Source organism: Dreissena polymorpha, chromosome 4 (assembly GCF_020536995.1).
Source record: "Dreissena polymorpha isolate Duluth1 chromosome 4, UMN_Dpol_1.0, whole genome shotgun sequence".
In the NCBI taxonomy this organism is placed as follows: domain Eukaryota; kingdom Metazoa; phylum Mollusca; class Bivalvia; order Myida; family Dreissenidae; genus Dreissena; species Dreissena polymorpha.
This window is the reverse complement of record NC_068358.1, coordinates 91,202,696-91,274,784: the sequence shown is the minus strand read 5'-3', so window position 1 is coordinate 91,274,784 and position 72,089 is coordinate 91,202,696. Positions and strand designations below refer to the sequence as shown.

General features: G+C 33.5%; 1 protein-coding gene and 2 long non-coding RNA genes across 6 annotated transcripts; all 3 read right to left on the bottom strand.

Moving 5' to 3' along the window:
* Window positions 1-13,172: 13,172 nt before the first annotated feature.
* LOC127879489 (uncharacterized) lies at window positions 13,173-26,293 on the bottom strand. 4 transcript variants are annotated; one of them, XM_052426343.1, is made up of 5 exons: window positions 26,259-26,293; window positions 25,906-25,983; window positions 25,555-25,605; window positions 16,349-16,419; window positions 13,173-13,281 (listed from the first exon to the last, which is right to left on the bottom strand). In XM_052426343.1, the coding sequence occupies exons 1-5, from the start codon at window positions 26,281-26,283 to the stop codon at window positions 13,201-13,203; spliced, it is 306 nt and encodes a 101-aa protein (XP_052282303.1). In that variant the 5' UTR covers window positions 26,284-26,293; the 3' UTR covers window positions 13,173-13,200. The 4 variants fall into 4 exon arrangements, with proteins under 4 accessions (XP_052282303.1, XP_052282304.1, XP_052282301.1 ...); XM_052426344.1 differs by lacking the exon at window positions 25,555-25,605 and adding an exon at window positions 17,147-17,197; XM_052426341.1 differs by lacking the exons at window positions 25,555-25,605; window positions 25,906-25,983 and adding exons at window positions 17,147-17,197; window positions 17,498-17,575.
* LOC127879491 (uncharacterized) lies at window positions 18,136-19,224 on the bottom strand. Its single transcript, XR_008049122.1, has 3 exons — window positions 19,117-19,224; window positions 18,500-18,646; window positions 18,136-18,186 (listed from the first exon to the last, which is right to left on the bottom strand). It is a non-coding gene; the product is annotated as an uncharacterized LOC127879491 (long non-coding RNA).
* A 250-nt stretch (window positions 26,294-26,543) lies between the features above and the next one.
* Window positions 26,544-27,632, bottom strand: LOC127879490 (uncharacterized). Its single transcript, XR_008049121.1, has 3 exons — window positions 27,525-27,632; window positions 26,908-27,054; window positions 26,544-26,594 (listed from the first exon to the last, which is right to left on the bottom strand). It is a non-coding gene; the product is annotated as an uncharacterized LOC127879490 (long non-coding RNA).
* Between the last annotated feature and the right edge of the window lie 44,457 nt (window positions 27,633-72,089).

Genomic DNA, 72,089 nt, shown 5'->3' with positions numbered 1-72,089 from the left:
AAACAAGTTTATTTCATTGAACTTAATCTCGTTTTCTACCAACGATAGCTCGTTTGTAAAAGAATGTCTGTTTATTTATTGTACCTTACGTCGGACCTAATTTGCGAATAAAGCAACACACACAATCAACCTGTAAACTGGAATCATTATTAGTCCAATCGACACCGAAATGTATGCTTATCGACTGTCATGCAACTTAGTTTTGCTACAATATAGATTGCGATAATAAAAACACACATTAAATACTCGTGTGACAAACTAGGCGAGATCTATTTTCTATATTTCCAAACAAGTTCTTGAGGAAAACAAATCTTGACAAACATTATAATATTTGATTGTATAACAGACATACGATCAAAGAGTATTTGTTGGTAATATTGTGTGTTTTATACCGACTTATAGTTTAGAATATCCACAGCAATGTCTTGATTGCGCACTGAAATTCAAACACTAAATACACTTGCTTTAAAATTGTATGAGTTGCATGGAGCCTTACCTTCTCTAGATTTGTTGTACAATCCCCTTGGATATCGTCTACATACATGTACAAACCTACGACCAAATCAAAAGAAGGTTATGCTTTCAGTAAATAAGAACATACAAATAACTTCGATTTGGGCTAAATTAAGAGACAAAGTCGTACATGTCTTTAATTCAATATACATTTATATTAAGTAAAAATATACAGTGTTTTGTCATGTTGTAATGTTAAATTTGGGCCGTGCTCTGTGAAAAGGAGGTTCAATGCATGTGCGTTAAGTGCCGTCCAAGATTAGCCTGTCAAGCCTTATGCCAATCATGGACGACACTTTCCGCTTGAACTTGAGTTTTGCAAAGAAGTCTCTCTGTAAACAAAACATATCATAAGGCGGAAAGTGTCGTCACTGGGCTACTCTGGGACGACACTCTTTGCACATGCATTAAACCCCATTTTCATAAAGCACGGCTCATAATTGTTTTACAAATATATTTCAACTAAAATGGTGTTGAATTCCACCCGAATGCATGTTAGTCGCAATTATATTGTTGTGTATGAAGACAGTACATACTCACAGATGGTTAGCGTGTGGCTTTGATATGAATTAGTAAAAACATCATTTTGAATGATAAATTATCAAATTATAACTTTATTTTATTTTCGAATCTCAAATCTACTTCCTCAGAATGCTTAATAACATAATAGACAAAACCACCTCCTTAGATATCGAATATTTATGTAACAATAAGAACAATGTAAGTGAGCAGAATTCTGGCTTTTACAGAACATTCCCTTAAGTTATTGAAAGAATAGCTCGATCTCTTAAACAAAAGTATTCCATGCAGTGGGCTCTAATATAAGCCGTGACAGTGGTGGTCATCAGTCACATAGAATTTTTATTTATTGATACATACGATCTCGACAAGAGATCAACTGTTCACCATCGCGCGTTCTGCTCTTAGAATTCCCGATAAATTCGATTGTGCGTGTTCCCAATCATACGTAAGGAAAATTAAGAAATGTAACGTTCACTTACTGTCATTCGTATTCCAAAATGACAGTGCTACTTGAATACAGTTTATAGTGGTCTATTATGACATATGTACTAGAATCATTTGGATATGCTTTGATGTATAAAACATAAAATGCATTAAGTTGTAGAGTACGTTTGTCCTTTAAGAAACTCATACAATAAATCAGGTTTATTAAGGCTGAATTTGTTTTCGGCAGTAAAGTACATGCGATTCTTTCATTTCCAATATGCTGTATTTCCTTGTTACTGTTTATGTAAACATTAGTAATCTGCAACCATCGAGCACTCTTTTGAAGAACGTGTAATGCCCTTTAATGGAGTTTTACTTTCTGTATGAATATGCTCACCATTCTTGTTGTTGTTTTGTTGTTGTTTTAAAAAAACGTTAAAAGCCCTAACCACGCAAAATAATTCAACGGATAACATGACAGTAATTGCTATAACAACAAAATGTACTGAATTGAAAACAATATCGATTTTAAGAAATGCATGCATTAATGCCTAAGTTCAAACGGACCTGCAAAGTGCAAATGGAATTAAAATTTTGATTTAAGCTCAGATTTACTATGTTGCTTTTTGAGTTTATTAAATAAATTTATTACAAAAATAATCGACGTTTTAAAACGTGTATGCAACAGTAAACGCAATTCATTCATTAAAATTATTACTTCAGTATGATGTTTCTGGTCAAATGGGTTCGATAACTGATAACTCGTTTCTCATACCAATTATGCATAATGCATTACTTCTCGTCCTTTTTGACATTAAAAAGACGAACACATTAACATTATGTAACACAAGGCGGTGCGATAATTCCTATGAATTCACAGTTTGACCACAGCCATCGCCAAGAGTTAGGATGTACAGATGGTGATGGTCGATTAGTTATGCTACAGTGGAGCAGAATCGTTGGGATGAGCGACGCTAGAATTAACAAACAGGTGTTTAATTGGAAATACTAGTAATCAATAGATATTAACTACTGATCCGGTTAAATAATGAAAATACTACATTCTTTAGATCTAACTGATTACTTTGATTAAACATATGCTGTTCCCCTTTTAGCTTTTGATACTTATCTTTACAATATTGTATTTTAAAATGACGAACGATTATTCAACATCTTGAAGTAAAAGACTTGCTTTCGGATTTATTAGGAACACATGTTTTACTTAAAAGTGTTTTTGTTTGAATATGTTCACATTTAAACGCATATAATTCTGCCAATACAGGTCTGGCCATGTTTGTAAGCTTTCAGGTAAAACGTGTTTTCTCCTTGTTCTTAAACATGTAGTGTTATCTTGTTATGTATATACACAGGTTAAAATAATTAACAATTAACTTTCTTATTTCTGATAGAGGCGCGTGTTATATCTGCTCACTAGCTTGAGTAAGCAGTGAAAATAAAACTAATAAAGACATAAACTTCTAAACATTTAAATAAAAAACAGTGTCCCAGTGAGTTATGGTAATATATTCTACATAAATCAGACACAAACGTTTTAAATTTCCGTCAGTTTTACAGTTGGTCAGTTTTTGCTAAGTTTCACAACAAATCCATACTTTTATATTGTGATCAGTTTTGTTTTCTAATCGAATCGTTATGACTTGAAAAACACCATGATGTACGAATATAGAATTATCGGACGTCTTGAAGAAGTTCGCCTGAATTAACTTTTTGATGAGGAATGTACACACCTAAAGACATGTTTCTAATAAGTCTAAAACTTAAGGGTTATCTATATTGTTCGTAAAAACATCTATCCTCAGGCTATCTTTCCATTTTAGACCAATACTTACATCATTCTTTCACGACGAAACCTTTACTTATGACGTATCCATCAGTGATAGCCAGCTTGTGAAATAACCTAAAACGTTTTCAGGGGTAGACTGAATAAACAGTTTTTTCGCCAACACTCATGGTAAAAATAAATATGATATCAGCCACTTTTTAACATTTAAAGATTTTTTACTTTCTAAATTAATGTTCTTTGGGGGTACATGCTATATTACAGACTCGGTACATAATCTGACTAAAGAAAATAAAAAAACGAATATTTCATTCGAGTTAAGATAAGCATCCCCGTTAAAACTTAAATGTCTGCATAATAAATATAACATTGAACGCATAAGAAAAGTATGCAAACTCGGATTTAACGTTAAACTAACAAACTGTCGCCATTGAAGGTTTACTTATTGTTCTTTGTACTTCAGGAACGCCGTTTTGCGAGATCTGAATATAACGTTCTGAAAGATCTTTATCGAAAGTAAGTAAGCAATTGTATACATACGAAAGAAACATAAGCATATTCAATCTGTAAAAAATAGCAGATAGGTTGATAGTTGTCTACTATTGAAATGACGTTGATTTGGATAGTGAAAATCGATCTTGACATCAAAGTATTGTTTCAGATAGATATATGAATAATAGTTCAGAGCATGATTGTTAAGAAGCAGATATATACGTAACATAATACGGATCGTTCTCTTTACGATATAGATAATGTGCCTTTTAAGATTGTTTATAGATTGCTGGTAATCTTGTTAAACACACGAGAAGCATATATTATCCGAGACTGGAATGCGTTCTGCTATAAATTAAGTTCTTACTGAGTTGTTTTGACATTTATATAATGTAGACTACAACAAAATCGTAAATAACACAAATATAATATTGCTATTCGTGTTGTATGTCCGTTTTATAGTGAACTACAATTCACTAAAAGCCGTCTTTGACATTACCATTTCCTGTTTGATCGCTGCTGATTATTTAGTACGTCTTTATCGCATGCTTACAAGACAACGGTTCGTTGGCTGATCGCAACAATAACTCAGCTGCACTTGTTTTAGAAAATCACTTTGCTATATTGTTCATGGTATTTTTATGAAATACATATACTTAGGAAATTACACTTTATATTCATACAACCTTAACATGGAAACACAATAACCAGGTACACAATTATAGTTCCTATCATCAAGAACATAGAGCAAACAATTTTCAATTGAGTAGAGAACCAAATAATGTTTTTAATATTTGTATGACTATAAACAATATACTTTTATTTTAGTTCTGATTTACGAAGTAATTGATTCTATAGAGGTGCATTTATAATCAAACCAAACATGTACAGTTTTGATAGGTTGATTTACATAAGTTCCAAAGACCCATAATGACAACATATTTGCAAAGGGCAAAATGGCAAGACAATGTATTTAAGGTTATGAATACACATGTATAACATTACATTTTGAATCACATAGTTTTATAAACATTTTAACACCTTAAAGTCAACGGTGAACATAAATGACTTCAGTATCAAGTCAAAACATTGAAAGCAAAAACGGGATACGCATTCACCGTGCCATAATCAGACAATACATAGAAATCTATCATTTCGCATATTGCAGTGCTTAACAAGTGATTTTGTTGAGTAATACATAGAATGTTAAATATTAAGTATTTACCTGGTATTCCTCATTTTATTTGATGGTGTTGGCTTATGCGACATGTTATCGCGTTTCACATAATCACATCTTTAAACAAGATGTGTTTGTGAAACACTATGTCCCCCCATATTTGACCTTTGACCTTTAAGGATGACCTTGACCTTTTACCACTCAACATTTGCAGCTCCATGAGATACACATGAATGCCAGATATCAAATTGCTATCTTCATTATTGCCAAAGTTATGGCAAATGATAGATTTTGACACAAAAAAGCAAACAAACCAACAAACTAACAGACAGGAAAAAACTATTTGTCTCCCAGTATAGACTGAAGGACATAAAAAGATTTCAAGATTCATGTGATTTCCGACCAATTCAATATTCACGTGAATCATTCTCCCTTTGTACTTAATACAGTTAAACATGAACTTAAATACATCATTTGATTTCATAAGAAAATGGCAAGCATATCGCTTCACTCATTTATTTGGAAAATAATCGATTTCTAAAACTCTCTATGCGTTTTGAAAGAAAACAGTTTTAGCAAACACTTTCCGGGAGAAAATGAAGGCTTTGTTATTAAAAGCTTATTCTGTAAGTAAAGCTGTCTATGCTGGTTTTAAACACGATTTCCAGACAAACTGAACGCGCACTGCCCAAACAATCCCGCGATATTAAAATTATCATGTTTAAAGAAAGGGCAAACTGTTTGTAATGGAAAGCCGGCATATACAAACCCAATAGCATGTTAGTATTGGAATTTTAAATTATATAGCATGCCGTTGTGTTAGTGTAACAGGGAATATTACAGAAAAAGTCACATTATATAAAATATTTATAGCCTATAATGCAATATAAAAAGCATCATAAATGTAAGAAGACAATGTCAAGACACGAAGTATTCATTCTATAGCTAATACAAAGGGACAAGCTTGCAATTTATTGATGTGGATAGTTGACACGCTTATTATTTCTATTTAAGATAGATTCACACTAAGCATTTGGCTAGCTACGTTTCCGCAAAATTTTACTGGTGGAAATTTCTACCACATTTTATTAGCTGTTAATAAAGCCCTTTAAGGTCAAAAACTTAGTTGAAAGAATTTAATTTTATTTATTCCATTTAGTGGTTGAGGGCGATGATTAATCTATTCATCGATGCTATCAGTTACTTTGCGCTTTTCTACAACACATGAGGCAAACAGTGGATGTTTATATCACGTTTCCTTAATAAACAGTATCGCATTTGTTTTGTCGTCCGGTTGATAACGTGGCCAATTTTGATGAGCACCCAAATGCACCTTTTTCAGTATGGTCGATTCTACTATTGTTAATTATAGATTTACTCGTCGCAATTGATCGCATAAAATTACTTTGCATCTTTCATTTTAGTCTGTAAGCTCTTTGCGGTAACAAAGGACGAGTTCTTTGATCGTCGTGATGAGTTATTGAATGCAAAATTAAACATTACGGTATAGGTTGGGAAATTCAATACGCTCTACAAACAAAATGATGTGCTGAAAAATCTTTTATAAATGCAATAATCCTATGATCCAACAACCGCATTCTTTTTCTCATTTCACATCGTTTTCTGAATTTGAGCCTGTCCTTTAGGCTAAAAACACAGTTCTTGGCGGGGACATATTATAGAGAATATTTTTTTCTTAAAATAATATTCATCAATACATGGTGAATCAATATGTTTAGCGATTGAAAGCTCGATGGCGCCATGATCGAAAGTTGACATCCAAAATTATCTTTTGCCAGTGTGTTCGAAAATATATAATATCTAGATGATGAACACTAATGGAAAGATTTAGTAAATTTTCTATTGAATGACAAAGTTTTAATCCGTATGGAAGCAGGCCTTTAACGAGTGTTATTTAAAATGAAATGAAAATTTAAATTGATTCAGTATTAAATCGTTCCATCACAAATATATAGGTGTTTGTGTTTTACTTTGAATCATATATATGTGACTCACTTTGATTTAACGTAGCTGTGTTAATATTATCATTTTGTAATTCATACTCACTCATTGTAAAGAGAAGAAAATGAAACTGATTAATTTAAGCAATAACTATTTATAAATGCCGTAAATTCAATCAATAGAAGTAAATTAGTGTTATGCAACTCCGGTTCTTTATAATAATAAATGATAATCTGAGCAGAAAAGTTATTAAACATTATCGGAGCGTTATACAATACTGCCATTAAAACTCAATTTTTAATGCAACGATTGTAACAGGTGAACATTTCGTTCAAACAAATATGTTATTCGTTCGTTTCTTACGAGTGAAAAATGTTTCTTTTACATGTATACCTAATGATAAAAAATGATATTTCTGCAGTGCAATAACAGCAGTGAAAATCAACAAATTGTTATTTTCACCAGTTTTTCTATTTTTAGATTAAGATTTACTTTCCTTGTTTGACCAACTTAACAAGTACTTGCTTGTTAGAAACGACATTGAAATTTACATTGAAAAAGAGTTTAACCGGAGAATTTCGTTGGTATATCAAACACTTATGACGTCATTTTGTGTATTGAAATGTATTGAGGCTCGCCACGAGAGAAAGGGTAACTTTTCAGCGAAAGGGAAACAGCTGTTCATTATTTTCTTAAACAAGGGGCATAAAAGAAACAGAAAATGTTCTCATATAAGTGTAAGATCGTTTGTTATTGAACTCGTGATCATGGAAAAATAATATTTTCACTCGTGGCCGCGCCAATCGTGAAAATATATTTTCTATGATCACTCTTGAAATAACAAAACTATCTTACACTGACATGAACAAATATCCTCTATTTATTTAGTTAAGGTTGTTTATGATAATTTTAGACAGAAGAAGACTTGTTCAATTATATCAATTTATTTTACATTAAACGATGACCATGTAATGGTATTTAAGATAATAATACGATGTTTGGCAATGTATAGACCAGATTGTTATATGCAATTTCTGCTAAATTGTAATTTTTTTACATGGACATCCCATATTAAAACCGTTTCAACACCCCTTATTAAGGGGTTACATATAACGGCACGTAAGAAACGTACATTAAACCTTTACATGGACAGACGAATGATGCTAATGCTTTTCAAGTCAGCTACAATGAAATATTTGCACAAGGTTTGATTATCAATAAATACTTCAAGTACTCACACTTGCAGAAAGACGTATCTAATACATTATCAACAAACTCACTGATGTAAAATAATTCATTGGCGATTCCAAACCTCAGGATGATTCTGTATATTACATGCTAGACTAAACATTAACTATCTTGAGTACATTATCATATCAGACACAACATTGTCAGCGCAAACTTTCTAAAGAGATATTTATAGTTTGCCTTATTGTATGTTTTTGTCAATCTCGCGAAATACTCTATCTTTAAGATACGAGTTGCAAAGACACATTATTGAACTTTTTTCGGATAACGTCCAATATTTTTATATGTGTGATCTCTTTATTAAATACCAAAACACATTGAATTGCAGATGGCTTGTCAAACGCAAAACGAATTTTACTGAAAGATAATTTACAAAGACTTCAGTTTCGTCGATTGTCCCGATTTCCGGCTGCTCTTTGTCGACATCATCGTTTTCATTGGTTTGATTACACCAGCGACGTCAGCTGACGACAGCATTTTTCTCTACCATTCCCATTAACAATACGTAACTATCGCTTGCGAAGTTAATGTGGAAAGCAAGCGATGCAGTGTTGAGGAAACGTATATGTTATCTAATTCACTGTATTTGGAATTCGTAATTTTAGTCGATTTATTATTACAAACATTTAAAACAGCTTCTTAAGTTTCATGCAATAACTAGACATTCAATCCCACGCGTAAGTATGAATACCTCTTAAAACAAACATGGTGGCCTCCATAATGTCATCTGGTGTTTTTTTTTTACTCACTGTGACCTTGTGAAAAACTACAAACATAACAAACATAAATAAAGAAAACAAATGCATCTTAAAGCATGTTGAATTTGTCAAATCAAAGTGAATGTATTGATATTTAAAATAATCAATATGTTCGCGACTCTTTCGCATTTACATATTATGAAATCTCACGTAATGTCTGGCATGCTCAAAAAGAGTAACATTTTCAAATTGAGCGCATTCGGCAAGCGTCGAATTGAACTATACAAAGTAGTGGTTTACTTAAGAACTAAATTTCAACGGTAAACTCGCAGTATACTGCTGGATTTGATGGCATTTTAGGCGCCACCTCCTACCGTAAGATGACCTGTTATTAAATTCCAAAAGAAATGGCGTACTGGCTATATATATATTTCTGGTATTTTTCCTTGTTGGAAACTTATTTGAAAACTGCCGATTTGGAAGTATTTAAATTGATCATGAAACTAATTAAGAATCAAAGCAAGCAAATACATTCGGTTATTTGATGCTCTTACGTGGTCTAAACCACAGCTAACATTTGAAACACTCGGTCATTCTACTTGTACACTGTTTATTGTGTACATCTGTTTCTTGTTAAGAATTTGCAAATGACAATTTACATAAAATGAATACATAAATTCCAATAAATGTATTGTTATATGTTTTAATATGTTGTTGTTTAACGGTTGCCGTTGCGTGGTGGATACGTTGTCCGCCTCGCGACTAGGATTTAAAGGATCTAATCCATACTATGGGAGCGTTCTATAGATCACCCCAAGAAATGTTATTTTCGTCACACGTCTATGTGCTATGTTGCACTTTATAATCACTACTCGAGTATAAATTTATGGCACACAAGTGTTGGAAAAGTCATACTTTCTTCGACCTGTAAATACATATATTTGTAAAACCTTGATACATTTCATTGTTTATATTAAAGAATGCCCCTACCACATGCAATAAAAGTACAAAAGAACATGACATTTACTAATCCAGTTTGCACAAATTGAATTGCACATTTTTCTATTTATGAATATTCATGAGAACTATTCTGATGCCAAAACATGACACTTTCCGCGTCATTTCAGACAAAAACTCAAACGTCTTTAATTTTCTTGATTCTGTTTTTTTATTCCATGTCACAATTAATTAGACTAAGTGTTATTCTGTTTATGCTTACGCGTTTATCAATGGTTTCCAGTTCCTTTATTTTTCGAAAAGATTTGCATCTCCATATAGTGTGGATTTAATTTCAATGCGAAAATGGAAATAACGTGGTTTAGTGTCGACATTTTTTATATGCTGATATGTTACTTTATTACATGTACCGTAATTGTTAAAACTGTCACCAGTTCCCTTGCCACACACACGCACACGGTTATTCTATGCATGAGTTGAGGATAATAAAAACACATTTTTCTATTTGATTAATGTATTAACCTTATTCATGACTTGCTGCATACTTTCAATTTAGCTTCTGGTGTGTTATTTAACACATTAATCAACTCGTTTTTTTCGCAGTATAATATGCTGTTAAGTGTGCATGGTGCGATTTTAGCTTCAGTACTTAAAAGAACATCTCGCTATTATTAAGTGTATGCATTCAACGAAGTAAGGTAATTGTCGTTGTCAAAATCGTGATGCTGGCCTAACATTTTTACATATTCCCAGTTTAAACATTTAACAAATGACACGTTTTAATGCACAGCTTTCTGCAAATCTATTATTTTATTATTTTCTTTTTTAATATCTTAATATGTCTTGTGATTCGAAAGTTTAAGACACTTTATTCCGAGAAAATTCTGCATAACAGTGCATTTGGTTTCACTCTTTAGGCTACCATAGAAGTGTGTTTGTAAAAAAAAAAACATAAATTATAGAGGAAATTATTGTTTATACATTGTTTACACAGGTCCCATTTTTGATCTTTATTATACAAGGCGAACTACAGAATGACTCATTTGAAAGATAAGCCAACATTAAACAATTTTAATGCATATCACAAATTTGAGCATGTTTTGTTGTAGCATAGTTGACTTAACTCCAAATATTGACGATGTGAATGAAGTTGCGTTTTTGCTCCTTTTTTCAGTGCTCAAATCCCACTGAGCGGCTCGATGGAAACACGACCAATGGGCGAAGGACTTGTATTCAGTCATTGACCCATTAAGCATGTTCAGTTAATAGAAATATGCGTGGAAATGCCAATAAGTAAAGTGAATATTGAAATTCATCAGCAATTGCATCGAACAACCTCCGTCGCTTTGTTTGCAGTGAGTCGTTTACTCTTGTGGATTCATTATTTATATTTATTCATTATCCTTTGAAAACTCCATTCTTTGTCTTCCCACATCTACATTGCTGTCTAAGATGTAATCACATGATAAAACGTGCAGATCGCTCATGTCTCGTGCTTGTTTCATTTTGTCTCTGGCACATGTGTCGATACCTTATGACGTTAAATGTATACATAGATGATTTGTGATTTATTTCAACTTGGTATAAATATTCAATCTGAAATCTAATTTACATAAGAACCTTGCGTGTATAGCAGGCACTTAGCTGGCTCGTGTGTTCAAATAACGTATTCATGTGTGTGCATCTTTTTCAAATGCAATTAGTCAGATTGCTATTCAAATTGTTTATGAGCTTATATTGTTCCCACAAAAAGAAACATGACTGTTCCAAATGACGTGGGTTCTTCAGATATCAACCAACAATTGCCATTATTTTGTTTCGGTATTATAGCATGCTTCAATGAACTTAATCTCGTTGTCACCCAACTATAACTCGTTTAATAAAGAATGTCTGTATATTAATCGCACCTTATCTCGGACCTAATCCCTTCTCAATGCGCATAAAGCAACACACAACAGTAAAAACTGTCATATGGGATCATGATCATTCCAATCGACACCACAATGTTTGCTAATCGACTGCCATGCCATTTAATGCTGCTACTATATAGGTAACACGATCATACGAACACGCATTAAATGTTCTTGTGACACACTATGCGAAATTTATTTTCCAGATTGCCTAACACGTTCTTAAGGAAAAACATCTTGACAAAATTTATAATAAATAATTGTTCAATATACATATAACCGAAGAGTGTTGGTTATGTGTTTTACATGTATACGGACGCATAATTTCAAATATCCACAATAATGACTTCATTGCGCGCAAAAAATTCAAACACTCAATAAAATTAATTTATGAGGTGCATGGAGCCTTACCTTTTCTAGATGTGTTATAAAATATCAATTAATATATTATACATACATATATGTTCAAATCTACTACCAAACCAAAGGAATGTAATGCTTTCAGTAAATAAGAACAAAAACACAAACTTCGATTCTGGCTTAATAAATGGGCAAAGTCGTACATGTCTTTCATACAACATACATTTTATATTAAGTAAAATTATACAGTCACTGTTTTATCATTTTTGAATGTTAAATAGGGGCCGTGCTCTGTGAAAAGGGGGTTCAATGCACAGACTAATCAGGGACGACCTTTTCCACCTTAACTGGATTTTTGCTTAGGTGTCTCTCTTAACAAAAATATCATAAAAGCGGAAAGTGTCATCCCTAATTAGCCTGTGTGAACTGAACAGGCTTATCTGGGACGACATTCTTCGCACAAACATTATAACCCCTTTTCACAGAGCATGGTCCATATATTATTTACAAAATATATGGAACTTAAATGGTTTCTTTTTTCACCAGAATGCATGTTAGTCGCAATTACAGTGTTATGTATACTGACAGGTTGAGTGCAATGTACATAAAGGACGTTCACCTTAGTACCATGCTTTTCTCTGGACACAGTACAGGTATATACATTTATGCAACAGTACAACTTATCTTACTTGAACAGTTTTAAACCAGGGCCCGTATTCACCAACAATTCTTTAGCAATTCTTAGACTTGAAAATAAAGAAAATTCTTAAGAATAAAGAATTTTCTTTAAAATTCTAAGAATGCTTCGGGGCATTCTTAGAATAATTCTTTAAGCTTCCAAGATGGCCGTTCGCGTTATGCGTTACGCCAATATCTTGTTTGAAAACGTCGAAAATGTCCCGCGTAGAAGATTGTTTGACAGAGAAAATCCTCTAGACGGTTTGTCGGAAATGGAGGTTTATAGGAGATACCGATTTATTCCGGCAACTATACTGACCTTATTAAATTTGGTCGCCGATTCTCTGGACTTTGGAACGCTGAGGAATTCTCTCCTGCCGATCCAGCAGCTGTGCATATTTCTTCGTGCCATGGCGACTGGATCCTTCCAACTCGTCGTAGGAGACACTGTTCGAGTCAGTCAGCCATCCGTATCAAGATGCTGCCGACGAGTTGGACGAGCAATAGCTCGACTAGCTCGCCGTTACGTACGGTTTCCTGACAGGGAAGAGTGCAAAACTCTAAAATCCAGATTTCAGTCCATTGCTGGTGAGTGCCAGATTTGTGTTTGTCTAAATGACCTTGACTGAGAACATTTATCCAAGGAAAATCATTCACATGCACTTCATTTTTGTGGGGGCATTGTCGTCGTTATTGCAAAAACAACATACGCAGTTAGGACCAACAATTTTTTGATGTGATTTTTTTTAATCAAATGATTTATACACTATTTTTATTCAGTAATTTTTATCACTGTATCCATTTCATGTTTTGTATGATACATTCTGCATTAGGCCAAATGCAAGTTCACAGAAAGGTGTAGCATACGTTAATTGAAGGGCGATGTCAACGGAGTTTAGTCCAAAGTGGATACTTCTCTCATGTCGTTTATTCACAGTTATTGTAATATTATATATCTTCATTCTTAACTGAAAATGACATTTTGATAATTACGACATTGTGGTTATTAATCTGCCGTTAAGCGTTATCGATCAAAATGAGAATATAAGTATTTATTATGTGTGTTTCTCTAAGAGTTTTATGTATAGCTTGGTACATTATGCAATTATGCCTAGGGCAAGTTCACAGGGGATAGAGGCCTAGCATATATAAACATAAGGGTGATGTCACCCGAGTTTAGTCCAAATTGAATCTTTGTTTCATTACGTTCCTAATTCGCAGTTATTGTAATATTATATCTTCACTCTTTACTGTAAATGTCATTTTGATATCACTCCATGGAATATAACAGTGTTATGATTAAATAATTATACATTTATGTACCCTTCTTTTAATCTCAATTCACTCTTGGTTTTAGCATGGTATCCTCCACACCTGCATATGTATCTGTCTTTGTAAAGTCCCCCCTCAAAGGATGTGTGGGATTTTAACAACGCTGTTAGTCTTCCCATCAGTCTGTAGGTCCTCAATACCTATTTTATTTCCGCTCCATGTCTATAAGACCATTTTTTGCAGATTTTATTACAAATGGTACTCCAATGTTACGGGAATTAAGATGTTGTGCTGAAGAAATGATTCAGTTATGCCAGCTGAATTTCATTTACCTGTCCTAAATAAATGAACATAATTGTTAAATAATAATCTTATTGATTATTCAGGATTTCCAAATGTAATCGGACTGATTGATGGAACTCATGTTCGCATTCAAAGGCCAAAGAACCACGAAGCCGATTTCATAAATAGAAAAGGCTACCATTCTTTGAACGTGCAAGTATGTTATCTTGTTTGCTTTTGCCACAACAAAGTTTTTCAGTACTCATAATTATGTGTTTTTTATCACTGATGTATGACAATAACTAATATTAAATATTCTATTTTCAATAGCACTAACATTATTCACTATGATATCAGTATAATTAAAAATTAATAGTATAATAAATTATGTATTATTATTTTATATTTAGACCACCGCAAAAAAGTGAGGAGCTTAACAGCTAAATGGCCAGGAAGCACACATGATGCGAGAATATGGAGAGAGTGCCATCTACGGAACCAGTTCGAACAAGGTAGCTATATATCAGATACACATGTCTATGGTTATGAGTCATAACTTATGACTAAGCAAATTACATACAACTTGTGTCATAAAGGGTTAAATACATTTAAAACAATACAATAGGATTTAATTAACATGATATGTTTTATGAATAATTAAAATACTTTAGTCTGCCCGCCCGCCGACATTCAGCAATCTGATAACTACTTTTTTCCTTCCTGGTTAAAACGGATAAACCCTTGTGTCATTTACCTTTGACCTCAAAATTGCTAAGCGTTTACACGTTGACTAATTTTATTAACAAAAGAATGTTTTATTTCTAAACAGGAGCTCATAATGGCTTCATTCTTGGAGACTCGGGGAACCCATGTACACCCTACCTGATGACTCCTTTCCGAACCCCCGAATCACAGAATCAAGAGCAGTTTAATCTGGCTCTGTGCAAAACAAGAGTGCTTGTGGAGCAGACCTTTGGTATTATAAAAAGAAGATTCGCAATACTCAATTACGGGATAAGGACTGACTTGGCGACAGCAGTGACCTATATCACTGCGTGTGTAGTTATGCACAATTTTGGAATTGAACATGGGGATATCCTTGAAGAGGATTATTTGGATGATGTTTTTGAAGAACAAGTTTATCATGAAAATGTTGAAATAAATGCAAACCATGTTGGTAACATTGTAAGGCAACAACTAGTTCAGAGATTTTTCAATTAAATAAAATAATGTACTGAGTTAAACTTCTCTAAAAAGTGTGATGAGTTAAACTTCTCTAAAAAGTGTGATGAGTTAAACTTCTCTAAAAAGTGTGATGAGTTAAACTTCTCTAAAAAGTGTGATGAGTTAAACATCTCTAAAAAGTGTGATGAGTTAAACTTCTCTAAAAAGTGTGATGAGTTAAACTTCTCTAAAAAGTGTGATGCGTTTAACTTTTAATAGTCTTTAACTGTACTGTACTATGTGTGAATTAGTCTCATAACTTTTAAGATTGTACAAAGCTGTTTCCACTGATTTCCAGATTTTAGTGGAGACTTTGTTATTTGAAAGAGAGGTAACTCTGTAGTTCATCTTACAGTTTCTGTAATTTTAATTCAGGGGTAAGCTCCCTTTCATTTCACTGCACTTCTTATCTTGATGTAATGTTCTAGTAAACTATTTATCAACATTTTATGTTTAACACAAACACTTTCTCATTCAACATGATGTTATAATTTTGGTTATAAGACAAGATGAATAACTTTTAACTTTAAAAATAACATGTTTGTCTTTACTATGGAGCGGTTTTCATGTCAAAATTGTAATGCACATTATTACAAACTTGTTATGCTTGTTTATAATATTTTATGAACAATGTTATTCCAACACTGTTGAAATGTGTGTAAATGTACTTTTCATTCGGTAATTTTCATTTAAGCTTTTCAATGGTTGTGCTATGAATTTGTCTGTTTGCTTTTAACATTTTAATTTCTTCTTCAATTTTTTGTGCCGTTAATCTAGCAACTTTCAGTTGTGCCAGTATCAATTGATTCTTCAATCTTAGATTTACTTGTTGCAGATGGATGTTCTTCTTTTCTGCTATTAGGTTGTCCTCAGCCAATTTGTTGAAACTTGCCCTAGCTGAAACAAATAACAACATTGTATTAAAATTTACAAGGTTTTTTGTTATCAATGCAAAAAATACCATAAATCATGGAATAAAAAAAAAGTTAATATGCTAAATCGATTTAACCTTCTTAATTATGTCCATTTCATGCATATCGCATAAAACGTATAGTGAAAACCATTTGAAGAAATGACACATCAATTAATTGCTTTATAGGTTGCCGTGGTGTAATGGATATGGTGTCCGCCTAGCGACCGGGAGGTCACGGGTTAGATCCCAACTGTGGGAGCTTTCTTTAGATCTCCCCCATAGACACCAAGTACTGGTTCTAGTCCCAGGAAACAGACTCGAGAGTGTTTATATAAGCCTTAGGCTTTCGATGTAATCGAGCTAAAATAAATAGGTTTAAATTAAAATTAAGTAATTGCTTGTTCACATTTGTCATATTGACATAATAACATTTACATATTTCATTACCTGCATCAAAAGCAGTGCTTCTTGAACATTGACTTACACAAGTTTAGTTATTGTTGTTAATCTAGTTTATATGTATGTTGTGTTCCATGCTTCAGTTCCATGTCTCATTTATAAATATTTGTCATTTTTGTGTGTGTTCCATGATTCAGTTCCATGAATAATATACAGGTTAATTATCTATATGTTGCTAGCATTGAAAGATTTGCAAAAATGGAATATTATAATACATATAAATGTACATGTGAATAATAAATAATTGTTTACCTCTTTTACTCTGGTTTTTGTTGGCCATTTTCATTGATTTGGTATTGGTCTCTGTAAAACAATTATTCAATCATAGGAATCCTGAAAGTGCATTGAAATGGACTTATAGATTTGGCAAAAATTAAACCTCACTTTCATACCTGCACATTGGTGTGGAATTGACCTAACTAGCTTGTGACCCCACACAATTACATGGATAACATAAATGATGTTGCATTCAATTGGAAAGTTATATTTCAATGTTTCATTTTTTTATTTTTGGAAAAAACACAGTGATATTAAATGCTTCATATGATAGGGATGAATTGAATATGTATGCATTTGGTGAAATAATGTTCTTATAATACTCACTGGTCCCTGATGAGCATGGCCCAGCTTCATCTTCCACTGCACGTTGGAATACACTTGACGTCTTCTGAGCTCCTAGTCCTTCAAATATAAAACAATTTTTGTTTTTAATGAAAATAATGAAAATAAAAGTAATGCACCCCTTCATGTATTATTAACAAAGTTTATCATAAAACTAAGTTAACTCAAAGGCTAAAATTCTTGGTGTCATTTGTTTAATTTAAAATGGACTTTTTCAACCAATTTACCTATTTGTCATGAATTTACTTACGCAACGTTCATACTTCAATAAGTTTTTCATATTTATTTTTCATTCACCAAAAATTTAACATAAAAATTAGGCCCCTGTCACTTACCTCTTTCATCTATCTTGAACGTCATGCAAGTGCTACCATCTGTGTAATAAACGAAGCAAAATGATCTAGTATTTAACAACAATATTTAAAAAATGTATATATTATCATATAAAAGATATTTTGCTCAACTACACATAGCTTTGGCATCCCATTTTAACAATATTACAAAGTGAGTAATGAATTGATAGAAATTTATTAACATGCTATGTTTAATACAAAAGCTCTCTCCATTCACCATCATGTAATTAACCAAGATGAAGAGCATAATCTACATTAATTGTTTACCTATTAGCATCTTGCCCAGTTCAATTATGTTGATTGAAGCACCCTCTGGAGCTAAGAAAATAAAGCCATACATATAATTTTAAAACATTTAACAGTTTATAATTAACAATCACACATCACTTTTTACATGGACTGAAAACAATACCAACAAACAGACTAAGGTGAGTTATGATGAATCTTTAATAACATACTTTTCTAATGCACTTAAAAATGATATGTATTTTATTCTGGTCATAAATTAATAGTATCTTTGTTAAACATTACCTTCATTGAAGAATGAATACCAAAGCATAATGCCAAAAAAAAGAAATTATAATAATAAAAATTGACAAATGGTATTATATTCTATATAAACTGTACAAACCATCAGTGTCAATTGCATTGGGGACCCCTGCCACAGAGGCGGAATCCCCAAAATGCTGAAGGAGAATCCCCTCCGGAATGGTGAACTCTTTCACCCGGGGCCCTCCTCCAGTGCCTGGCCTCCTCATCTCATCATTTTTTGTCTTTGCTATAGTTATATTGAGAAGAAACTGTGTAATTTAAGAGTCCAAAATAAACATAAGGAGCTAAAAGGAGCAAAAGTTACACCAATGTTTGATTTAATGCTATTTTTAGCATTTTTCATGTATCTTGATTTGCACAGGATGTACATTAAGTATGCTGGACCGGTGATAATAGCAATGTACCAGATAGTTATTAATATAACAATGTTGAAAATTTCATAAAATTCCTCAATATATATAATATAATTATTGATTTTTCAACAACATTATTACATGTACATAATAGGCTTAAAATATAATCATGAACCTACATGTATAACAAAAAATCAATTACAAATTTCAGCTAATTTTTACACAGTAACTATGATGTTTCACTTTTCATGTGAAATACAATAAATGTGGAACATTTTATCTTCATTACATAAGAAGCAGCAAGAAAAATAAGACAGGAGTACATTTCTTAAATTTCACTTACTTTTGTCTTTCATGTTATAATATTTTTTCTTCACCTCTGAACCTGCGCGCTTATAGGTGGAAAATTGGCTGAAATAAATGGAATGCAATTAGGTACAGTTTTTAAAATCAGAAATTGAGTCTAAGATATGCATAAAAACAAAGAAATGATTTGTTTATTCCTCAAAACATTTTTCCACATTGCAATCTACATTTCATGTGTGTTTGACACAAACAATTTTGTTGATCAATTATTAACAAATGAATTAGTAGAAATACATCACTAATGAAAAATGACACAATATGGGTTTAGTTGAATATTTTGGAATATTTGAAACCGGGTAGCACAATAATTTTACCATAGTGAAGCATTATAACTTTATATTATGGTATATATTTTGTGCTCAAATCATCTACTGCTTTTTATATTTATGTCACATAATATTTAACATTCTGTTCGTTTTTAAACATTGCACATATTAACAATTTTATTATAATCAATAATTAAAAAACAAAATAATGAATTAACTGTAGAAATATACCTTCTGCTAGAATTTCCAAAATTTGGAAAATTGATAACACCAAAAGTACAAACCAGTTTAGAACATTTGCCACGGCTTCCCAGCCTCTCCTTCGAACCTCTCCAATTTTGAGTGTGCCACAACCGGTCATTGGGCCGAACAGAACATCATAGTTTTTAATTATTTCCTGGGCTATACAGTTTCCTCCTGTTCGGACCAACGATTTCTCTAGTAGCAACGTTAGCGTTGTTGTCCGCCATCTTGTATGTTGTGACAGAAGACCATTGTGTCACACCGGTCTTACTGACAATAACGTAGTGACGTCAGCATCTATGTATAGAATGACCATTGTGTCACACCGGTCTTACTGACGTAGTGACGTCACCATCTATGCATAGAATGTAGAATGACAGAAGACACGTAAACGGTTCCGAGTTTTATATGCGTTAACGAAAATGCCGGGTACCAAGGTCGCTTACATCAATAACAAATAATTCTTAGTAAAGAACGCTAAAAATAGCGTTGGTGAATACCGATAAAGAATCGACCTAAGAACGTTCTTAGAAAAGTAAAGAATGAAGAATTTTCTTTATTCTTTATTCTCAAGTAAAGAATTGTTGGTGAATACGGGCCCAGAACTCAACATAACTTCAACAATCGTGTTCACCTATCAATAAAAAAGAAATGCATTGTGGCCTATTCATATATTTCGTTATCTGATATATATTTTTCTATGAACATTATCACAAAGCTTGTTTCGGAAAGGATTAGACCAATCAAAAGGCATTTATTTGAACTATATAACCGATGTGTTTGTTTCTCAGAACCGTATTACCTTTCAAGTATCATGGTCGATTTTATGTACAGTGGTGTCCTTTGCAATATAGAATCATTACATTTATCTTTTTGATGGTTTATTGATTTATACACATCAAGTATTGTTTGTTGTATCTTAAGCGCTATACTGACACAATTAAATTCGTGTTTAGTTGTTATATTACATGAGACTGGCATGCAATGTGCAACCGATATGCCGTCTTCAAGTTTCAAGTTTCAATGTTTATTGCTATATGGCCTCCGGCCCTTGCAAGTACAAATAACATCGAATAACCACAACATTTAAAAAAACACCGACAAAGTATAAGCACACATACATATGTAATGGTACAGCTATTTATAATTAACTGCTATTCAGTAACGCATTTATTCTTTCAAAGGCATAATACAAGAACATAGAAGTACCCCTGATCACCTTTTCTTCCCGGGAGCTCATGATTATATTAAATTTATTTATAGTAGCGGGTGTATACTACTTAATTGGTATATACCTTTCTCGGAGGTCTAAGTATGTCGTGCATATTAATAGAAAATGAAATTCATTTTCAGTACAGTTTTGCAAAAAGGACAGAACCTTTGGTTTCTGTCGATATTCAAATAGCGGCCCTTTTCAATCATGAGCTTATGGGAAGAAATTCGAAAGCATACATATGCATTTCGAAATTAACGAATTGTTAAATTTTTAAAATATACCTCAAAATCAAAGTTACTTTTAAATCCATTGTATGTTTTAAGTTTGGGGGAACTATTACACTTTTCTATCCACTGCTGTACAAAAATATCTTTCAATCGTTGAGAATAATAATACAAGAACAATGGTTTATTAACAACCGATTGTTGTTCCCACACATATCCAAAACCTATAGATTGCAAGTGATTGCGTAATGAGGTGACCCAGTTTGTATGTCCTATGCCATCAAAGCATTTCAACATTTCATAGCACTTTTTAATATGACGGGAGTGAGGTGTATCCAGTATTCGTAACCAATATTTTATAACTCTCATAGATGAATAAACATGTACTGAATATCTGCCACAATCACCTAAAATAGCATTATGAACAGAGTACATTTGTGCTGACATAAATCTTTTACATGCATATGTGTGAACTCTTTCTTTAACTTCAAAATATTTGAGCCCCCATATTTCCGATCCATATAATAAAATAGGCATCGCTTTAGCATCAACAATCTTAAAGTAACAATCATATGGCATAGGCATATAGTCGTATAGGGACGAAAGCATAGATACAATGACGCGTTTTGCTTTACAAGACATGTTTTTGCCATTTTAAGCATAGACAGGCTAGACGAAAAATGAACACCTACATAATTAAATCCTTGCACACATTCCAATAATGTATTATTGTAATACCATTTTTCATTCAAAGCAAGTCGGCCACCATTTTTAAATACAACAATTTTTGTTTTATCAACATTTACATATAATTTTGAGACAACACAAAATTCATATAGATAATTTAGCTGCTGTTGTAGACCTGAAACAGTATCCGAAGCAAGTGCTATATCGTCAGCAAATAATAACATAAATATTTCTTCAAAATCTATTGTAAGTTGTATACCTCTTATATTTTTGCTTTTTAAATCTTCATATAAATCATTGATATACATACACAACAGGATAGGGCTTAAATTACAGCTTTGCCGCAGTCCCATATTGCATTCAATAACATCACTTAATGTATTATTTGACCTAACTTGTGTTTTAACGTTCTTGTAAAGAGCTTTTAAAGCCAGAAATAGATTGCCTCCAACATTATTTTGAATTAAAGTTAAGAGTAGCCGTCTCATATTAACGTAATCAAATGCTTTTTTACAATCTACAAAAGCGACATATATTTTTCGTTTTTTACGACATAAATATATACTTATTATTGAATAGAAAACAAACGCATTGTCAATAGTCTTTTGTTCAATATGTATATATAAATATTGCTTAAAACATCTATAAGTGATATCCCCCTATAGTTATCTGGATTATTTGTAGGTCCTTTTTTATGTACGGGTATTAAAATTGAACAAGCCCAACTTTCTGGGATGGCGCACCTCCACACCTGCATATGTATCCGTCTTTGTAAAGTCCCCCCTCAAAGGATGTGTGGGATTTTAACAACGCTGTTAGTCTTCCCATCAGTCTGTAGGTCCTCAATACCTATTTTATTTCCGCTCCATGTCTATAAGACCATTTTTTGCAGATTTTATTACAAATGGTACTCCAATGTTACGGGCATTAAGATGTTGTGCTGAAGAAATGATTCAGTTATGCCAGCTGAATTTCATTTACCTGTCCTAAATAAATGAACATAATTGTTAAATAATAATCTTATTGATTATTCAGGATTTCCAAATGTAATCGGACTGATTGATGGAACTCATGTTCGCATTCAAAGGCCAAAGAACCACGAAGCCGATTTCATAAATAGAAAAGGCTACCATTCTTTGAACGTGCAAGTATGTTATCTTGTTTGCTTTTGCCACAACAAAGTTTTTCAGTACTCATAATTATGTGTTTTTTTATCACTGATGTATGACAATAACTAATATTAAATATTCTATTTTCAATAGCACTAACATTATTCACTATGATATCAGTATAATTAAAAATTAATAGTATAATAAATTATGTATTATTATTTTATATTTAGACCACCGCAAAAAAGTGAGGAGCTTAACAGCTAAATGGCCAGGAAGCACACATGATGCGAGAATATGGAGAGAGTGCCATCTACGGAACCAGTTCGAACAAGGTAGCTATATATCAGATACACATGTCTATGGTTATGAGTCATAACTTATGACTAAGCAAATTACATACAACTTGTGTCATAAAGGGTTAAATACATTTAAAACAATACAATAGGATTTAATTAACATGATATGTTTTATGAATAATTAAAATACTTTAGTCTGCCCGCCCGCCGACATTCAGCAATCTGATAACTACTTTTTTCCTTCCTGGTTAAAACGGATAAACCCTTGTGTCATTTACCTTTGACCTCAAAATTGCTAAGCGTTTACACGTTGACTAATTTTATTAACAAAAGAATGTTTTATTTCTAAACAGGAGCTCATAATGGCTTCATTCTTGGAGACTCGGGGAACCCATGTACACCCTACCTGATGACTCCTTTCCGAACCCCCGAATCACAGAATCAAGAGCAGTTTAATCTGGCTCTGTGCAAAACAAGAGTGCTTGTGGAGCAGACCTTTGGTATTATAAAAAGAAGATTCGCAATACTCAATTACGGGATAAGGACTGACTTGGCGACAGCAGTGACCTATATCACTGCGTGTGTAGTTATGCACAATTTTGGAATTGAACATGGGGATATCCTTGAAGAGGATTATTTGGATGATGTTTTTGAAGAACAAGTTTATCATGAAAATGTTGAAATAAATGCAAACCATGTTGGTAACATTGTAAGGCAACAACTAGTTCAGAGATTTTTCAATTAAATAAAATAATGTACTGAGTTAAACTTCTCTAAAAAGTGTGATGAGTTAAACTTCTCTAAAAAGTGTGATGAGTTAAACTTCTCTAAAAAGTGTGATGAGTTAAACTTCTCTAAAAAGTGTGATGAGTTAAACATCTCTAAAAAGTGTGATGAGTTAAACTTCTCTAAAAAGTGTGATGAGTTAAACTTCTCTAAAAAGTGTGATGCGTTTAACTTTTAATAGTCTTTAACTGTACTGTACTATGTGTGAATTAGTCTCATAACTTTTAAGATTGTACAAAGCTGTTTCCACTGATTTCCAGATTTTAGTGGAGACTTTGTTATTTGAAAGAGAGGTAACTCTGTAGTTCATCTTACAGTTTCTGTAATTTTAATTCAGGGGTAAGCTCCCTTTCATTTCACTGCACTTCTTATCTTGATGTAATGTTCTAGTAAACTATTTATCAACATTTTATGTTTAACACAAACACTTTCTCATTCAACATGATGTTATAATTTTGGTTATAAGACAAGATGAATAACTTTTAACTTTAAAAATAACATGTTTGTCTTTACTATGGAGCGGTTTTCATGTCAAAATTGTAATGCACATTATTACAAACTTGTTATGCTTGTTTATAATATTTTATGAACAATGTTATTCCAACACTGTTGAAATGTGTGTAAATGTACTTTTCATTCGGTAATTTTCATTTAAGCTTTTCAATGGTTGTGCTATGAATTTGTCTGTTTGCTTTTAACATTTTAATTTCTTCTTCAATTTTTTGTGCCGTTAATCTAGCAACTTTCAGTTGTGCCAGTATCAATTGATTCTTCAATCTTAGATTTACTTGTTGCAGATGGATGTTCTTCTTTTCTGCTATTAGGTTGTCCTCAGCCAATTTGTTGAAACTTGCCCTAGCTGAAACAAATAACAACATTGTATTAAAATTTACAAGGTTTTTTGTTATCAATGCAAAAAATACCATAAATCATGGAATAAAAAAAAGTTAATATGCTAAATCGATTTAACCTTCTTAATTATGTCCATTTCATGCATATCGCATAAAACGTATAGTGAAAACCATTTGAAGAAATGACACATCAATTAATTGCTTTATAGGTTGCCGTGGTGTAATGGATATGGTGTCCGCCTAGCGACCGGGAGGTCACGGGTTAGATCCCAACTGTGGGAGCTTTCTTTAGATCTCCCCCATAGACACCAAGTACTGGTTCTAGTCCCAGGAAACAGACTCGAGAGTGTTTATATAAGCCTTAGGCTTTCGATGTAATCGAGCTAAAATAAATAGGTTTAAATTAAAATTAAGTAATTGCTTGTTCACATTTGTCATATTGACATAATAACATTTACATATTTCATTACCTGCATCAAAAGCAGTGCTTCTTGAACATTGACTTACACAAGTTTAGTTATTGTTGTTAATCTAGTTTATATGTATGTTGTGTTCCATGCTTCAGTTCCATGTCTCATTTATACATATTTGTCATTTTTGTGTGTGTTCCATGATTCAGTTCCATGAATAATATACAGGTTAATTATCTATATGTTGCTAGCATTGAAAGATTTGCAAAAATGGAATATTATAATACATATAAATGTACATGTGAATAATAAATAATTGTTTACCTCTTTTACTCTGGTTTTTGTTGGCCATTTTCATTGATTTGGTATTGGTCTCTGTAAAACAATTATTCAATCATAGGAATCCTGAAAGTGCATTGAAATGGACTTATAGATTTGGCAAAAATTAAACCTCACTTTCATACCTGCACATTGGTGTGGAATTGACCTAACTAGCTTGTGACCCCACACAATTACATGGATAACATAAATGATGTTGCATTCAATTGGAAAGTTATATTTCAATGTTTCATTTTTTTATTTTTGGAAAAAACACAGTGATATTAAATGCTTCATATGATAGGGATGAATTGAATATGTATGCATTTGGTGAAATAATGTTCTTATAATACTCACTGGTCCCTGATGAGCATGGCCCAGCTTCATCTTCCACTGCACGTTGGAATACACTTGACGTCTTCTGAGCTCCTAGTCCTTCAAATATAAAACAATTTTTGTTTTTAATGAAAATAATGAAAATAAAAGTAATGCACCCCTTCATGTATTATTAACAAAGTTTATCATAAAACTAAGTTAACTCAAAGGCTAAAATTCTTGGTGTCATTTGTTTAATTTAAAATGGACTTTTTCAACCAATTTACCTATTTGTCATGAATTTACTTACGCAACGTTCATACTTCAATAAGTTTTTCATATTTATTTTTCATTCACCAAAAATTTAACATAAAAATTAGGCCCCTGTCACTTACCTCTTTCATCTATCTTGAACGTCATGCAAGTGCTACCATCTGTGTAATAAACGAAGCAAAATGATCTAGTATTTAACAACAATATTTAAAAAATGTATATATTATCATATAAAAGATATTTTGCTCAACTACACATAGCTTTGGCATCCCATTTTAACAATATTACAAAGTGAGTAATGAATTGATAGAAATTTATTAACATGCTATGTTTAATACAAAAGCTCTCTCCATTCACCATCATGTAATTAACCAAGATGAAGAGCATAATCTACATTAATTGTTTACCTATTAGCATCTTGCCCAGTTCAATTATGTTGATTGAAGCACCCTCTGGAGCTAAGAAAATAAAGCCATACATATAATTTTAAAACATTTAACAGTTTATAATTAACAATCACACATCACTTTTTACATGGACTGAAAACAATACCAACAAACAGACTAAGGTGAGTTATGATGAATCTTTAATAACATACTTTTCTAATGCACTTAAAAATGATATGTATTTTATTCTGGTCATAAATTAATAGTATCTTTGTTAAACATTACCTTCATTGAAGAATGAATACCAAAGCATAATGCCAAAAAAAAGAAATTATAATAATAAAAATTGACAAATGGTATTATATTCTATATAAACTGTACAAACCATCAGTGTCAATTGCATTGGGGACCCCTGCCACAGAGGCGGAATCCCCAAAATGCTGAAGGAGAATCCCCTCCGGAATGGTGAACTCTTTCACCCGGGGCCCTCCTCCAGTGCCTGGCCTCCTCATCTCATCATTTTTTGTCTTTGCTATAGTTATATTGAGAAGAAACTGTGTAATTTAAGAGTCCAAAATAAACATAAGGAGCTAAAAGGAGCAAAAGTTACACCAATGTTTGATTTAATGCTATTTTTAGCATTTTTCATGTATCTTGATTTGCACAGGATGTACATTAAGTATGCTGGACCGGTGATAATAGCAATGTACCAGATAGTTATTAATATAACAATGTTGAAAATTTCATAAAATTCCTCAATATATATAATATAATTATTGATTTTTCAACAACATTATTACATGTACATAATAGGCTTAAAATATAATCATGAACCTACATGTATAACAAAAAATCAATTACAAATTTCAGCTAATTTTTACACAGTAACTATGATGTTTCACTTTTCATGTGAAATACAATAAATGTGGAACATTTTATCTTCATTACATAAGAAGCAGCAAGAAAAATAAGACAGGAGTACATTTCTTAAATTTCACTTACTTTTGTCTTTCATGTTATAATATTTTTTCTTCACCTCTGAACCTGCGCGCTTATAGGTGGAAAATTGGCTGAAATAAATGGAATGCAATTAGGTACAGTTTTTAAAATCAGAAATTGAGTCTAAGATATGCATAAAAACAAAGAAATGATTTGTTTATTCCTCAAAACATTTTTCCACATTGCAATCTACATTTCATGTGTGTTTGACACAAACAATTTTGTTGATCAATTATTAACAAATGAATTAGTAGAAATACATCACTAATGAAAAATGACACAATATGGGTTTAGTTGAATATTTTGGAATATTTGAAACCGGGTAGCACAATAATTTTACCATAGTGAAGCATTATAACTTTATATTATGGTATATATTTTGTGCTCAAATCATCTACTGCTTTTTATATTTATGTCACATAATATTTAACATTCTGTTCGTTTTTAAACATTGCACATATTAACAATTTTATTATAATCAATAATTAAAAAACAAAATAATGAATTAACTGTAGAAATATACCTTCTGCTAGAATTTCCAAAATTTGGAAAATTGATAACACCAAAAGTACAAATCAGTTTAGAACATTTGCCACGGCTTCCCAGCCTCTCCTTCGAACCTCTCCAATTTTGAGTGTGCCACAACCGGTCATTGGGCCGAACAGAACATCATAGTTTTTAATTATTTCCTGGGCTATACAGTTTCCTCCTGTTCGGACCAACGATTTCTCTAGTAGCAACGTTAGCGTTGTTGTCCGCCATCTTGTATGTTGTGACAGAAGACCATTGTGTCACACCGGTCTTACTGACAATAACGTAGTGACGTCACCATCTATGTATAGAATGACCATTGTGTCACACCGGTCTTACTGACGTAGTGACGTCACCATTTATGCATAGAATGTAGAATGACAGAAGACACGTAAACGGTTCCGAGTTTTATATGCGTTAACGAAAATGCCGGGTACCAAGGTCGCTTACATCAATAACAAATAATTCTTAGTAAAGAACGCTAAAAATAGCGTTGGTGAATACCGATAAAGAATCGACCTAAGAACGTTCTTAGAAAAGTAAAGAATGAAGAATTTTCTTTATTCTTTATTCTCAAGTAAAGAATTGTTGGTGAATACGGGCCCAGAACTCAACATAACTTCAACAATCGTGTTCACCTATCAATAAAAAAGAAATGCATTGTGGCCTATTCATATATTTCGTTATCTGATATATATTTTTCTATGAACATTATTACAAAGCTTGTTTCGGAAAGGATTAGACCAATCAAAAGGCATTTATTTGAACTATATAACCGATGTGTTTGTTTCTCAGAACCGTATTACCTTTCAAGTATCATGGTCGATTTTATGTACAGTGGTGTCCTTTGCAATATAGAATCATTACATTTATCTTTTTGATGGTTTATTGATTTATACACATCAAGTATTGTTTGTTGTATCTTAAGCGCTATACTGACACAATTAAATTCGTGTTTAGTTGTTATATTACATGAGACTGGCATGCAATGTGCAACCGATATGCCGTCTTCAAGTTTCAAGTTTCAATGTTTATTGCTATATGGCCTCCGGCCCTTGCAAGTACAAATAACATCGAATAACCACAACATTTAAAAAAACACCGACAAAGTATAAGCACACATACATATGTAATGGTACAGCTATTTATAATTAACTGCTATTCAGTAACGCATTTCTTCTTTCAAAGGCATAATACAAGAACATAGAAGTACCCCTGATCACCTTTTCTTCCCGGGAGCTCATGATTATATTAAATTTATTTATAGTAGCGGGTGTATAATACTTAATTGGTATATACCTTTCTCGGAGGTCTAAGTATGTCGTGCATATTAATAGAAAATGAAATTCATTTTCAGTACAGTTTTGCAAAAAGGACAGAACCTTTGGTTTCTGTCGATATTCAAATAGCGGCCCTTTTCAATCATGAGCTTATGGGAAGAAATTCGAAAGCATACATATGCATTTCGAAATTAACGAATTGTTAAATTTTTAAAATATACCTCAAAATCAAAGTTACTTTTAAATCCATTGTATGTTTTAAGTTTGGGGGAACTATTACACTTTTCTATCCACTGCTGTACAAAAATATCTTTCAATCGTTGAGAATAATAATACAAGAACAATGGTTTATTAACAACCGATTGTTGTTCCCACACATATCCAAAACCTATAGATTGCAAGTGATTGCGTAATGAGGTGACCCAGTTTGTATGTCCTATGCCATCAAAGCATTTCAACATTTCATAGCACTTTTTAATATGACGGGAGTGAGGTGTATCCAGTATTCGTAACCAATATTTTATAACTCTCATAGATGAATAAACATGTACTTAATATCTGCCACAATCACCTAAAATAGCATTATGAACAGAGTACATTTGTGCTGACATAAATCTTTTACATGCATATGTGTGAACTCTTTCTTTAACTTCAAAATATTTGAGCCCCCATTTTTCCGATCCATATAATAAAATAGGCATCGCTTTAGCATCAACAATCTTAAAGTAACAATCATATGGCATAGGCATATAGTCGTATAGGGACGAAAGCATAGATACAATGACGCGTTTTGCTTTACAAGACATGTTTTTGCCATTTTAAGCATAGACAGGCTAGACGAAAAATGAACACGTACATAATTAAATCCTTGCACACATTCCAATAATGTATTATTGTAATACCATTTTTCATTCAAAGCAGGTCGGCCACCATTTTTAAATACAACAATTTTTGTTTTATCAACATTTACATATAATTTTGAGACAACACAAAATTCATATAGATAATTTAGCTGCTGTTGTAGACCTGAAACAGTATCCGAAGCAAGTGCTATATCGTCAGCAAATAATAACATAAATATTTCTTCAAAATCTATTGTAAGTTGTATACCTCTTATATTTTTGCTTTTTAAATCTTCATATAAATCATTGATATACATACACAACAGGATAGGGCTTAAATTACAGCTTTGCCGCAGTCCCATATTGCATTCAATAACATCACTTAATGTATTATTTGACCTAGCTTGTGTTTTAACGTTCTTGTAAAGAGCTTTTAAAGCCAGAAATAGATTGCCTCCAACATTATTTTGAATTAAAGTTAAGAGTAGCCGTCTCATATTAACGTAATCAAATGCTTTTTTACAATCTACAAAAGCGACATATATTTTTCGTTTTTTACGACATAAATATATACTTATTATTGAATAGAAAACAAACGCATTGTCAATAGTCTTTTGTTCAATATGTATATATAAATATTGCTTAAAACATCTATAAGTGATATCCCCCTATAGTTATCTGGATTATTTGTAGGTCCTTTTTTATGTAAGGGTATTAAAATTGAACAAGCCCAACTTTCTGGGATGGCGCCTTCTGTAAATAGCCTGTTAAATATGACTTTTAAATATGGGAGAATAATTCTATGCTTTGTATAATATGATTCGCTAATAATTCACCTGCACTTGATTTTACGGGATTCAATGATTTCACTGCTTGCAAAAGTTCTGCTTCTGTAAAAACAGAATTAAAAAGTTCATTTTGCGATTCATCAAAATCACCATTATTTGCATTATTATCGAAAATGTGTAACTCTTCATTTTCATAATTTTCTAAATCAAATAATGTTTTAAAATGTTCATACCATTTTTCACAGGATATCTTAGGCTCTATTGTTGAATTTTTTTGGAAGATTTTTTACATTTTCCCAAAACTGTTTCTGGTTTTTTACCGTGTTTGATAATGCGGTTACCACGTTTTCCTTAATGTGATAGTTCTGTTTAGCCGATAAATAGTCCGCAAGATTATTCACATTATTATCGACCCTAAATAACCGAAGAGTCTTATTAACTTGCGTTTTATAATATTTGCATTCTTTATCAAACCATGTTGATTTTCGCTTTTTAATGTATGTTTTTATTTTAGAATGTAGATGCCGACTGCAATCTATAAGGATATATTGAAACTTATTAATAATGATGTCAATAGGTTCATTAGTGTTAAAACACCAGGTAAACAAATCATTAGTTTCAATTGCTTTCGAAAGGTTAAGCTTATATAATTCTAGGTTCTGCCCACTAAAGTTTCCCTTAAAGCGTTCTTCCAGTTTGTTACTTTTTAAGGTTACCATTTCATTATGTTCAATTAACAATGTTTCTAATTTAAGAACAATTGGTAAATGGTCAGAAGAAATTTCCTCGTCAACATACATATCTTTGATTATATCAAATAATTCTGGATTACCAATAAAATAATCGATAACACTACAGCCATTCGAACTTACGTAGGTGAAATTACCCTTATCTTTATCAGATCCACATCTACCATTCACAATATATAATGCATACATTTTACACAAATTCAACAAGTTTCTATCACAGCTATTTACATGTATATCTAGTGACTTTCTCATCATTCATTTTCGATTTTAAGCCTGAAATGTTATATGACAATATTGATACTATTGAATGCGATGTAGGGTAGATTTTCGGACCTTGACCACAATCCTAGTCCACATGCTGTTCGGCACTGCCAACCGAAGGTGTAGAAGCATTTGCATCATCCATCGCTTTGTCTTGGCCAAGCCTACGATGTGCACGCGCGAAAGTTCTGTTTTCCGTTGATGTCTGACGTTGGTATAGTACACCATTCTTGTAGTATGCCTGTATACCACGCTGCGACAGGTCCCTGATTTTGTTACGTTGGGACATTGTCAGCTCATTTGACACACGAATACCAGAGTCCCTGAGACGGTTGCGTGCTTTAAATATTTCCCCCTTTAAATCATATTGTTTAAACTTTACAAGGACCATCCTGTTAGAATTTTGTTTAATCGGCCTACACGTTTTATATCTAACACTTGACTATCTTGGAGTGGGGAGTTCGGGACAGCGACATTGTACACATCTGATACAAATTTCTGTTTTGTTTTATCGGCTGCTTCATTTTCTTCATCAGTGAGACCAAATATCCTAAGACAATTTTTAATTTCAGCATATTCAATTTTCTCTAAGCGTTTACCAATTTCGTTCAGTTCGGCACTATCTTTATCAAACATATGCGCAACTTCTTCAAACTCAGATCTGATGTTATATTGTTCATTTTTAATTTCACCAACTTTATTTTAAAGTGATTTCATATTTTCGGACAACGTATGCTGCTTTAACTCTATATAACCAATCTTTTCATTAATGTCGCTCAAGTCTTTTTTCACGCTTAACATTTCATGTCGAACAGCCTGCACTTCCATACGAACATCGGCTATACAATCGTTCGTCTGCTTATTATAAGCCGCCATAGTATTTACAATGTATTGGGTGACCGGATTCATAAATTGGCCAACGTATACATCATGCGGTTGGGATGAAGCCGAACCACTAGTATCGCGATGAATAGGGCCAGGATTAAGCTCGACATCCATCGCTAATAGCAATATTCTCTGGTAGTAGCCCCTGTATAAACATGCATAACTTGTTGTTTCGCCAAACATATGTATGACGTGGGTACAATCCATATAATTTTGTGTAATGCTACGCTGCGCGTAACGCTCAATAGACGTAGATAGTAAGTCTATCGATGCATAGATGCCTTTAATATAGATACACAGGGACAATACAACCAACATGCATGCGAACAGTCTGAAATGCACATCGGTTCCCGGCGTATAAGGATTATACTGTTTATTTACTTTCCGCTGTGAAGGTCGCGACTTCCTTTGCACAATACACCCAACGCGTATACGGTATTGATTGAGCTCGATACCTATTGTTCCGTCTAACAATAGATATAAGATTTCACACGACAAAAACACGCCTTGAATCGAACGTGTAAATTGTAAATTTTACTATCCACTGACCACTGACCACTATTTTTAATTAATTAATTATATTGATTATATTTGTGTCTTGATTTGAAAGTGCAAATAAGGTATTGAACTGGTTTGCGGTTACCCGATCCTCACAAGTGACGCATTATTAAAAGAAGCATACTTTAATGGCATACATATCAAGCAAAACAGGATAGAACAAATAACATATAATAGTTTCATCATCATTACAAGCTATAGCGGCGTGCACGATAACAACGTCATTGAGTTGACAGCCTTCAAACTATAATGTGTAAGTGTAATAAAAAATCACAACCATATATCGAAAATTTATCCATCGCTTTTCGTAGCTTATTTTATAGAAATCAGATGATTTGCCAAAAGATCGAAGCAATAATTCGTGAATGTTTAATGTGAAGGATATAATCTATCACATTACAACGCCACAGCGATATCGAATCAAAATATTTCTTGGCCGTGGTCGAATCCATTAGGGGGCTTTACGATCTTAATAAAGCAACAGTTCATCGTATCTAATTAAGAGAAATTAAATTGTGAGTGTTCCCAATCATACGTAAGGGAAATTAAGTAATGTAACGTTCACTCCATTGTCATTCGTATTAAAATATTTCTGTGCTACTTGAATTCAAATTAAAGTGGTCTATTCTGACATATGCAAAACATACAATGCATGAAGTTGTATAATACGTATGCCCTTTATGAAACTCATAACATTAATCAAGTTTATAAGTGCTGGGTTTGTTTTCGGATGTATAGTACATGCCATTGTTTCATTTCGAATATGTTGTATTTTCCTTTTACTATTTATGGAAAATCAGTCATCTGCCTAGTTTGCAAACATCATGCACTCTGTTGAAGAACGTGTAATGTCTGTAATGGAATTTTGTACTTTCTATATGAATTTGCTCATCATGCTTGTTGTTGTTGTTGTTTTTTCAAAACAGGTAAAAGCCCTAACCACGCAGATTAAGTCATCATATATAAGGCATTAATTACTTCGACAACAAAATGTACTTAATAAAAACAATATCGAATGTACGAAAAACATGTACTATTGTCAAAGTTCAAATGCACTTTCAACTTTTAAACGGAATTAACAGTTTGTTGGATTAAAGCTTGTGTACATTCTTGATATCTTGAAGTAAAATAACTACTTCGGAAGGATATTTCTGGTCAAATGGATTCGATAACTGATAACTCGTGTGCCATACCAATTAGGCATAATACACTACTGCTCGTCTATTTTTGACAATAAAACAAACGATCACATTGACACTATGTAACACAAGGCGTTGCGATATTTCCTAGGAATTCCCAGTTTGACCACAGTCTTCGCCACGGATAAGGATGCTGATGGTCGATAAGTTAAGCTACTGTAAAGAAGAATCGTTGGGATGAGCGACGTTAGAATTTACAGACAGGTGTTTAATTGGAAATAATATTAATCAATAGGTGCTAACTACTGATCCGTTTCAGATAATCGAATACTAAATTCTTAAAATCTCAATGATTACTTTGATTAAAAATCTGATGTTGAATTTTTAAATGAAAGGCAATTATTCAACATCTTGAAGCTAAATACTTGCTTGCGGATTTATTTGTAACACATGTTTTACTTGAGATCGTGTTCGTTTTAATGTGTTTACAGATGAACGTATATATTTCTGCCAATTCAAGTGTGGCCCTGTATGTAAACTTTCAAGTTAAACGTTTATGTATATACACAGGTTACAATAATTCACAATTAACTGTCTTATTTCTTATTTCATATCTACTCACTAGTTTGACTAAGCATTAAAAATAAATCAAATAAAGACCTTCACTTCTAACAATTAACAGGAAAAAGCAGTGTCAAAGTGAGTTATGGTAAACTATTCTTATAAATAAATCAGACACAAGCGTTTTAAATTTCAGTCATTTTAACAGTTGGTCAGTTTTTGTTATGTTTTTTAAGCAATTCGTTTTTCTTCTTAATGACTTAAAAAGCACCATGATGTACGAATATATAATTATCGGACGTCTTTTAGCAGTTCACCTAAATGAACTTTTTGATGAGGAATGTACACACTTAAAGAAATGTTTCTAATAAGTCTAAAACTTAAGGTTTATCTATATTGTTGGTAAAAACATTTATCCGAAGTATATCTTTCCATTTTAGACCAATACTTACATCATTATTTCACGATAAAACCTTTACTAATGACAATCCATCAGTGTTAGCCAGCTTGTGAAAACCTTACACATTTTCAAGGGTAAACTGAATAAACAGTTCTTTCGTCAACACTCATGGTAATAAACAAATATGATATCAGCCACTTTTTAACATTTAAAAACTTTTTATTTACAAAATTAATGTTCTATGGGGTAACATGCAATATTACAGACTCGGTACATAATCTGACTAAACAAAATAAAACACGAATATTTCATTCGAGGTAAGATAAGCATCCCCGGTTAACTTAAATGTCTGCATAATAAATATAATATTGAATGCATAAGAAAAGTATGCAAATTCGGACTTAACGTTAAACTGACAACAATGTAAACATTTAGGGTTTACCTATTGTTCTCGGAACTCAAGAAACGCCGTTTTGCGAAATCCGAATATACAGTTTTGAAAGATATTTATCGACAGTAAGTAACCAATTTTATGTATAAAAAAGGAACATAAGCACATTCACCATGTAAAACATATTAGATAGGTTGATAATTGTGCACTATTTAAATGACGTTGATTTAGATAGTGGAAATCGATCTTGACATCAAAGTATTGTTTCAGATAGATTTATGAATAATATGTCAGAGCATGATTGTTAAGAAGCAGATATATACGTACATTAATACGGATCGTTTCTCTTTACAATATAGATAATATGCCTTTTAAGATCGTGTATAGATTGCTGGTAATCTTGTAAAACACATGAGAAGCATATATCATGCAAGACTGATATGCGTTCAGCTATTAGGTAAGTTCCTTCTGATTTGTTTTGACATTCATATAATATACACAGTAACAAAAGCGTAAATAACACAATGTTGTATGTCCGTTGTACAGTGAACTATTATTCACTAAAAGCCGTCTTTGACATATACATGTTATGTTAGATCGCTTTTGATTATTTATTACATCGTTCTAGCATGCGAATATACTAACTTGACACCGATTCGCGGGCTAATCGTTACAATAACGTAGCTATACTTGTTTAAAAAATCACTTTGTTACATTGGTCCTGGCATTTTTATGAAATACATATACTATGCAATACCACTTAATATGCATAAAGTATTCACATGAAAACATAATAACCTTGTATAAAACAATAGCGCCTATTAAAAGGAACATATAACACATATTTCTTTTAATTAAGTAGAGACCCAAATAATGTCTGTATGACTATAATCAATATATTATTGTTGTGGTTTACAAAATAATTGATTCTAAAAAGGTGAATGTATATTCAAATCAAACATGTACAGTTTGATAGTTGATTTTGTTGAGTCATACGTATAATGTTTAATAGTTAGTATTTATCCTTTATTATTCATTGTATTTTGATTGTGTTTGCTTTTGCAACAATTTATCGCGAAAATCCTAATTAAATCTTTCGAAAATGTAATAAATGCACATGTTTAGCAGTATAAACAAAATAAAACTACGCAACGCAAACAATGTTTTATTTAAAAATTATCGATTTCAAAAAAAAATCTCAATGCATTTTGAAAGTGAACAATCTTGGCACAACACTTTTCTGTAGGAAGTTTGTTATTTAAAGCAAATTGTTATATTTCAGCTGCCTATTTTGGTTTTAAAACGCGATTTCCAGACAGGCTGAACAAATATTGACCTAAACTGTTTGCCCTGGAACGCCGGCATATACCAAACACAATGACATGTAAGTATTGCAATTTAAAATTACACAGCATGACATTGTGTAAGTATATAAGGGAATGTTACAGAAAAAATCATATTAAATAAAATATTGTATTGCCTAAACAATAATATGAAAATGATTGATAATGTCAGAACAAACTGTAAAGACACTAAATATTAATGCTCTGGCTTAATCAAAGTTACATGCTTATAACTAATAGATGTTGATAGTTGAACCGCTCATAATTTCTATATAAAATAGCTTTAGCATTTGGCTTGCTACGTTGCAGAACGATATTTCACGGGTGGAAATTTCTCCAACATTTTATTTGCTGTTAATTAAGCTCTGTAAAGGTTAAAACCTTAGTTAAACAGCCAAAACGAATCAAGCTCTTCGATTTTCTAGTTTTCATTAGAGGGATTTAAGTTTATTTATTCCATTAAGTGGTTGATGGCGTTGATTAATCTATAGATCTATTCTATCAGTTACATTGCACTTTACTACAGCAGATGATGCAAACAGTGCATGTTCATATTACGTTTCGTAAATAAACAGTTTCGCATTTGTTTTGTCATCCGGTTGATAACGTGGCCACTTTTGATGAACACCAAAATGCAAATTTAACAGCATGGTTGATTCTACAACTTTTAATTATAGATTTACTCGTCGCAATTGATCATATACAATCACGTTGTTTATTTGATATTAGTCTGATGAGGTGACATAGGACGAGTTCTTTGATCGTCGTGATGAGTTATTGATTACGAAATAATTAAACATTGCGGTTGTCATATTCAACACGCTCTACAAACAAAATGATGTGCTGGAAAAACTTTTATAAATGCCAAAATCGTATTATCCATCAAACGTGTTTTATTTTCCATTTTGTTATGACATTCACAGTTTATAAATGGGCGATTGTCACCCGCACCACATACCACATGACCAGACACACGCAACGAGACATAACAGTCACACAAAGTTTTGCTATTTCAAAGTGTGAGCTCGCCCTTTCAGCTAACAACACTGCTCTTGGCATAGACATATATCGAATACATGTCTGATAAAATAGTTATTAATTATTGATCAATGCACGGTAAATCAACAAGCTTAGCGATTGAGAGCCCGATGGCGCCTTGAATTGAACTTGGACATAAACAAAATGAATTTTGTCAGTGTGTTCGAAAGATATATCATTTTTAGATGATGAACAGTTGTGGAAAGCTTAAGTAAAGTGTCTATTGAATTCAAAATTTGTAATCCGTATGGATGCAGGCTTTTTAAGAATGTTCTAAAAATCTCATTGGACATTTAACTTCTTTAACAAATAAATAGGTGTTTTACTTTGCATTATATATATGTGACTGTATTCACTTTGCTTTAAGATTACTGCGTTGATATTATCATTTTGTAATTCATACTCTCTCATTACAAGCGATTAAAATACACAACGACACACAATCTCAATTATTCTTCAGGCCACAGTATGCGAACAGCAGCGCCAAGCGAGTGTCATTAAATTTGATTTCTAATGAGCAGGAAATGAAATTGATTAATTTAAGCAAATACTATGTGACACTTGCTTGCATAGTTAATGCTATATGAATGCGATACATTCAATCGATAGAATTAAATGATTGTAATGCAACTCCGGTTCTTCATTAGTATTGCACAGTATCGGAGCTTTAAAAATTACTGCTATTTACAACGTGATTTTGAATGCAACGAATGTCACATGGGAGTTTCATTTTGGCAGAATATTCGTTCGTTTATTGCGAGTGAAAAATGTTTATTTAGTAAAGAAAGTTAATAACAACGTTAGACAGAAGAAGATTTGTTAAATTATAACAATAACATTTAACATTTAAAAATGACCATGTAATGACATTTAAGATATTAATACGAATGTTTGATCATGTATAGATCAGATATCCCTATGCAATTTTCGCAAAATAATAATTTACGTGATCATCCAAGATTAAACCCGTTTCAACACCTGTTATTGAGGGGTTACATATTACGGCACGTTAGAAACGTACATTTAACCTTTACATGGACAGACGGGGGATGCTTATGATCTCAAGTCTGCTACAATGAAATGTTTTCACAAGGTATGATAATCAATAAATACTTTAAGCACTCAGGATGATTCTTTATATTACACGTTATACTAAACATTAACTATCTAGAGTCCACTATAATATCAGAAACAACATTGTCAGTGCAAAATTTCTAAAAAGATATTTATAGTTTGCATTATTACATGTTTTGTCAACCTGCGAAATAATCTATCTTTAAAATACGAGCTGCATAGAGTCATTTTTGAACTTTTTTCGGATAACGTCTTCCAATATTTTTTAATTAGTGATCTCTTTCTTAAACATATAAACACGTTGAATTGCAGATGGCGTGTCCACCAAACAAAAAACGATTTTTACTTAAACAAAATGTACAAAGACTTCAGTTTCGTCGATTGCTCAATTTCCGGCTGCTCTATGGCGACTTCATCGTTTTCATTGGTTTAATAACACCAGTAACGTCAGCTGAGCATTTTTTTCTCTACCATTTGTATTAACAATGCGTAACTATCGCTTGCGAAAATAATGAGAAAAGCAAGCGATGCAGAGTTAAGGAAACGTACATGTGATCTAATTCACTGTATTTGGAATGCGTGATTTTGAGTCGTTTTATTATTGCAAACATTGAAAGCAGCTTCTTGAGTTTAATGCAATAACCAGAGAGTCAATCCCACGCGTCAGTATGCATCGCTCTTAAAAAAAACATGGTGGCCTCCATAAGGTAATCTGGGGTGCGGGTTTCTCATTGTGAGCTTGTAATAAAACAACAAACATAACATACATAAATAAAGAAAACAAATGCAGTTTAAAGCATGATGAATTTGTCGAATCAACGTGAATTATTGTATTGATATTTACGCGTAAAATAATCAATATGTTTGCGACTCTTTCGCATTTACATATTATGAAATCTAACGTAATGTCTGACATGCTCAAAAAGAGTAACACTTTCAAATTGAGCGCATTCGGCAAGCGTCGAATTGAACTATACAAAGCATCGGTTTACTTAACAACTAAATTTCAAAGAAAAACACGCAGTGTACTGCTGGGTTTGATGGCATTTTAGGCGCCTGAGATGACCTGTTATCAAATTTTAAAAGAAACACTGCAACTTCTTCAAAAAATGGCTTACTGGCCATATATCTTTTTCCGATATATTTCCTTATACGAAACACATATGAAAACTGCCGATTTGCCAGTATATAAATTTATCATGAACCTAATTAAGAATCAATGCAAGCAAATACATTCGGTTATTTGGTTCTCTTACGTGGTCTATACCACAGCGAACATTTGAAACACTCGGTCACTCTGAATACTATTTTTACTATGTTTATTGTGCACATCTGTTTCTTGTTAAGAATTTGTCAATGACAATTTACATGAAATGAATACATAAACTCCAAGTAATTTATTGTTATATGTTTCAATATGTTTGTTGTTTAAAGGTCGTCGTTGCGTATTGGATAAGGTGTCGCCTAGCGACCTGGATTTCAAGGATTTAATCCCTACAAAGGAAGCGTTCTATAGATCTCCCCCGGAAATATTATTTACTTCACACGTCTATGTGCTATGTTGCGCTTTATGCTCACTACTCGAGTATAAATGTATGGCACAACACTGTAGGAAGAGTCACAATTTATTCGACCTGTAAATATAAGTCTTTTTATAACCTTGATACATTTAATTGTCTATATTTAAGCATGCCCCTACCACATTTAATAACAGTACAAAACAACAAGACTATTACTAATCCAGTTTGCACAAATTGGATTACAAATTATTTTATTTATGAATATTCATGAGAACTTTTCTGATGCCAAAACATGACACTTTCCGCGTCAATTTAGACAACATCTAAATCGTCTTTAATCTACTTGACTCTATTGTTGATTTCATGTCACAATTAGTTAGTGTTATTCTGTTTATGCTTACGCGACTATCAATGGTTTTCAGTTCCTGTATTTTTTCGTTAAGATTTGCATCTCCATATTGTGTGCATTTAATTTGAATCGAAAATGGAAATAACGTGCGTTAGTGTCAACGTTTTTTATATGCTGATATGTTACTTTATTACATGTACCGTAATTGTTAAAACTGTCACAAGTTTCATTGCCACTCACACACGGTAATGCTATGCATAAGTTGGGAATAAAACACATTTTTCTATTTGCTTAATTTATAAACCTTATTCATGACTTGCTGCACACTTTCAATTTAGCTTCTGGTGTGTTATTTAACACATAAATCAACTCGTTCTTCGCCGTAAAATATGTTGTTAAGTATGCGTGGTGCGATTCTAGCTTCAGTACTTAAAAGAACTTCAAAGAAGTAATGTAATATTCCTTGTCAAAATCCTGATGCTGACCTAACATTTTGACATATACCCATTTTGTAAACATTTTACAAATGACACGTTTAAATACACAGCTTTCCGTAAAACTATTATTTAACTATTTGCTTTAGTAAAATCTTAATATGTCTTGTGATTAGAAAGTTGTTGTTTTTATATATAAAACACTTTATTGCGAGTAAATTCTGTATAACATTGTTTTTGGTTTCACTCTTTAGGCAACCATAGATGTGTGTGTGTAACAAAACATAAATTATACTGGAAATTATCGTTTATACATTGTTTGCACAGGTCCCATTATTTATCCCTGTATTATACAAGGCGAACTACAGAATGACTCATTTGGCAGATCAGCCGACATTAAATTATTTCAATGCATGTCCAACATTTTAGCATGTTTTGTTGTAGCATAGTTGACTTAACTCCCAATATTGACGATGTGAAGGAAGTTGCTGTTTTGTTCCTTTTTGCAGTACTCGGGTCCCACTGAGCGCCTCGATGGAAATACGACTCATGGGTGAAGGAGTTGTATTCAGTTATTGACCCATAAAGAATTTTCAGTGAATAGAACAATGCGTGGAAATGCCAATAAGTAAAGTGAATATTGAAATTCATCAACAATTGCATCAAACAACCTCCGTCGCTTTGTTTGCAGTGCGTTGTTTACTCTTTTGGATTAATTCGTTATATGTATTCATTCTCCTTTGAAAACTCCATTTTTCGTCTTTCCACATCTACATTGCTGTCTGAGATGTAACCACATGATAACACGTGCAGATCGCTTATGTCTCTTGCTTATGTCATCTTGTCTCTGGCACATGTGTCGATACCTCATGACGTTAAAGGTTTCATATATAATTTGTTATTTATTTCAACTTGAAATAAATATTCAATCTGAAATCTAATTAACATAAGAAAGAACAAATAAAGCTCGTCGGACCAATGTTTGTTGTGTAGAAGTTTACATTGCTCTGATATATTTTCCTAATGTGTTATTATAAACCTTGTGTGTAAAGCAGTGTTACAACCTGAAGTGTAATAACGACCTGAATTGTAATAAACTTATGACATTATTACAATTGCGTGACAACCTGAAGTGTAATAACTCCCGAAAGTGTAATTAACTTATTTCTTGGTTTAAAATTGCATCTAAGCTAAACTAATAATTGTAAAAAATACGGTATTTTAGAACTTTTCTTTTTTCGTTAATCGCGGTTGACGGTCACTTTAAGGTCACGCTGTGTATTTTTGTATCATAATCCGAAAGTGTAGCTCCTGAACTTCCTAAGTGCAGAGGCTGGTCTGAAACTATGCCGGCCGTAAATGGCTTATGACCCATTTTCGCATTTTGCGGCTTATATGCTTTTTGCTTATTTGGGTCTCACCAAACTGCGAATATAATTACAGATTTGCTTGTACGGAACTCGACAATGCTTTAAATATTAATATTCATGTACATTCAATCATGATGTACTAGAGTGGTAGAAAAAAATAACTCCACACATTTTATTATACTAGCGTATTTAAGCGCAAAGCATATTATGGCATGCACAATAATAAAAGGCCACGAGTTACGTCATTATTGTATTATAATTAATTCCGCTATGTGCGTTACTTTGACTTTGAAATTATTTTTTTTTCAAATTACGTTTCAGTGTGCAAGACTTTACATCATGTAACAAGAACTTGTCATTAAAATGCCCTATCAAAGCACTTCATTGCTGCAATAAGTATCGACGGTGGCCAAACATTATACATCCATACTATGCGCTGTTAACCCTTTACATGCTGGGAAATTTTTCGTCTGCTAAAATGTCCGCTGAATTTCTAAAATTAGCATTTTCTTCGATTTTTTTTCAAAGAATACTATCAGAATAGCAAACAGTTTGGATCCTGATGAGACGCCACGTTCTGTGGTGTCTCATCTGGATACAAACTGTTTGCAAAGGCCTTCAAAATTCGATTCCAGCACTTAAAGGGTTAAAGTTTATTTGTGTTTGATATGAAAATAAACATCCATAAACGTGGCTGGTTGTATAGTCTTACACAAACAAACACCAAAATGTGCGGACGCGAGGAAAGAACCTGTCCTGTGATTTGTTAGGTCACGAAATGTAAGTATTTATTGCTGTTTGTAATAGAACGCCTATGGACTATCTCTGACGGGATAAAGAAACAAATCGCAGTAGTTAGCCGGCATTGTATAGGTCTAGACATTTTGTCGTGATGATTTTGAAATAATACAAGGGTAGTGCCTTGTCAAGTCCATTAACGGAAAGCTAGGAGTTCAATACTCCTGAATTCAATGGCCGCAGTGCAATAAGACAGTTTTAGTACAGAACAATTTAATAAAAAAAGGTCGGTTAATACTAGTAAATTAAGTAATGAAACTTTTCTATTGATCATACAGGTATTGTAGATATAGACCTGTATGGCACGCCTGAACCACAAAAATGAGAAAAACTAAGTTTAAGTTTCTTTCACTAGGTTTTTCTCTACTTAAATTCAATTTAAGTTACTTAATTCGAATTAACGCTGCTTAAAATGAATTTAAGTAGTTTTTGTGGTTCCCGCGGCGTTAACGCTAATTAAAACACCGAAAATGCATTAACGGTGCTTAATGGTAATTTTCTTATTATTAATTCAACTTAACAAGGATTTTCTCTATCAATTGTACTATTTTCAATTAAGTTGCGTTAAAATAGGTTTTTCTACTTAAAATATGTTTTTAGTTACACGAATTCAACTTTAGTAAGGAATTTTACTTAAGTTGTAAAGTCGAATTGTTTTGATTGGTCAGTTAATGATCCGGAAGACCTAAGCCAATCAGAAACGTCGTAACAAACCTGGGTAATTTCTGATATGTGTACTTTTTGGGATTGTTTACTTATAAGTTCACTGCCAATACTGAGATACTGGAGACTGTTTTTTTTCCATTTAAATACTAAAATCAAAGCCAAAATTTACATGTATAGAATATAATTAAGTTGGATTCGGTGACACGATATAATCTTTAATTTCTACCTGGGACATATAATATAGTCCCAGTTTCTACATACAAGCTGGTATGACTACTCGTATACAAGACAAGTTATTACTACAGGTAAATGCGATATGACCCGGAAATATATAGACGGGCGGATCGTTTTTGATGTTTATTGCATAGTTACTGACTGTCAGCAAAATTTGATGATGAAAGGGTGTTTTGAATGTTATTCCAGACTAAAACAAATTTTAGCTGACTTAAGATTCTAATCCAAATTTATAATATCTGTATTTTTTGCTCGTACCACATGGCAATCTTTTTCTTCCGACCTCGGGCATGAATTTATTAACAAACCTGACAACCAATCAAAACGCTTGTTTCATATGCTTATTTTCGGACGCGAGTTTTGACTTAACGATAATTAATAATTCAACTTAAGTAAAAATGTTATTACTTAAGTAATAATTAAATACAATTAACGATGCGAGTTTTTCTCTGCTTAATTCATTTTTCTCACATAAATAGAAAATAACTCTTCTTAACTACTTAATGCATTTAGTATCGTTAATTCGAATTAAGTTACTTAAATTGAGTTTAAGTAGTGAAAAACTAAGTTTAAGTAACTTAAACTTAGTTTTTCTCTTCTTTGTGATTCAGGCGTGCCATAGACCTGTTTTTCCACACCTTTTCATTTAGTTTAATACGTCATATTTAGGTTTAAATTATTACGACCAAACACGCAAAACTGTCACGACCGCAACTATATACTAGTAACTGATATCTCAATTCCAAAATCTTCAAAAAAAAATTATCTGAGGAACAACTGAATACTGCGTTTAAATGGACATTTAAAGAAACATATATTTAATGTTGATGCAATATTATTTTACTTGCATTTTGAAATGAAGTTTAAATTTATAAAAAGAGTATCTGTATTTAAATCGCTTCTTGAAGGTTTCATCGAATTGGTGATTTGTATAACCTTTATTACAGAAAATACTGCAGTTTCGTTTAAAATATGAACATGAATGTGGCAGTTGACACACATACAAACAGGCAATTGTTGCCATGTTAATGGTATTTCCCTTATATAATAGCTTTACGATAAACTACTCGCTCATTTCCTGAACAAGCGGTTTTCAAGATTTCTTTCCCTTTGGATTTGAATTTTTATTCCGTGAGCTGTCTCGAAAGTATTAAACGGAAGCGCACATTTACATGTTACAGTATGTGGTTCTTTTCAATCTCCACACAGAGTTGTCGTTCCTTGCTCTCACATACAACTCTGCGAAAAGCTCAGCACGCCATTTTGTCTACCAAATAGCTAAAACCGAACAAACGCATTCAATGTATATTTGATTGGATATTTAAGATCGCATGCATTAAATTAAGAAATATGACTTTTAAATGTACGATAAATCGTGCAAAAACTTGCGAGTTTTAATGCAACTCTTTGGAACTATTTTATTGCCCATTCACGCAGATGGAATCATTCCACGCACTTTACAAATGTAAACAATTGAACATAATGTTTATTGAGTGACGTTAGGAATTGCTTCGAGGTGTGTATGTATGTTGGTTTTTTAACATCAAAAAACCATATCAATTTTATAAAAATTAATTAAGACTGATATAAGATATCATGGTATGAGATGGTTTTCTTTTATGCAGTGAATGCAATGTAACCGTCGTGCAAGAGATTGTTTAGTATACTGTAAACTCAATGATGAACGCTTGGTATGATCATGACAGGAATGAGACGCTTTCATTACAATAGTCCGTTCTGCATTCTATACATTGATGGTGACGTCACTACGTTATTGTCACCTCTATGCTTAGACGCATCACATTCCCCTGGTTTGGGGAATTATGCTTCCGCCAAAGTAGTTCTGCGCACGAATGAAAATGTTAATAATAAAAGAAAAATCGTTATTTATTGTGTGTTTTAAACGGAATGTTGTTTAAAGAAATGTTATTTAATTATGTTTAAATGTGATTTTGAATCTCTATTAAGACTGATAGCGATTATCAGAAGCACGATTACCTGACATGCTTTCGTTTTCACTTTTCAATCGTAAAAGAAGCGCTACCAACAATTCCTTTCGCGTTGGTACACAGGTCAGTAAGACCGGTGTGTACACACTGGTCCGTTCTGAGCCCAACACAGAGGTAAATGTTATGTAACCGTCGTGAGAGAGATTGGGTTCTTTTAGGCTGGTCTGACGGCAGGTTAAATACAACTAACTGCAAAAATATATTTAAATACTATATATTTAATGAATATCAAAGAATGCCGTTCATCGTACGTATACAACATCAACAAGGCATAGCATCAACGATTGATGTTCTATCCATACCTGACGACAATGTAAACAATGTAAACATAAATAACAATGGCCACGATGGATGTTATGAATACTTGAATATAGGTCGCACAGGTAATTCAATCTTACTTACATGTTACATAAAATACAGTATGAAAATGGCTAAAAACATACATAAACATAAAACAATGTTACTAAAGCAATTTACTTGCAAATATATATTTAAATACTATATATTTAATGAATATCAAAGAATGCCGTGCATCGTACGTATACAACATCAACAAGGCATAGCATCAACGATTGATGTTATATACATACGATTGATCAGCGCTAGAGGGGAATTAGCATAACAAAGGAGAGTGGACAGGTGGACAGGTGAAGATAAATATAGATGTTAGTTTACCTGATACTGTTTATGTCTACCAACGCCTAAGTACATCTACGAATACGATGAACTTGACGGACGGACCTGAACTGTATAAATTAGGTGATGTAAAGTAAAACAAAATCATTTCAAGCATTTATACATTTTATTTATAAATGCTTCAATTATCGACCTGTAACATACATATGATCTGAGTACATTTCTATTTAAAAGTACATTTTTGGCATTCGTTTATGCAAAGCTGTTTACCATCCCATTCTTAAGCAAACAGTGGCCATGTTGGAGGAAAATGGTCGTTTTTAATATTTCTACGATTTTGTTGTTATTTTTAATTGTAACTTTAGCGCAGATTCATTGAGCGATCACACATAAGTGCTTCACAATCTCTTTTCTTAAAAATACCAATAAAAATCTTGAGATTTTGCCAAAATATTGCTTGCATATAACACGTTTATTTAATAGTTTACCTGTAAATGTGCAATGACTTATGTCTACTCTGTATTTTCTCTTGGCTCATCTCCTTCCAGTATCTGTTATTATATCCTTTGTATCAGTATAACTTAGAACGTAATACGTATTCTGGTATACTGGTACAATACTAAATATAACGAGTATTAAAAAAAAAATGATTTCAAATGTCATCCCAGTCAGCTCTTATACAAAATCTTCATTTTTTGTTCGTGGAGGTGTAAGCTTATTGGCTGATCCAACGTTTACAACCGTATTTCAGTCAAATCACAGCAGTCCGCTTACCATCCCACTATTTCCCTCGGACAGCTAAATGCGCTTGCTTGTGCAAGTAACTGACATGTGTCCTTCTTTGTAGTGGGAGAAAGGTCGTATACAGGATTTCAAGAGCAATCCAAAAACACATTATGTGGCCGCGTACGACGACCAATATGCGATAGTTGATTTGCAGGTCGTCTCTATCATACCATAAAGCCCTCACTATCTGACCTACTTTTTGTCAGTTAAAAATCTCGACATGTATTCAGAGGTGGCGCAATCGCACAAACTGGTATAAGTAATTATTTGCACAGACGCCAGACACATGCTTATTTTTATGAATAAGTAAGTAAGTAAGTTAGCAATTTTTTTATTATAGTGACATGTGCAATATAACAAAACATCATATTAATATATATATATAATGTGTTTTGCAACCGACCCGATCGGCATTTAAGCCATTAACAGAATATTTCAAATTATATACAATAGAACCACATACACTGATACATGTGAATAATATATTGCGAATATGAATATAAACAAGAGGGCCAAGATGGCCCTAGTTTGCTCACCTGAGAGGAGTCGGTTCATTCAATCTTTGTCAAAAATATGACATGGTGATCAAGTGTTTGAGTCAGACACGATTATTACTATGATTTGCATCAAGAAAATCATTCTCTTAAAATACTTAAGTATTAGGTGAATAAGCTGTGTTTGTGAAACGCTATGTTCCCAAATATTTGACCTTTGACCTTGAAGGTGACCTCGACCTTTCACCACTAAAATGTGCAGCTCCATGAGGTACACATGCATGCCAAATATCAAGTTGCTATCTTCAATATTGCAAAAGTGATGGCCAATGTTAAATTTTGACGCAAACCAACCAACAAATTTGACCTTGAAGGATGACCTTGACCTTTCAACACTCAAAATGTGCAGCTCCATGAGATACACATGCATGCCAAATATCAAGTTGCTATCTTCAATATTGCAAAAGTTATGACCAATGTTAAATTTTGACGCAAACCAACAAACAAACAGACAGGGCAAAAACAATATGTCCCCCAGTATAGCTTCTAAATCTTCTGAGTTCATTAAGGACAGTTATAGTTGATAAAAATGTGACTTCTAGAGTGTTAACTTGGTTTCTCTATAGTCATATAAGGAAAACTGACGCCCCCCCCTCTCTGGCGGCCATGTTTTTTGACCGATCGGGACCATTTTCGAACTCATCTGAGATATAAATAAAACCAATGTTTGCACCAAGTTTCATGATGATTGGGCAAAATAATATGACTTCTTGACTATACAAATATAAGGAAAACTGCCACGTCCCCTTGGGAGCCATGTTTTTTAACGGACCGGAACCATTGTCGAATTTAACTCATGTATCTAGAAAACAAATGTTTTGACCAAATTTCATGACGATTGGACCAAAAATGTGACTTCTAGAGTGTTCACATGTTTTGCCTATATAAATATAGAGAAAACTGCCCCGCTACCTGGTGGCTATGTTTTTTCACCGATCTGGACCATTTTTGAACTCGTCCGAAATATCAATAAAACCAATTTTTTGACCAAGTTTTATGATGATTAGGCAATAATTGTGACTTCTAGAATGTTCACAAGGTTTTTCTATAGCCAAATAAGGAAAACTGCCCCGCCCACTGGCGGCAATGTTTTTCAACGGACCGGAACCACTTTTGAACTCAACCAACATATCATTAAGACAAACATTTTGACAAAGTTACATAAAAATTGGTCATGAAATGTGACTTCTACAGTATTTACAAGGTTTTTCTTTTTTGTGACTTAGTTTTTGACCGAGCCTGACCCAGTTTCGAACTCGATCGAGGTATCATTGGGACAAATCTTCTGACCAAGTTTCATGAAGATCGGACAAGAAATGTGGCCTCTAGAGTGTTTACAAACCAAATGTAGACGGACGCACAGACGGGCGACGGACAAAGACCTATACTAAAAGCTCACCTGAGCAATCAGGTGAGCTAAAAATGAACAGAAATTTATGTCGTTGATAAACTCATTCAGAACTATGCATCGATAATAGTTCGGCTTTTTAAAAAATGCTTAAACAATAAATTTAGCCAGTTTTTGTGTACATAAAGATTTAAGTATATTCAGTTTACGAATAGAATTGTGTTTCGTCAGCCCAGATGAAATATCTGGCAAGTGTATGCACCGAAAACCATTGTAAGTATCACATTTAAACAGAAAGTGTACTTCATCTTCTATACGATCACCGTGGCACAGTCTACAAGTCCTCTGTTCTAAATGTTCTCATACAAATCGTCCAGTTTCAACCCTTAATGGCAGTATACCCATTCTTAATTGACAAAACATTGATCGTTCATTCTTTTTTAGGTTAAGTTCAATGTATTCCTCTGTTTTGAATGTACTCTCAAAGGCGGTAAGTCCTTAATTTAGGAACATGCTGCATGCCCTGGCTTCATTTATTGACATAATAAAGATGAATTTTAGCTTTTGCTTGTGAAAGATTTACCACTGTTTTATTATCGAAATTATTTGAGAGACCGATCGTACTGAGAACCTCTTTCAAATCTTTTGTCAAGTTATTTTTTTTCCATGTGACATTTATAGTCAGCACTACACACTTTCTTGGTGATTGTGTGATCATCCATTAGCACGAGCTTGTTCCAGTAACGTAGCTTGGAAAGCCAACATCGCTATACACTTTTAATCCATCCGGTGTCTCCGATCATTCCGAGAACTGGCGTGAAACGGTGAGCGCCGAGAGAATATCGCATGGCTCTGTATTGGACGTTGTCAATTGGTTGATATTGTTTATAACCCAAACTAAAGAGCAGTAATCAATAATCGGTATGACACAAGAGCTGTATAGTTTATAAAAGGTTCTGAAACCCAAGTCCTTTGGTGATGCAGTTTATTAATAATTAAACCAATATGGCGTCCAGCTACTTTACCTTAAATGTCACAATTATGGGTAGTCATTTTTCTCGTGAAACAGTATTTATCGACCGTTTCAAGAATAGTGTCTCCAATTTCAAGGTAAACGTAGTTCTTTGGGTTCTAACCTGACGAAAATGCATGCATTTGGATTTGTTGCAGTTTATTAACACTCTCCAACGCTTACACCAATTATGCACTTTGTCAAGAACAGTTTTGTTTTTTTTTCCGAGTCGCTCAACAGCACTATATCATCTGCATACTAAGGAATTGACAGTTAACATTCTTTAACTTTCATTTCAATGTCAAGGTCATATACCTCATGCACAAGGTCGTTCGCTGAATTTGCAGACAAGGTCGGCGACAGGTTGCAGCCTTGTTTAACTCCAGTTGCACAATCAAACCCGTCGGTAAGTTTATTGTTGATGCTTAAAGTTGATGCTTATAGTTGATGCGTATAGTTGATGGTATATATTCTTTATAAAGTTGAATAGCTTTCCGTCGATTTTATTAAACGAAGTTGACCATATGACCTCATATCACCGTTGTTTTACGAAAGCCGTTTTGTTCATCATCAAGCATGTCATTTTGTTCAAGGTATGATGTCAGTCTTATGTTCATAAAACGACGTATACAGTTGACAAACGCACGATAGCAAGCATTTCCACGATAGTTCTTTTTTTTTTTAAACCTATTTATTTAAGCTCGATTGCATCGAAAGCCTAGAGCTTATATAAACGCTCTCGAGTCCGTTTCCTGGGCCTAGAACCAGTACTTGGTGTCTTTGGGGGAGTTCTAAAGAACGCTCCCACGGTGGGGATCGAACCCGTGAGCTCCCGGTCGCTAGGCGGACACCATATCCATTACACCACGGCGACCTTAAATAGTTCGTTTGGATTCGAGGGTTTGTAGTAGGGTCTTTCAAGATATATAGGAATATAATAGCTTTCCTGCACACGCTCGGTATAATACGTGTATCAAAAATCTATTGAAATAGATGTTGACGGGCCTGGTGAATGAGTTATTTTTTCATTGCATCATACAGTATTTCATCAAATCCCACCGACGAGCCTGTTTTTGCTTTTTGAACGATAACGGTTATTTCCTCAAGGGTAATATTAGAGTTCAATACAAGGTTTGGCGTGTATAAAGGGTTTTCCATACTTTGTTCGAATAGCAGTTTATGTGCTGTTGCACGGTCTTACACAATTTCATCGAAATCAGACGTGTCATCACAGTTATACAAATTGTGAAACTCTCTTTCCACTTTTCAAAGACCAAGTTTTCGTCTTTCACAGTTGACCCACTCTTATTTACAACTTCAACAGGAATCATCTTTGAAATTCCGTGGTTCCAACTTTTGATTTTCCACCAAAAATTCAGTAGGGTTTGATGTTGACATATCTTCTATTTCAAATGCAAATGCATAATTATTTGAGCGCTCACTTTGTTTTAGCAACTTATCGAAGTTATTTCTCGCTCGTATATATTCGACTCTCAGCCTCGTGTTCGTGCTACATCCCTCCTGGCGCTTTAAAAATGCATTTTCTTTGTCACGCATCGCATTCCATAGATTTTGAAGAGCGTCATCCCAGCATGGATTTTTGTGTTTAAAACGCTTTTTCGAAGTGCCTTCAACTGGCAGTTTCACGCGCAATTCGGTAGTGATGATCGAACACAGATACAGATCACAATAGATAGAATCGACACGTGTCTGATGTTCTCTAGTGGTTTATATAGTTGTTATTTGATTTCCAATTGCTCGCCGAGATAAGTCACTGGTCATAAAGTCAGAAGACATTTTTCTCAGGTTATAATAGTCCTTGCTGGGGGTCGTATCTTTCGTATGGCTGTGATCATTATAGCCACTGAGTTGCATATTCCTTTATAAAATCAGAATGATAAGGGAGCCGTGACCCATCGCCGATTAACCCGTAAAATTTAAATGAATTAACCAGTGATTGCATAGTCACCACTTTAAATGTTTTGCCAGATTTATATTTATCATGTGGAACGCAAAAATAATCTACCACAGTCTTACTTTTTCTGGTGATCGATGTGAAATTATCAAGTTCGGTTTTAATTCTACCATTTAAACAACACAATTTAGCTTTATTCAAAAAGTCAACAAATTCATGACCATGTTCGTTAATAGACTTATCAATAATGGTGCGTGTGGGTATCATATCACATTCATACAAAATATATGATAAGTTTCCAATTCTATCATTAAAATCAGCGTCAATTAACATAGAATCACAATTACTTATGCTATATATTTGTGAAAGCATAGAAAAATGGAGCATCAACGCCTCTGTTTGCGTTTTCTGGAGTCAAATAATACGTAAATACGACACAATCCGAACCTAGAATTTTGTGACAGAATTTTATACATAGACTATCATCAACAATATGTATATCATATAAGTCGCACAGATTTGATTTTACAAGTAAGCCAACTCCACTGGATGCCTTTGGAGCATTAATATGGATATCAGCCCTGTTATAACCAAACAATATATAGTCGTTGATTTTTATCACATTTTTATCACTTAAGTGGGTTTAACAGATGGATGTTATAACAGATAGATGTTCTATCGCTCGTATGTTATTTTCCCGGAATTCACTATTACTCTGAGCCCATCCGCATACGTTAAGATGTGCTAATGTTATGGGGCCCTCTGGCGGGAGGGATCCTAGTGCTGATCATGTCGCTGTCGCCGGAGTTCTGTCTCGGGCTGTCGCTGTTGCTTATCCTGGCGATCTGTATTTTCCTGTGGGCGGATGCGACCGTTTGTGTCTACTTGGAAGTTGCTTCCTTGCGGTAGTTTACTTAGTATGGTACGTGCATTAAGTTCGATCAACCGTTCAGCATCTGACTTGCTGCTTATGATGTATACATTTTTGTATGGAGCCTGAACAATAATTAAATGAGCTGTCTTTTCACAAATGTGGCTTCTTTACAAAAACACGGCAAAATGTAAGAGTGCAGTCTAAATATAACACAAAAACGTTTTTATATTTATAATAAGATCAACATCATCACATCAAACAATTGAAAAATTGTTCATTTAATTTCAGAATTATTTAGGGAATCAGACTGAAAGTGTGTGTTCGTCCTTTCTCTGATATTGCATTACTACTTATGCAAATGCGGTACATATATCTTTTATTAATTATCTATTTTGTCGATAGCGCTTTACAGCGAAATATCAGTAAATCAACTCAACTCATAAATGTTTAACTTCATTTCATTGTAAATAAGCATATTTTATGCATCCAACGGTATGTAAACAACTAAGCCGTCTGGACAATATCTTAAAAGAAAACAAATTTGATGGGATTAAGACATAAATCTCATGCACTTGTTGTTCATAATTCGCAATCAAACTAAAAGTGCTAGACGCGTAGGATTGGTCTAGTTGGCTTATCTAATTGGCTTATTCAACGTCGAGACGAAAGAAGTCATTCAGTTCTTTGCAACAAACGTGGCGGTCAATCACATCTCTCCCTTCCACTTCAGTAAAATGCAATGCAGGAAAAACAGACGAAGACCAATGATCAATTCTTTATAAAAACTAATTATATCTCACCTACTAAGAATGTTGCTGTCGGGCAAATACTAACAATTATATATTTTATTGTCAAGGTGCAACATAGGATTGAGGGATGTAGTGTGGTATCACAGCTTTGTAATTAATCATGATATCATAAGTTCAAAAGCTGCAGCAACTTTTACTTTCAATATATAAATAATGTATGCGTTTATGTTTCAATTATTGCTACTTGCCTTGGGATATAACTATGTCCATGTAAACATTGCCATTAATGATTATTTGTATTTCTTTTATTTATTTTGGCTTATTTATCACTTGTATAGGGAACCCGTTGATGGAACCAGGATATAGAGAACCTCGAAAATGCTCGTAAAAAATTTCAATAATTTCAGAAATTTTACATTCGTCAAATGTCTTTAAACATGTTTGTTATGAACATATAACAAATGCAATATTAAATCAGTTTGCAGTAAATAATAAATTGTAGAACATTTAACGACACAATTTTATAATATGTCATTGCATTTCATCGATATAGTCGTTTATTTATTTGAATACGATAAACGATTTGTCTTCGCATTAAATAAGCAGTTGCAACAACTACAATACAGACATTTTTTCTTTAAAGATTTTAGAATGGTTAATACCTTTTGAGATAAGAACATACAGTTTAATTAATACCACATCATTCCTCACAAACTGTCATGTAGTAAGATTCACTTTATCTTTGCATTTAAATAGGCATACTTAATTGCACTTATTTGCAAAAAAACGTTCAGAATAAAAAAACATTTTTTACATGTTCAACGCACAACTGAAATACAACGAAAGGTAAACGATATGTTTTAAAATCGTTATTTATATACATTTATTACATGTTCTTTTTCTCATTGTTTGGTTAAACTGCTAATAAACACACTGTTAATAGTCCGAAGATAGAACCCGAAAATGTTAAAAATTACCTTTATCCTACAAGAAAACCCTAAATGACCATCTTTTACAGACATGTGTTGCATTTAATATGTATACGATGAAAGACAAACGCGTAATACAGACGCCTGGAATCGCATACAATCATCTTCGTCCAGAACTTGCTACTAAGGTATTCCGAAAATGCATTGACGGTAGCGTTGCTTCTAGCAAAGACAGAAACACGGTAAGAGAGAGATCCCCGTCTGGTTGTAGATGACGACCATATTTACTGGCAATGCTGTCGACATCTCGATATCACCGTTTCAACTATATGTATTTTTGAGACTGTAAACGCACTTTCAATGCCATTGTGTAAAGTCACTTACCATTTTCCAAATTGTGACCTGCAATGTGGCAGCATATTGTCCCGTTTTTGTTCCTAAAAGATTGGCCACCGTAGCCGTGTAAAACAATATATCACTGGCTCACTACAGGTATTCAATTGAAACTTCACGTACGTATCTGATTCAATTTTTGATGTCGCTGACACTTTAAAATATCTAACCTGCAAAATTATGATCACGTTTGTGCTTAGGAAATTGGTTATGGTAAACGTGCAACAACTCCGTATTACAGTTTTAAAACATTTTTGTGTATTTGATGATAAAGTCAATTACTCTGACCTGCAACTTTATTGTTCTCTGACAATTTTGCTTCTTTTATGTGTACAACTATATAAATGATTCTGAACGACAGAAATTAAAAACCATATAAAATATGTATTCGGAATTGTTATGATATTAATTTACCAAGTCCTTTGACGATTTTGCTAACTTTTGTTCCTGTCAATGTGTAGTTATGGTTTGCGTCAAATATGAATTGTATGTGAGTGTTCGGAAATCATCAGGCAGATTATAGTCGTTCAAAAATTGATTAAATATTGATTTATGAAGCAAATATTACATGATAATATTTGGGACCTTAACCGTAATTCTAATTAATTATAAATAAAGAACCATCGATTCACGTGTCGCTCAGCTTGGCACTCAGTTTGAGAAATCTAAACAAAACAAAAACGTGTAAAAGACAAACAAAAAACAAATACGTTTCATAAACAATGCACTGTTTTAATAAAGGTTATCTGTGACATCAAAACGTTCGTTTATTTACAAAGCAGCAGTACTTTAACAGTCGTGTATTATATACGATAGAAAGGACATGAATGAAAAGTTAGAATGTTGTTCTCTTTTTTGTTGTTGTTTCTGATGTTTAAAAACATATTCATGCATTGGCCTTTTTTGCAAGGAACTTACAGAGTATGCGCAGTAATAGCATTGATCAAAAACCGGCAAATACTACGAAGACGATCACTCCTAAAATAACTTTTAATTATAGCCTTAAACATTTAAATTAGTTATACACTAATAATTAAATATTTTATATAAGATATAAATATATAAACAAATATCCTGGTTATTTGCAAAGTTTCATATTTTGTTTAATACTACTTTAAATATTTAACAACAGTGTAAATACAAACATGTATGTAAACAACTAAAAGTAATATCATATTGAACTGCAGTACCATGGAGTTTATTCTATCCATAAACAACGCCCATGTTTGAATAATGCTCAATATAGAACACAACTGCATTGCTTCTAAAGATTTTTAGAAATATCAGTCCTTCGGAAACATATTATTTAACCCATTTATGCCTAGTGGACTCTCCCATCGTTCTAAATTGGGTCAATATTTTTATTTCCAAAATTAGGGATGTCAAGTATATTTATTTCTATATTTAGAATATTGCTTACAAAAATTCCTTTAAGTAAACAGCGCAGACCCTGATGAGACGCCGCATCATGCATCTGGGTCTACGCTGTTTGCCAATGCCTTTTTTTCTAGAACCTAGGCAGAAATGGGTTAATACCACAGGATATGTTTAATTATACAGCATTTAAATTATTACAATCTTATTCTTCTAGGTTTGATGTATCACGATCGGTAACGCGTAAGCATTATTTCTTAATCTTCTATCCGCACAAGCAGCCAACAGATATATTAATGGTAATAAATTGCCAATGCAGTCTAAGTTGGAACGGCAAGGTCATATCGTAGTGTTGCCTTGTATTCTTGGCCGTCAGTACGCTGATTGGGTAAAACGACGGTATGCAGCTATAGAAACCGTTAAAACAGGCGGATGTCTCTGCAACGCACACCACCTCCTTGACGAATCGAGGATAGTGAAGACTGCCTAGGTCTCTCCAACGCACCGAGCTTTCACACTCCCACGAGGCGTATGCTTCTGATCTCTTTGATAAGTGTTCTATATCAGTACTATTGGTGACTGGTAATTCTTTTGACTCGATATTATTTACAACAATTACGTTCCTAGCACTATCAAGTAAAGGTTTGTTCATGTAAGCGGAGTGTTCATATGTTCGAGTATTTAGAAAGTTATCGTATTTTATATTTTCGCTCGACTTTTTATTTGTAGTTCCCCAAATGAAATTATGTATTTCCTGTCCGAGGTCGATCTTTGCTTCTGTTTTAGTGATCACTAAGTATGTCATCGTTGATAGTAATACCCATGTAAACACCTGCAATAATAAGCACAGTTTTAAATCAAGTTGCATTGATGGGTAAGTTATACAATACACTGAACGTAAATTGTTCATTATGAACCTGTGAAATCATGATATGCTCCTATATCAGCATGTTGCCAGCATGTTCAATGTTTTGCTAATTTGAAGATATAACATTTTTGTGAAAATGATTCATTAAAAAGCATTATGTTAATTTTAAAAGAATTTGACAAAATATTTTCTACGTCGGTAATTTTATACTTCATATAATTTGTTCGCTAGTGTTTTTGTAAGCCACAATTAATATAAATAAAATAACAATAATTACAAGAGTGTTTTACTTTTTTAATACTGTTGAAACTACTTTACGATATATCTTGCAAATATCTACTCTAATATACACGTTTCTAAATTTAAAAAATACGATGAATACAAATTATGTTTAGGGAAACAACGTTTTATTAGCACTCACCGCCATATTTCCTACGAGCGCATCGACAGAAGACAACGAAAAGTGACAGATCCTTGGTCAGGATTCTACTGCTTATATACTCCACAGGACAAACTATCGCTTTTCTATTCATTTTACCAATAAAATTATCGAAAAATGTTAGAAAACGCTGTGTCTTTTTTTGTACTGCTATAGTAAATAACCAATGCACTTTTGTTTTCATTATAGTTTGAATCACCATGACAGGTGTGAATTACCTATGATAAATGTTAATTGGTGGACATTTGCATCAATTTTACTACCGTAATTACCTTCATATAAAACCTATATTCCGCTGTAAAGAAGAAAAATGATGCATGGATTACTCTTGCAATGCATTCTTTTGGGTAGTCTAGACAAAACAAAACGGGTTGAGGGTTGACATAATTAAAAATATTAACAAGTACATAAACTTTCAAAAAGTGAAAATACATATCCACAGGCATTATTCGATCGTTAAAAGACCAGTTATGTATGTATATTGCTTAAGTGTAAGTATCAAAAATGCACTCATATGCTTCATGTCTGAATCTTAATAAATAAAGCGTATATTTGTATTATTATAAAAGCCATTTAGGAACTAGAAATGGCGAGGCAGAGGCCGACGCGTATCCCCACGCCGTATGTTTGACCCAGGGGCGACCCAGAGTTGGTAATGGGGCTATGCATAGTTGAGATTGACCGTATCGTCATAAGAGAAGTTCAGTATCAATTAGAAGTGAATCGGTGTAAAAATGAAGAAGTTATAGTAAAAGGCAATTTCGGGTGGGTGTGGCCTATGTGGGCGGGGCGCCCCAGGGTTGGTTATGGGGCCATGCATAGTTGAGATTGACCGTATTGTCATAAGAGAAGTTCATTATCAATTTGAAGTGAATCGGTGTAGAAATGAAGAAATTATAGTAAAAGGTAATTTTGGGTGGGTGTGGCTTATGTGGGCGGGGCGCCCCAGGTTGGTAATGGAGCCATGCATAGTTGAGATTGACCGTATTGTCATAAGAGAAGTTCAGTATCAATTTGAAGTGAATCGGTGTAGAAATGAAGAAATTATAGTAAAAGGCAATTTTGGATGGGTGTGGTCTATGTGGGCGGGGCGCCCCAGGGTTGGTAATGGGGCCATGCATAGTTGAGATTGACCGTATTGTCATAAGAGAAGTTCAGTATCAATTTGAAGTGAATCGGTGTAGAAATGAAGAAGTTATAGTAAAAGGCAATTTTGGGTGGGTGGTCTATATGGGCGTGGCGCCCCAGGGTTGGTAATAGGGCCATGCATAGTTGTGATTGACCGTATTGTCATAAGAAAGAATGAGTATCAATTTGAATAGAATCGGTGTAGAAATGAAGAAATTATAGTCAAAGGCAATTTTGGGTGTGTGTGGTCTATGCGGGCGGGGCGCCCCAGGGTTGGTAATTGGGCCATGCATAGTTGAGATTGACCGTATTGTCATAAGAGAGGTTCATTATCAAGTTGACGGTGTAGAAATAAAGAAGTTAATGTAAAATAATATTAAAAATGAGTGAAACTTTCTGACCCGGCCCCACCCCAACCCCCATAACTTTTGACCCAGGGGTCAGATCAAAATTCCAAATAGTGCAGGGTCGCACATATGCTCATAGCTACCATGTGTGTACGTTTCAAGTTTCTGGTGCTTATAGTGTAGGAGGAGATAGTGGCCAGGACGGACGGACAGACGGACGGACGCCGGAGATAACCACAATATTCCCATGCTTTTGAAACGCTTGGGAATAATGAGTCGTGTTAACTCGTGAAAAGTTGCGGTTTGGTTGTAATTTGGTAAGATTTTGTCGCGATCTAAAATAATACAGATTGAAGAAGAATTCAATATATCAAGTGTGTACCCATTTTGTTCATGCACTCGATGTATTAATAACTGATATTCAACTGTTTCATTTCCTTATGTACTTTTCGACAACAAAATTAAGCGTTCACAAATTGTGTATCCATCATTTCTAAACCCGACATTTTTGTTAAGTTTCACCATTTCTCGAATTGATCAATTTTCGGCCGTTCATTGAATGCATCAAGTGTGTAGAAATGGATTATTTATAACAAATTGTAGCGCATTCTCTGGATGCTTATAATGGATGCGAGTATAATCGGCCTGTCCAAGATTCGGTCACAAACAATTGACGATACACTCGAATGAACGCAGAACATTTATTGAATTTGATTTATATTATTATTAGCAACTAGTCGTACTTGCACTTAGCGCGTATTACGCCTACATTGTTGCTCAATGAAGGCACGCACTTGAATAAAAATAAAAATTCTTAAATTGAAGGTTACTGAAACAAAAACAAATTCATTAGGCTCTCACCGGTTATGCTTTTCCTTTAGTAATACATCACCATATTAATATTGACGTGTTCAACTGTATAATTATTGCGTTTTTTATGACATAAAACACTCACGTAATGTATTTGTTATGAACTCCTAATGGATCTCAAACCATCTTAATAACTTGAAAATGGACCATGAACTTATACGTCTGGAAATTGATATCTGTAGATAGATACATTTCAAACTAAGTTGTTCGGTCTTCATGTATATAATATAAATCTGCCAGGTAATTGATCAATAAGATTAAACCAGTTTCAAACCCAAGTCAATACGTTCAACGTGTGATGTGGAAAGCAAATTATGCTCTTTTCTAAATTGTCTAGTTCTGAATGATTTGTTCTACTTGACAACTGTTTAAATCCAGTATATTGAGTCATAAGTAATTTCGATGAGGGTCCACCTTATGATTTTATAAAGAAAGGGAATTTAAAAGGACAATCCGCATTAATGAAATATACATTATAATGACTTTTTTAGTAAACAGCGTTTCATGCAATATAGACAAAATGCAAGAAAGACCTAACATGTGTGCTGGAAATCCTAGTACGGAAAACAAACATAAAGAGAGAATTTATATAATACATGGTTTATAAACTGAAATAGTTTTTATAGGTAACGTTTCAATCAGATAAAAAGATGAGTAGTTCAACCATTGTTGCGCTGTTATTGATGAATTAACCATGATGTGGGGTCGAAAAGGTACTGTTTGTTACTTTCATAAATTATTAATGATCAGAATAGCTTATTTCGACATAAGCATATATACAGCTCATCGTCATAAACATAAATATGCAATAACAGCATACGTCTCAATTAAATACAAACATACATCATTTCGAAGAAATATCAATTTAAAAACGAATGAAATACAACATGTTGTATTGAGAATGTCATATGGATGAGGTTAATACATAGTGATCACATAATGAAAAAAATGTAGTTTAATAATTGAAACACGTATAACATTATTCTAAGCGTATTGACTTTGTGAATACTATATCATTTATCCTACTTATATAAGTCATTTTCTCGCATTTTAAAGCATTTAAAACAAAAACATTGCTAGTTTTCATAACACTATTTTGTTTGAACTATTAACAAGTTCGATACACTTGAACATATTTTGGCGAGATATTTAATACTTCGGAATTAATATATTCCTAACATCGGCATAGTAAGGACATTTAATAACAAAGTGATATTCATCCTGGATATCATTTAGGTTGCATTCAACACATTAGCGTTGATCTCTGACAATGTTTTTTTTTATTTTTAACAATATCAAGATACGCAGATCTTTCGAATATTGGTTTTAATTCCTTATATAAAATCATTGAACTAGCTGATGTGACACTTATATTCCAGTTAGTGATATACTGGTCTCGTAATCGGTTTTTAAGTAACGGGATTAGTTGATTAGAGTTCACAGATTCGGGAAATAGCCATACATCGTTAAAACCGGTTTGGTTGACAATATTCCGTACTTTCGATGACCAATCGTTTGTGTTATTTTAACGTTCAATTTCTAATCTCTGTGATAGTAAACTGTGTTTAATAATACAATTACCCTGTTTTACTGTTTATAATTTCAAAAAGTATTTCACGATCCTGACATATCTGTCTAAATACAAGGGGAATCGACCAACTTCGGCATATAGCAATAATGTGTTTGTTGACATCTTTACATTTACTATTCACAGTTTAAGTTTAAAATCGATGATGCATATGCATTAAATGAATTTAACATGATATTTATAGGAACTTTCATGTGTTAAGGAGACATTAATTGCTTTTAAGGCTTTGCCATACAGTGTATTTGTTGCAGCCACAAATGATCCACTGCTTGACATGATAATTCCAAGGTAATTTAAATTGTTAACAATTTATATTTCCTGACCATAATATGTCCTTTTAACGTTTTACTAATTGTGCCACCTTTTCGGAATACCATGCCCTTAGTTTTTTTTCAATGTTAACTGTTATTTTAAATTCGCAGTAGGCTGCTTAATTATTTAATGATTCTTGAAGACCCTCCGGTGTTTCAGAAAATAAAGCCGCGTCGTCAGCGAATAATAATAGATATATCGATATTTGGTCAAGTGAAATTCCGGCGTTTATTCACTTTGGCAAATCGAATTCGATGTCGTTAATAAAGAGAGATAACAATATGGGCGAAGTTATCACCCACTGAAATAGGCCGACGTTACTACTAAATGTATCTGATAAGTTACCCATGTGTTTAACCTGTAATTTAAAGTATTTATGTGAATAATCTAATTTGCAATAAACTTGAAATTTTCAAATTAGCGGACTGCAGCCAATTTTCAAACCGAAAAATGTAAATAATAAAGTGCTTTGTTATCATGGTCGGAAACCAACCAACTTCCTTAAGTCAGGAACGAAATGTACGTTTTAATGATCACATGTTACCATCCATAATTATGAATATTTGAGTTCCGCTTTTTCAGTAACATAAATACTCAAAATCGACGAATATTTCGTTGGTATTTCGTAAAATAAAGTTCACTCATAAAAAATCAGTGATCCTTGTAACAATAGCCAAACTTTCCACGGCAGATGTGCTAAGGTTACACAGATTTAACGAGATACAAAATGCTCATTTTTATCATTTGGTGGCACACTATATTCCATTTAAATTTCATGCAAAGGTATCTATGTTTTACGACACACGTACACTAACTTGGTACATAAACATGTGTTGAAAATATTGTCCCACAAAAAAAGAAAAAAAGCATTGTGTATCGTTAGAAATTTATGTTACGTGACCACATCTAGCTTTTGGCTATTGCTATAAGGAACATCGATTTTGTGCCATTGTTAATTGTTCAAAAAAATGTACAAAATACTCGTTGACTTTGATTGTGTATGGGCTTTTAAGTGGGTTTATTGAGTACATAATAAAACAATAAGCTTTTTTTCTAGAAAAACACAGTGCATTTTTTAAATGTGTCCTTGAATAACATCAATATTTTATGTAAACAGAAAAAGCGTGTCCGTGAAATGAAAATGTGGATTTCCTTGTCTAATTTAACGTGTATATATTTTATAAGTAAATGTACATTTTCGAAAAGTACAATACAGTAAATACAACAATGATTCATTGCTTAACCTTCACTCAACAAAACGTAATTTGTTGCGTGTGTAATGAATGCATGTCGTGCTGTGGCACAACTGATTTTTCGACGGAGCAGAACAATTCAAACACCAGTTAACCACTTTGGACTTTTTTGGAGATTCTTTTATTTAGGGCACGATTGTTTTCAAAGTTAATAAAAGTAACAAGAAGAAGCCTTGGTTATAAACAACTGCGTCAGACGCATACCTCATATTGGTTACCGTGATATCAAACTTTGAAGTACGCAAGGGCACCGAGAGATTCATAAGTTATCAGGCAACTGGTAAAGCACGTGTGTATATTTTTAAAACGACCCAACTGGCTCTATGGATAATGCGTATAACGTGCGTGCATCGTAATATCGTATGTGCGTTAATCGTGGGATTTTCATAAATTTCTACAGTTTCCGTTCGATTGACACATGGTATTTACAATTCCATCGCACGGACCGTATACATAATATTCAATACTACATGTAAATAATTAAAAAAATGATTTTTAAAGTTATTATACAAACTTACTAAATATGAGTATAAATAAAAACTGAATATGTTTGCAAAACTCTAATTACATATTATTCACAAATTGTGTCTTAATATACGCGGGCTTCTTTCGATAAGGGCATTTTAGAAGCCTCATAACGGGCAACCTACACACGGGCGTAAAAGGCAATTGTGTTTTATACAAATTTTAACGAACTTGTACAAGTCGTGTGATGCCCGCATATGTGATGTACGTCGTATACAAAGACACTGCGATTGTCATGGTCTCCTCGATGGCAATGTTTTGATCCTATATTAAATCAATATGTACGCACGGTGCTTAATCGCATATCCGTGGTTGCAGCGACCTTGCAATTGAGGAAAAGGAGAATGTTTGCAATACCAGTCCAGTCATTCTAGCTCAGATGCACCCTAAACCTCAAACAAATTGCAACAGAAAATGTTTTTGGTGTTTTTAAATCATAAATGCATATTGTATAACATATCAAAAGTCTAGAAAAATCTAAGCTGGGGAAAGTAACAAAAAAAAACGAGACCAAATATAGGCTAATGAATGTATTTTTTTTCTACTTTCAAACTCCTTATTATTCATATGCATTTCATTTCCCATCATTTTCACATAAAACATCCATGTTAACATAGCTTTATCTAAATCTACTATGACATTAACAGTAACAGAAACTATATTATCTTTTATAACACACTATTTGTCCCCTTATTATATATATAATTGAAAAGTGGGTGGGGTATTTCTATATGGTAAGTTGGTAACACATAGCTTTTATTGAGTAGTGTTGAATATAACAATTTAATCATCGTCTTGTATAGATCTATATACTTTTACACACATACATTTGTTTAAAATATGAGAGTAGTATATATCTGTCAGAATTTTCATAATTATACAAATATTTATTTAAACTTTGTGTTGTATCTCTATATAAAAAGTGGGTGGGGTAGTCTTATACAAAGTAATTTCATTTCAATTCATGTGAATTTTCTGTATAAGCAGTATTAGATACATAATTTTTCTTAAACAAGTTCATTCTCATTTGCTAAATGTTCAAAGATATATAAATAATGCATTGACCTTGGGTCACAATGGTTGACCTTGACTTTTAAAAGGTCAAAATTATATTATGCAATTGAACGATGTAACTATTACAAAATCTGTAAATTTGATTATTTTGTATATAATAAGTCCGAAAAAAACATGTTACGTACACTAATAAGTACATCTTTGAATTTAAAATAACTGCAAATGATGTAAAACATGTTTTAAAAGTCGCAGTAATAATAATGGATATAATGACAGTGTAAACTTTTAGTTAATCTTGACGTCTAATTCGTCATTGTACAATTGGCGTCTCATTAATTAAACATGTGTTTTAGTGAATATCAGAGACGGTTACGCTGAACTTCTGTACATTTGTACAGCTGGTTCCACGACATCCTGAGCATCCCGCAGAACACTCTAAGCCGTTTTTCCTACATGAACATCTCTTTGTGTCACAGTGTTGTTTGCATTTGCATTACACCATTTTCAGTAGCTTCTCTGGCGCAGCAGGTCGATCCGTTTTCTGGGGCATTAACTTATTGTCTTTCAGTTCGAATCCCCATTCAGTAGGCGAAAGGTTTTCTCCATTTTCAACCCATTCATGAACTTGGAAAAACGTTCTTATACTGTGGTATTTAGCGGCGGCGGATGTTGGTGGCAATGACTTAACCTGGGCGTAGTTGGTGCTCGACATGACCTTTTGCGAAAACATCCTTAATCTCAACACATCCAGTGTCTCAACGGACAATCCGCCAAATAATGCAACCAGAATTCGTTCACCACTCGCAATAACAACATCCTTGTTGCTGTGTGACAAAAAATCGCAGGCATCATTAACTACCTCTTCATTTTTAAGGAAAGTTTTTAAAGCTGCGCCTTTGCTGATTCCAATAATATGGGATGTTGTATCACAACCAGATTTTGCATGTAAAACTTCTGAATATCCCATATCCGAACAACTTTTGATGTCGTTTGTTTGGCTGCTGGCTTTAAGACGACTGTTTTATGAATTGACTTGATGTGATATAGGGCAATTACTAGCAAGTCCGTGTCCTCGCCTACGATGACAACGTTGCTGGTTTCTGCAATTTGTAAAGCAGTTTTCACTATCAACACATCAGCATCCCCTTGAGCGTGGTAAACATCGAACCCATTCCTCTCCAATTCTCCAGCAAGCGCAAACATGAAGTTTTGTTTGTTTTCGGAATTCTTTAAGAAAGTTTCCTTCTTTGTTGATAACGACGTCGATAAAGTGAAATACACCTTTGCACCACCGTATATGTGTCGTGTCTTTTGTAGATGGACCAGATGCATATCCGTCAAATACAATGACAGCATTTGGATACCTGTTGTTAATGTATCTAACGTAAGACTCGGAAATCTCTGAAAACAACATCCTCGTCTTCCAGGGCACTTGATGTAGTAATGAGCCTCCATCCAGTACATATCTGTAGTTTTCATCATCAAAGTTGTCTTCATGCATGCAATCCCCAACATTCCAAATCGCTTCTGCAAGTTGTCATTTCTGGAACTCCCTGATAAGTCCATCAGAACCGAATAGAGAAGAGGGCACACCACAGAGTTCATATGTAAAAACATCAGGTAAGTTGTCACTAAATCTCAGTGCGGCTATTGTCAACCGTTGAAAAAGAAGCTGCGGGCCAACCTTTAGTGGTTCATTATTAATGCTTATCTGCTGTGCTGCATCTAGTGTCACGGCCTTTTGACTCTTCTTGGAGCTAATTTCGAAAGCGTTCTTTTCGGCCATTGATGATACGACTTCTTTACCTATCATTTCAGCTTTGTGTGCATTCACACTTGAATGTGATGTTACTCCTGTTTCAGTATTGTAAAGAAGTTCGTCTTCTCTAAAAGGATTACGTTCCTCTAAGTGGGAAATCAAAGTCTGCGTGTCCTTCCGATCTCTTATTGATCTAGATGTTCCAACTTCTTTATGTTGTGAGCTTGTGTGAAATTCCTTTCCACAAAATGCTTGCATAGCGTTGTTAATATCAATGCACGATGGCATTGATAGAAGCCATTGTGCACGTTGGTTCTCTGTCATCCCTCTTCCACGGGTCATTCCTCCAGCACTCTTCACTGACCTCATCAAAACTTGCTCTTTGACCAAGTCCGTTGACAACCCTGCCCAATATATGTCACTGCGTCTCACTACATGATATCTTTTTAATAAATGCTTTATGTACATTTGGATGGGTTCTAGACAGGTTCTGCATTGTTTGTAGGTAGATATACACAGATTTCAAATACAGGTTATGACCAGCTGCAGCAAAGTATGGTAACATTTTCCGCATAGCATGCAATCCAAGCTCCCACTGTCCAGTGCGTTCCGAAGCAATAAAGAGTCGCAGTATATCAACCATTTCTAAGTACTGTATTCATAAAGATGCAGTTGGGTATCTTTTAAGCTCTTGTTTTAACTTAAAACACTCCCTTTCCACCTGATCTAAAATGTCATTCTGGTACACCTTGTCCGCACAAATATTTCCAGATACAAGCCCCTTTTAGTACTGTACTAAATCACTCATATTAAACTTCAACTTTGTGTCCCTATGTTCGATTCCTGCGTCTTTGTGTGCTACCATGTCATCGCGTTGTACCTCTCTGTCTACATCTGTACTAAAATCATCACCTTGCACTTCCATATCACCTAGTTCAACATGTATGTCTACACATGCAATCACATCATCACCTTGTACTTCCATATCGCCGTGTTTAATATCTATGTCTACACCATCACTCACATCATCACCATGTACTTCCATATCGCCCTGCTCAACATCTCTGTCTACTGCACTCACATTAAGAACTTGTTCAACATCTCTGTCTACATCTGTATCATGTTGCCCCTCTGTGTCGTCTTGTATTGTAACTGATAAGTCACTGTGTTGTAGTTTTGAAGCATGTGTCAATTCGTTCAATGCACCGTGATAGTTCCCTGTATCCACATATATGGTAAGTTCATCCTGTTGATTATCTGTGTATGCTGTTGGTTCAACTTCATCATAGAAAGTCCTGAAGAATTTGCGCATGAGCAGAACATTCAGTGCGTTGCTGGCTAAAAGGTGACCCCTTATTGCTCTCGACACTGCCTTTCCACTGATCATGTGTGGGATAGTATTTTCTGCATTTATTGTTTCTAACCGGAGCCTGACATTAACTGGCCAATGCAACCTAGAAAACTCATGGTGCAATGAAAACCACCAAGTCGAACCAAGATTCTTTTTAGAGGACTATTGCTGCTTTGTTTGTAACCACAGTCATAGCTTTTAAATATAGAGGCTGGTCGAACGTTACAATTGCCGACTGGTTGTATCTATTGGCATGTTGCTCGATGTACTGCAGAGTGGTATATATGCATGACATATCCCCCGGAGCCATGTCTATCATGGGAAGAAACATCACGGATGATTTACCAGGATAATCACCTTGTCTTATCAGTTGCATGAAACCGGACCATTCGGGATCTGGACTTCGCAAGGGCCATGTGATTTGTGCAAGAAGTGTTAACTTAGCAGTACAGTCAATGGCTTTCCAGTCAACTAATTCTTCTAACTCTAAAGATGTGCATTGATTTTCGTCTGGTCGGTAGTCAGCAATATCTATTTTCCCTGAGACCAAAAGTTCATCTGAAGACACACTCTGACGTTTTACAGGCTTGGTACCGAAATTTCCTAGAGTGACGAAGGCAATCATGCCCATCCCATGGAATGTTCCTTAGCCATCTAGTGTACACAAATTATGGTCCACATTGTCGGCAACATACTGTATAAAGTTTTCATTTGTCGTAATAGTGTTATTGTTTAAATCGCCACTTTCCGATACAGCAGCACTCGACTCAAATGTCTGTAATTCTGTGTATAAGACACAGAACCCCAAACTGTTCAAGAGTTCCACAATATATTTCGAAGATGTTAAGTGATGTAATTGCACTCCCAGTGCAATTTGTAGAGGGGCTATTAAAATTCTAGCACGAGTGGCTTGCATAATTGCTTGGCCTATAGCGCTTATTTTAGTATCTGCGTCTTGTTCGCTGAACACTTCAAGCAACAACAGGTACAGACTGTCTGGTAAGAAGTTCTTGTTGGCTTCACTTGAAGCTATATCTAATGAATTGGGATAAAAAGTTTCATCGACTTCTTTGGATTTGATATCACTTTTTATTAATTTTGCAGCTGTTCTGATCAATTTCACCTTTTCATTCTCTGTATTTTCAGATTTGCCTTGGCGGTAGAAATCATGAAGAATTGATGTTGCAGTTCTTCTCAGGGTCACAACATTTTCTTTCCCATTTATTTCAGTGATTATCACATCCTCACCAAAGTGGCTGATTATTTTGGATTTTAGATAGGTAATACTGTATGCTTTGTCGCCACAAATGCTTACCATTTTATCTTGCAGTTGCTTTATTGTCACTTGCTCATCATCATTATCTTTGTAAAATGTCATCACCTTTAAGAATGCGTCACTTGCTTCTGTATCTTTTGGTCGACCAATCCTTCGTTTTTTATCACTGGATGGCTGCACCTGAACTTCTTCTGGGATATCTTTCCCTGTTCTGTAATATGATGAGCATGTTTGATGGTAACGTGCATCCGCTGCAGGCAAGTCATTGACCTGTTCTATCCTTGCCCGAACCGTATCTGACCATCATTCCTCTGTAAACATATATTTAAAATAGTAGGTTCTAGTGTCCTTACTGACCAAACATCACACGTAAAACAACGAGACCTCTTGACATAACACGTCATGCATTTCTCATTTTTTAAATTTTAAAACTAAAAAAATGCAATTAGTTTTGTCAACATCATATGGAGTTAATATACAAAATACTGATCAAAATCTATTGTGTTATTTAGTGGCCAGATGTTCTTTATAAACTTTGAATGACATTACTTCGATCAAGAAAAGTATTGAGCCCTCACACAATTAATTGTACACAAATATTTTGTGATTTGATACGATGCTTGTTGATAACATTTGTTAAAGACGCGAAGAACTAAATAAATGTCTGCAATACTCATTACAATAATGTGTTCTTGATGATGAAACGTACCCTTAAAAACAAACGTCGATAAGAAAACCTGTCTTTGCCAAAAACCAACTACCACGAAGCTTATATGCTTTGCTTAGCAGCAGACGACACTAGTTATTGAAAGAAAATGAAAATGCACCATCATTTGTATTGATATTGAAAACTTTTAAATGTATTTAAACGAAAGTTTTGTTAGAAATGATTTGTTCGATTTCGACATTCAACAAAATATGTATTGGACGGAATTAACCTAATGTAGAATCTATCTACAATTCTTTTTTCCTTAGAGCAGTCATCACAAACGACTTGCGTCACTCTTACGTCGAGCTTGTTTCGAGATGTTTGTCGAAATCGGACGTTGGACGTATAGTCCAGTCAATCTACACTTTGACCTCAAACAAATTGCAACAGAATTTTTTAGTGCGCAAATATGTTGATTGAAGCATTATATAAATAATATAAAAAGTCTAGAAAAATCCATGTTGGGGAAAGTTGTTAAATTTATGATTTTTTTTTATAGTAATTTTAAATGATTTTTTGTGACATGTCTCGACTACCGTAGATCGACGCACGCAAAACATCGTCTGCAGATGAACGATAGTGGGTTTCCATTATTTCTTCAAAGTCGGACAGTTGAATATAATGATCAGAATTCGAATGAGAAAGGTAAGTCTAGCAATATATATTTTATTCAATAATTAATATTTTAGCGCATGTACATGTTTAAACGGTGCAGAATGTCCGTAAATGGAAAATGTAATGTGTTTTTGTGTTTTCTCATTGATGACAATCCAAAAACGTATATAAAAGCATGTTTCGTCTCAAAACAGGAGCTTCAATGATCTACTTTGTGTTAATTGGTTTATTTCTTTTGCATATGTATTAATATTCTGCTTTTGATTGATAAAGCTATTACCAAAAATCGATTCATAGCGGTGGCGAGAATTTGTTAAAAAATAAAAAACCATGGAAGCCTATATCGGCCATAAAATCTAAAAACGGATTTAAAAACCGAACTTTTAAATGACCTCTTTAATGTTTACATAATAATCAGCATGATTGCTTGTAAAAATTAATTGAATTATTAGTAAAATTCCGAAACCTAACAACTGATTTCCGTCTATTAATTTTTCAGATGGATTTCCAAGGGAGGTGTTTTGAACTGTTAGATATCCAGTAAATACGAATGGGTAGCAGGCCAAAAACAACTTGAATTTTAAAAGGTAAGATTGGTCAATTAATCTATATCGTAACTGTCTGCTTATTGAAGCTGACAAGATGTTAATGTGCCAAGTCAACAATCACTAAGTGTTATAAGTGTTATATGTCATTAAAGTTTATCGGTGAATATTTCGGTTCA

Bases quoted from the DNA above. Each gene is read 5' to 3' on its own strand.
- LOC127879489 (XM_052426343.1), bottom strand. From the start codon at position 26,283: ATGACGTTCAAGATAGATGAAAGAG. The intron at 25,606-25,905 runs GTGAGTATTATA...ATTGTTTTACAG, and splicing joins GCCATGCTCATCAGGGACCA to AGACCAATACCAAATCAATG. The intron at 16,420-25,554 runs GTAAACAATTAT...TATTTGTTTCAG, and splicing joins CAAAAACCAGAGTAAAAGAG to CTAGGGCAAGTTTCAACAAA.